Source organism: Barbus barbus, assembly GCF_936440315.1.
Source record: "Barbus barbus genome assembly, chromosome: 35".
In the NCBI taxonomy this organism is placed as follows: domain Eukaryota; kingdom Metazoa; phylum Chordata; class Actinopteri; order Cypriniformes; family Cyprinidae; genus Barbus; species Barbus barbus.
Window position 1 is genome coordinate 23,346,872 of NC_136763.1, and position 72,089 is coordinate 23,418,960.

The 72,089-nt window shown below is 37.7% G+C and overlaps 1 protein-coding gene across 2 annotated transcripts; it reads right to left on the reverse strand.

The window, feature by feature from the left end:
- Positions 1 to 8,900: 8,900 nt before the first annotated feature.
- On the reverse strand, positions 8,901 to 31,385 carry LOC306855306 (adhesion G protein-coupled receptor L4-like). 2 transcript variants are annotated; one of them, XM_079393886.1, is made up of 16 exons: positions 31,334 to 31,385; positions 26,608 to 26,760; positions 25,269 to 25,418; positions 25,007 to 25,153; positions 24,746 to 24,816; positions 22,556 to 22,723; positions 22,096 to 22,279; positions 20,314 to 20,430; positions 20,008 to 20,207; positions 19,735 to 19,911; positions 17,940 to 18,143; positions 17,604 to 17,824; positions 17,344 to 17,410; positions 13,818 to 13,909; positions 9,189 to 9,357; positions 8,901 to 9,071 (listed from the first exon to the last, which is right to left on the reverse strand). In XM_079393886.1, the coding sequence occupies exons 1-16, from the start codon at positions 31,377 to 31,379 to the stop codon at positions 9,009 to 9,011; spliced, it is 2,229 nt and encodes a 742-aa protein (XP_079250012.1). In that variant the 5' UTR covers positions 31,380 to 31,385; the 3' UTR covers positions 8,901 to 9,008. The 2 variants fall into 2 exon arrangements, 1 of the variants encoding a protein (XP_079250012.1); XR_013782921.1 differs by lacking the exon at positions 13,818 to 13,909 and having other exon boundaries at positions 8,955 to 9,071.
- Between the last annotated feature and the right edge of the window lie 40,704 nt (positions 31,386 to 72,089).

Here is a 72,089-nt window from a genome sequence, read left to right on the forward strand (position 1 = left end):
CATAAAATTGTATTACATACTGATTAGTTAACACATCTTCCTTAGTAGTTAACAGTAGTGCGCTAAGTGTTAATGAATCATTACCTGTTAGTTCTTCAGTAATTCCTTATTAGTTATGCAGTAAGTAAGAAACAGTATTCTAAAGTGTTACCGAATAGAAAATAGAAAATATGTCCTATGCCTGATTACAAAGAAATGTGTGTAATTCAAACTATTTCAAAACACAAAATTTTAGACATTGCTCATCACATTAGTGGTACATACTGTACATATAGAATTTATTTTTTCTGTTACCTTGTATACAATGAAAAATGTTACTTCATGTGAAATTATTCTGTAAATGCTAGAATATGAGAATGAGGCTAACTGGTTTGTGTTGTAGAAATAGTTTGAGTAAACAGATCTAGGAGACAAAGGTGTGAGACAGGTCAATGTGATCATAGACTGTGTCATCACAACCTATTAGGAGAGCATGTGACCCGCTAAACAAGTAACAAGATCAAACATTTGCAAACATCTGATATCCAAGCATGAAATTAAATATTAAATAGACACACATAAATATACTTGTCTAAACATGATTAGAAGTAATTTCCCAATCTGAAACCTTAAAATTGCATAAAAAAGATATTTCATAAAACTATTTTTCCGTTTTTTTTAATTGATTGCTTGAGACAGAAAAACTAACCCAATGCAAAAAAGAAGAAAAAAAAGAAATCAATATTCAATCAATCATTTACTCATCCTCATTTCATGCCAAATCCCTAAGACTTTTGAACAGCACTAATAAACATGTTTTAATTTAGGCTTTTATTTACATTAACATTCATTCAAAGCACATGTACAGAAAACAATACCACAACTGAGGTGAGGCCCTTGAGCAAGACACTGAACCCCCAACTGCTCCCCGGGCACCGCAGTAAAAATAGCTGCCCACTGCTCCGAGTTTGTGTTCACAGTGTGAACAACCTCTGGAAGGAAGGAACCAAAAGCAAACTCAAAATACTGGTGGCAGTCCGTCAAGTTCTGGGCTGGGCTCAAACAAGGATGAAGGCAAAGATAAGGAATAAACGGCATGGGTCAGAGCTGGAAGACTGTCTGTAAAGTGTCAGATTCCAACGAGTCGGGCGGAGAACAGTCAGACATGTGAGTAGGTCAATAGCAGGTTAACAGCAGGAAACATAGCAAAGGTGAAATTAGCAGGGAACAGATTGACAGTCCAGATAGGCGACCATGGTGAAAAGTGAATCCAATAGACAGTGCCAGGAATGTAGTCAAGAGTTCTAGCAAGAGTCAAATTTATAGCAAGAAATTGTATTGCAGTAATTAGGCAAGGCAAGTTTATTTATATGGCACATTTCATTCACAATGGTAATTCAAAGTGCTTTACATAAAAGGAAGTAAAAAAAACAATCACAACAATAAAACCAGAAATTTAATATATACTAATATATATTATATATTAGTATATAATATATTATTAATATAAATTTAATATATTACTGTCTCTGGTGGGACATGTAATGTGCTGTCTGTATTTTGGCAGTTCGCGGGAGAGATTTGCTTTATTAAAGTCCCTGAGAATGATTAACACATAGTCCAGGTGTTTTTGTTCTGTGTCTGTGATCTGATCAGCGAGTTTCTGTAAAGCTGAGCTCACGTGCGCTTGCGGTGTAATGTAAACTCTAACGAGAATGAACGAGCAGAACTCCTGCGGCGTATAGAACGGCTCGCAGTTAATGAAGAGCGTTTCTAGATCTGAACAGCACATCATCTTTAACACCGTTACATCTGTACACCACCTCTCATTGATGTAAAAGCATGTCCCGCCGCCTCGCAATTTCCCCGTTGATTCCACGTCGCAATCTACTCTGATCAGCTGGAAGTTAGCCAGATGTAGCACGCTGTCCGGTATGTCGCCATTCAGCCAGGTTTCCGTGAAACACAGAGCAGCAGAGTTAGAAAAATCCGGGAGAGCAGAAAGAGTTTATCCGTTTTTTTGGGTAGCGAGTAGAGATTCGCCAGATGGATGCTAGGCAACACCGTTCTAAATGCGCGTTGACGAAGCTTCACAAGCGCGCCGGCTCGCTTCCCCCATCTGCGAGTCCTGAAGCATATGACCAGAGCTACGGCTCCGCCAACTACAATGCCCAGCAAAACGTCAGAATAATCAAAATCTGGTAAACCTGCACACTGCACGCTGCTCTCTCCCATCTGGAAAATAAGAACACCTATGTGAGAATGCTGTTTGTGGACTACAGCTCAGCATTTAATACCATAGTGCCTGCCACACTGGTTGAGAAGCTTCAGACTCTTGGACTAAACGGATCTCTGTGCAGCTGGATCCTGGACTTCCTGACAGGCAGATGTCAGGTGGTCAGAATGGGCAACAACACTTCATCCCTGCTGACCCTCAACACTGGTGCTCCTCAGGGCTGCGTCCTCAGCCCACTCCTGTACTCCCTGTACACACATGACTGTACAGCAACACACAGCTCCTACGTCATCGTCAAATTTGCTGACGACACAACGGTGAACGGCTGATCACTGACAACGATGAGACGGCCTACAGAGAGGAGGTGAGAACCCTGACTAAATGGTGTCAAGAGAATCACCTCTCACTCAACATCGACAAGACCAAGGAGCTGGTGGTGGATTTCAGGAGACAGAGCAGAGAACACACACCCATCACCATCGACATGACACCTGTGGAGCGGGTAAACAGCTTTAAATTCTTCGGCGTTCACATCACTGAGGATCTCACATGGTCCGCTCACACAGATGCAGTGCTGAAGAAAACACACCAACGCCTCTTCTTCCTGAGACAGCTGAGGAAGTTTCGAATGAGCCCCAGTATCCTCAGAACATTCTACACCTGCACTGTGGAGAGCATCCTGACCGGCTGCATCACCGCCTGGTTTGGAAACAGCACTGCTGGCAACCGCAAAGGGTCGTGCGAACTGCCCATCACATTGTTGGAGGTGAGCTTCCCTCCCTCCAGGACATCTATGCCAGGTGGTGTATAAGGAAAGCCCGGAGGATCATCAGTGACTCCAGCCACCCGTCCCACAGACTGCTCTCTCTGCTTCCCTCAGGAAGACATCTCCGCAGCATCCGATCCCGCACTAGCCGACTGAGGGATAGCTTTTTTTCTCAGGCTATCAGGCTAATGAACAGTCAGAACTAATACACCTACAGCATACTCCCACCTTACAGTATACGCACTGCACTTTAATTCCATACAGTTCAAACTGGACTACCAGTACACTACTGCACTAATACAACAATCTTTTTGCTACCACTGGATACCATCCAATGCACATCCATGACATTTGTGTATCCAGTTTATATATAATCTGCTGCATCTTCGCATATTGTTGTGTGTATATGTGTACATAATGTAGAATGTGTGTATCGATAACTGTATGTATGTCTAATAGTACACTGTGTGTACTGAGTACATGTATGTGTACATTACACATTGTCATCTGTATAAGTCTGTATGTATGTATAGTAATGTTTATATGTAAATTGTTTCTGCACTGTCTGGAGCACGCTCTCAAGAATTTCACTCACCAAGGCACGTGTGCTGTGGTGATGTGACAATAAAAGTGATTTGATTGATTTGATTTAAAAGATTTTGTGGTGCGTTCTGCCGCATGTTCAGCAGGTCATCCCTGGTAAAACTGATCATATTTGAAAAACAAAAAACAGGAAAAACTAACAAAAACAGTACAAACACTGAAGAGCAAAGCACTGTAGCTGCTATCTTCGTTCTGGAAGCAGCGTTCTGGATGAGATGCAGCTGTCTATTGGTCTTCTTTGGAAGGCCGGTGAGGAGATCATTACAATAATCCCCCCTGCTTGTGATAAAGGCATGAACAAGTTTCTCCAAGTCTTGACTGGAAGCAAAACATCTAATTCTTGCAATGTTTTTGAGATGATAGTATGCTGATTTAGTTACTGCTTTGACATGACTACTGAAACTATGGTCTGTCTCCAGAATCACCCCAAGAGGTGATTTTTGACTTTATTTTTTAGTTTGTTTGAGCTCTAGAGTCAAGGTATGCATTCACCTTGACAACTTCATCTGTTTCCAAATGCAATGATTTCAGTTTTCTTCTTGTTTAACTGAAGAAAGTTCTGGCACATTCAACTGTTAATTTCATCAATGCATTGGCAGAGGGAGTCAATGGGGCTATAGTCATTTGGAGATAAGGCTTGGTAAATCTGGGTATCATCAGCATAGCTGTTCTTTCTCATTATTTGACTTAGTGGGGGCATATACAGACTAAACAAGAGCGGTGGAATAATTGAGCCTTGTGGGACTCCGCATGTCATGGACGTCCACTTAGACTTACAGTATGCTCCCCTATACTCACATTATAACCTCTCCCTACTAATTATGACCTGAACCATTTGAGTACCAACCCAGGAAGCCCGACCCAGTTTTCCAGTCACTCTAGAAGTATGTTATGATCGACAGTGTCAAACGCAGCACTATGATCTAGTAGTACCAGCACAAAATATTTTGCCAGAATCATAATTAAAGCATATATAATTTATTATCTTAGGGAGTGCTGTCTCTGTGCTGTGATGCGCTTGGAAAGCAGATTGAAAATTTTCCAGGTATCCAGGTAATTAGATATTTGTTTACTTATCACCAAAGCTTTCTCTATTTTGTTGTAGAGGAGTTCAAGATGGTTTTGGCCCTTTCTCAGCTCTCACCTGCTCGCTTCAATGCTTTTGCTCAGGATCCAGAAGTCGGGTCCATGGCTTCTTCCACCCAAAGTGAGAGTCCGATGTTGATATTATCCAACACTGAGAAGGTGCATCTTGCCTCCATTGAGGCAGGGAAAATGGAGGACTCGCCACCCTTACCTCTGCTTTCGAGGAGGTTGGAGCTTGGAGTTTGTGACTCATGATGTAGCCAAGTTAAACATCGACTGGCCAGCAGAGAAGCAGGAAGCTAGCTGGAAAAGCAAACTAGACGAGAACTACAATTCTTTACAGACCTCTACAGTGAGGTGTTGAGGTTGTGGAGTAAGCCATTCTCCTCACATGTTTCCAGCCCCAATTTTTTGAATACTGCATTGAAATTGGGGCTGAGGAAGAATGCTATGGGGCTATGCTCAGAGTTGAAGAGACACTTGCTTGCTATCCCTTTGATGTTGACTAATTCCCTCAGTGTTGCCCACAAAACTCTGGAAAACTATATCGTCTTGAGGTATCTTTGGCTGAATCTATCTGGCATGAAGGAAAATGATAAAGAACCTCCTTGATGCCCCAGTGTCTCCTCACTGTAAGTTTGGCCATTGAGAGCTTCCAGGAGGCAAAGAGACAAAGGTTCATCTCCTGCAATTCCCAGGTCAGAATAATTTCTCTGTGGGTCTATCCCATCCATGCTTAAGGTCTATGTGGCAGGCATAGCTGCCTTGCACACACCTATAGGCAGTGGGTCTTTGAGTTTGTGCTCCATCAAGTTGATTTTTTATCATCTATTTTCTATCGTAAAATCAATTTTATACACTATAATTTTCATGTCTATAACGTGTGAATATATCCCCTATAGCATTCTACAACAAAACCAATCAGAGCGCCTTGTTATCACTACTTTTATTTTGATTTTCCGAGTCTGCTATTAGCTTATAGCCCATTAGCATCGCCAACGCGGCTGCCGCTAATCTTGCTTACATTGCTAATACTCTATTCACACACATCGTGTCAGGACCACTTCCCACGTATCGACGAGGACACGAAAGGTTCAGTAGACTTTTTGCTTTAAACGAATGGTTATTGTCATGGTGTATGTCACGGAACGCTGCGAGGGTGCCGTGGAAAGACGGAGTCAGAGTCCAGATGCAGGTAAGGCGCTCTTTAATTCAAAAAACAAAAAGCCAACACGGCAAAAAACAAAACAGAAAAGGACTGGGATACGAGACGGCAACACAGTGCATGTATCCCAGACCAGAGCAGACACTAGAAACCAAAACACATCAAATAACAAATAATGCAACCAGGCAGAGTGTTGGGAGAGGGGAGACTATATAGTCCGTGGCAACTCCTGTCGGACAACATCTCCAGGACGCTACGCTCCATCTGACTAGTAAGCCAATTCTCAAATAACTGCTATGATGGCTTTTGTTCTACCCACTTAAATGATAGAAGTACTTGTGTTGTCCAATCTATACAGACTGTGTCTGTTCCCCGAATAGCGAGGTCAAAATATAAATTTAATGCAGGATCTAGAAAAAAATCTGATAGTGATTAAACCAGAAAAACGCAAAATAAATGAACAAAAACCATTTTTAAAGCATGGGCTCCTAAACATTATATCACTCACACCCAAAGCAGTTATTGTAAATGAAATGATCACAGATAATAATTTTGATGTACTCTGAGTCTACTCCACCAAGCTACTGTTATAAACATGAGCCCCGTCAGACTGGTCGTGGCGGCAGTGTTACAACAATATATAGTGATATTCTCAATGTTACTCAGAAAACAGGATACAGGAGGTTTAACTCATTCGAAATACTTCTGCTTAGTGTTACACTGTTAGATATGCAAAATAAATCTTTGCTATCTCTTGCTCTGGCTACTGTGTATAGACCACCAGGGCCATATACAGATTTCCTAAAAGAATTTGCAGATTTCCTCTCAGATCTATTGGTTAATGTTGATAAGCTGTTGATAGAAGCTGTTGATAGCTGTTGATAGAAGCTGTTGCCCCCCTCAAATCACTCTAGACTCCTCATATCCAGCACACTCCCTCTTTGAACTGTTACCGTCTGGTCGATGCTACAGAGCTCTGTGCACCAGAACGACCAGACACAGGAACAGTTTCTTCCCTCAGTCAATACATCTCATGAACACTCAACAATAAACATGGAACACACAACTAATACATTATCCATTCACCACACTCACTTATTTAATTTTTATTTTTTAATTTCTAATTTCTAATTGGCACATACTTGACCTGTACATACATAGTTGTCTATATTATATATTGATTTTTTTTTTGCTGCTTTGTACATTGGTTATTGGCTATTTGTTGTTATTTTGTTTTTATTATCTGTGTCCTGTCCTGTTGTTGTCTTTCTGTTGCACTGTGGAGCTTCTGTCACTACAACAAATTCCTTGTATGTGTAAATATACTTGGCCAATAAAGCTCATTCTCATTCTCATTCTCTCATTCTCATAAAGCGCTAATTGTCAGAGATTTTAACATTCACGTTGATAATAGAAATTATGCTTTGTGTTTACTGACCTAATAAACTCTTTTGGAGTCAAGCAAAATGTCACCGGGCCCACTCATCGTTTTTATCATACGCTAGATTTAATTATATCGCATGGAATTGATCTTACCGATATAGATATCGTACCTCAAAGTGATGATGTTTCTGATAATTTCCTTGTATCGTGCATGCTGTGTATTACTTATATTGATTATATGGCTCCGCGTTATCGTCCGGGCAGAACTATTGTTCCAGCCACCAAAGACAGATTCACAAATAACCTGCCTGATTTATCTCATCTGCTCTGTGTAGCCATAAATACACACGAACTAGATGAAATGACTAGCAACAATAGCAAATATCGAATCTTAAGAATGATTCCCTAAAAGCTAAAATTAGAACAATAGTTCTAAAGTTACCACACTAGTGAACTGGCAAATTACAGACCCATTTCAAATCTTAATTTTATGTCTAAAATTTTGAAAAAGTTGTTTCTGCTCAATTGTGCTCCTTTTTGCAAAATAAAAAAATCTCTATGAAGAATTTGAAGTCATTCTCTTTTCACTGGGATTGTTTAAATTTTTGGATTTATTTTTAAAGTCAAAAACTGTTACTCTAAAAAATAACAGGTTGACAGTAACAGCCTTGATGATTTCAAACAAATTAGCTAATTGTTAGCTAATAGTCAAGTTCACAAAAGTACATGTTGTAGACTTTGAAAGGGTGTTAATGGTAGATTGTAGTAAATGTAATAAATAATTGTTTACATTTACATTTTAAAAATGGTAACAGTGTTGACATTGCATGATGTCCCCACCTCAGTCAAGCATCATAAATCATACAAAACAGAACTTTATTGAAGTGAGAGAGAAACATGCTTGTGTTTTAAGTGTTGGAGTCCTCGTTGAGAGATGATGTAACCTCCTAGAAGTGATGTCACTTAAATTATTTTACAAGCGTTTTTTGATGAGGGTAACAGGGATGACATGAAATCAGGGGACACCAATAAAATAATTTATATTTTATAGAAAAAAAAAAATACTTATGATGACAAAAGCATTGCTTAACAACGAGACTGCATTTAGAACAATATGAAAATTAGATTTTTATATAATTTTGCCTTCATCACTGAAAAAGAGAAATCATAGTAAGGGACAGGTCAAAAACCTTACCCTTATCAGCATAAATATTACTTAAATTATTTACTTTTTGATGTAATATTCATGAAACAAATACATAGTATTGTTATATTTTTAAATCGCAAATGTATTTTATATTTATTATTATATGTGTTTATATTAATTGTATGTTAGATTATTTCTTAGGGATGCAAGAGGCACCGATTTTCGTGGAATGACCCAAAACAGTACTTGAGTCGACATGAACATATCAAAGACAGAAAATGTTTTTATTAGTCCAGAACACAGTACATATGAAATCATCTTAGACAATCAATTGTCAGACAGAAAAAAAAAAAAAAAAAAAAAAAAAAAAAAAAAAAAAAAAAATATATATATATATATATATATATATATATATATATATATATATATATTGCCATTGACTGTAAAACCTTTAGCTACGGACTGCAATTGGTTATGAAACTTTTAGATCATAGCATGCAGTAACATTTTAGTTAATACATTTCTCTCAAAAAATAAATATATTGGAACTTTGTCACGCATATTCTTAAGTACATCTTTATAGTGCTCATATTTAAAAGCATTTGCAGGCCGGTGCTGTAGTCAGTTTCTCTTTTGATAAAGTTCATCCCAGACACTCAAAACAACATGGAATATTCTTGAATAATCTGTAGTACTCCTCTTGAATCTGATGATAAAAGTGAAAACATTTGCCATTACAGGTGCAAAATGGTAAACAGTAAACTGAATAATAAATAATTAATGGAATATAGTGTACAAATGTATAGAAGAATTTGAACCTTACCCTTCTGGATAGAACGCAAAGGAATATGAAAATGAACATCCCCTGGAACACATTGGCGAATGTAAAGAGATACGCTGTGAGGGTAGTCTCATATAAGATGTGCATGACACCAAATATCCAGGTAACTCCCAGAACAAACAGCAGAGCAATGGCTCCTCTTGCACAAGACCTGGGGAATAATTATTGAATTCTATTAAAAATGGTTCGTAATTATGAGTGTTTAAGGCTGCAGTTTGATTAGTAATTTTAGTATTTAGCAACCCTGACATGCCCTGAGAAAAAAATTAAAGGGGTCATATGATGCTATTTTAAAGATCATTATTTTGTGTATTTGGTGTAACAGAATATGCTGACATGCTTTAATGTTCAAAAAACACATTATTTTTCAAATACTGTACACTACTGTTGTTCTACTATGCCCCGCCTCTCTCAAACGTGTCATTTTCTACAAAGCACAGTCTGCTCTGATTGGCCAGTTGACCCAGTGCATTGTGATTGGCCAAACACCACAAACGCACGTCGGAAATGTAACGCCTCTTACCATAATTGCAAGGTTCAGCTTTCAAAATAAACATAAAGACAGTTAATAATGGAGGAGTCATGTGACGTGCTCATGAACCTAGTCGCACTTTAATACAGCTCCGTACGTTTGGCCTCTTTTTGCTGATTTTTTTTTTTTCCGTTTTTTTTAAGTTTTATTTATTGGTGGTGCTTTACCTGATTGGCATGCAGTCGTAAACAGCAGGAGTTGTCTCAGTCGTCTTCTCCGATTCAGAAGAAATCCAAGACACCGAACTCAGGCAATATGATGGACAAGATAGCGAACACTGTTACACACTTTGAGGACATTCTAAGAACCGAGTTGACGGCGATGCGGAAAAAATTCGCTTCTCACATGACATTTGTTCAGTCGCTATGCTCTAAACTGTATCTTCTTACAGGGGAGATGAGAGAACAAAAGAAAGTTGTCGCAGATCACGATAGGCGCATTGTCGTGCTCGAGCAACAGGTTGTGGACTTACAGGATCGCTATAGGCACAGCAATCTCCATCTGGTCTGATTGCCTGAAGGTTCCTAAAAGGACGACCCTATGGGCTTTTTGAAAAGATCACTACCGATGCGGCTCCCGTCTCTGGCGGGCAAAGAGATTGAAGTGGAGCGAGCACATAGTGTCTCTTCTCAGATCGCGCTAAACCACGGGTTTTCATCTTTAAACTGTTGCGGTACACGGACAGGGAGCTCATTCTGCGGGCCGGCAGACTTCATGCCCCAGTGAAAACGTCCGACGGAGCAACGCTGTCTTTCTTTCCAGACATGCCACGGACCATATTAAGGGATGCTGGCAGATCAAGGTTTGTTCTTGGTTTGATCTGCCATAGTTCATGGGAATGTGTTTGGTTTTTTTGAATGGTAAAGGGGAGGGTGAGGGTTTAATGGTAGACCCAGCTGGTTTTATGTTCAAACTTGTATTTTGTCTTATTATGCATTAACTCTCTTTGATACCTTTGACTGACCTTAATATTGAGTTGTAATATTAATGGGCTAAATGGCCCTCACAAACGTACAGGTTTTCTGGATTTTTTGCGAAGAAGAAAGATTGATATAGTGTTAGTTCAAGAATCCCATTTAAAAGAGGAGGATATACAGAGGTGTAATAATAAGTTTTATGAAGTTGTATCTCACTCATCTTTGGATACTAAAACCAAGGGTGTCCTAATATTGGCCCGGAGGACTTAGATTCTTAATAATTTAGATAAAGGTTGTGATACAGATGGTATAATAACACATATAAAAACAATAGTGGAGAATAGGAATATTGTATTTCTCTCAGTTTATGCCCCTTGTACTCCTGACCCTACTTTTTTTCTCTGTTTTGTCAACCTATCTCTTGAAGTTTTCAGATTTTTAAATTTTATTGGGTTCGGATATGAATTCTGTAATGTCGAATATCCTAGATACATTTGGACCAAAGGAATCACACTCTCAAGCTTTGTGTTCTGACAATCTTCAGCAATGTGTAACCTCATCCTCGTTGGTGGATAGTTGGCGTTTATTAAACCCTTCTGCTAAGTCTTTCACTTTCTTTTCTACTACTTATAAATCCTATTCGCGAAATTTTCATTTCTACTTCTTTATCTTCAGCTGTTCGTGATGCCGATATTTGTTCCTTATCTTTGTCGGATCATGATGGAAATTTGTGCAGATTATCTTTGATCCCTCGGCCATCTCGTGCCACTAGATGGCGATTTAACCCTAAATTGTTACAGGATCAAACTTTTTGCTGTCAATTCAGAAATACATTTGCTGAGTTTATTGAAATTAACCAAGGTTCAGTAGATTAAAATGAATGTTCTCCCACTTATTAATTTCTTTTCTTCCATGATTCCTCTCGCTCCACCGGTTGGCTACTGGAATAAACTAGATGCATGTGTTTCACGGTATATATGGGATGGGAAACGTCCTCATATTAAACTGACTACCTTACAACGATGTAGATTACATGGAGGTCTTTCTTTCCCTAATTTTAGACTGTATACTCAAGCCTTTTCCCTCCGAAGTTTGGTTTGATCATGACGATTCTGTGTCTTGGAGAGCAATTGAGGAATCAATTGTTTATCCGTATAAATTGATGCATCTTGTTTTTTCGGGAGTTCTGCTTAGGCAGTGTAAATCTCGGTTTGGTCCCATTGTAACCCATCTCCTCTCCACATGGAGGAATGTTGAAAGACGTTCACAACTAGTTACAAAATGGCATAGGCATTCACCTATTTTCCACAATAATAACCTTTTGTCAGGCAGTACTCCATTTCATTGTCTGCAATGGACTCATAATAAAGTAAACACTCTGGGAGATATCGATGATGATAGTGGTTTAAAATCCATCCAGAATCTTAAAATTCAATATAATCTGCCAGGCACCTCCTTTTTTATGTATTTGCGCATTATATCGGCTCTACGGGTGTATGGGGTGCCTTGGAACTCTCAACTGCCTGTTCACCCTTTGTGCAAACTAATCCTTCCTTCTGAGGAATCTCCCTCCTCTGCTTCAGTCATCTATCTCTTTCTTATTGAGGATTCATACAAACCTTTATCTATTACTACTGTTTGGGCTAAGGATCTTCTAAAAACACTAATCACCAAATGATTCATTGGAAATTGCTGCATAAGGTTTACTTGACTCCAATGAAACGTCTTTATATGAATCTGTCATCTTCTCCTAAGTGTAATCTCTGTTCCCAAGGAATTTTAGGCACATTGTTGCCCCTTTCTCACACCTTTTTGGACTCAGCTCTCACAAGACCTATCATATTTTTGGGGTACTGAGATATGTTTGACTCAGCACCATTTTTTCATGAATGACTTTTGGGACTTCACCTTGTCTGTCCAACAGAGATCTTTAACTGCTCTCACAGCAGCAAAAAAATTGCTTGTCAACCGTTGGAATCCTCCTTACACAATGGACAGACGAACCTGGACTGTGTATTTGTTGGACACTATCTAAATGGAACTCTCACTTCTCGTATACATGGATCTAAAGTGAAAACTGTAAATTCATGGCATTCAGCTATTAATGATGTGTCTTCTAAAATCTTTGTAAAAATTATTTTATTGTTATTTGTTTATCTATTAATATTAATTAATATGTGTTTATTATTATGTTATTTTATTTATTTATTTTTGATTTTTTTTTAGTCTACCAAGGGGTGGGATGGGTTGAGGTGGGTTTTAAATTTGTACAGCTGATTTTTGTTTTGTACTACTGTTCCATAAAATAAAACTCAATAAACAGAAAGAAAAAAAAAAGACAGTTAATAATTTCCTTACCATCAGTACAACCCGAAAGGCGAACAGAGTCACGTGACACACACAGTGATGATGCTCGAATGTATTTGCAGTACATAAGCCGCGGTTAAGACAGCTGATGTGCTATGATTTCTGACGGGCTGTACACTCTGCTGTGATGTGACCCTGATCCCCTCACACACACACACACACACACACACACAACGTTTTTTTTTAGAAATCGCCTTTGTGCACAGCCAGCCTTTTACTGTCCTAGGTTCATGAAACTGTCTTCCATAAAATGCGTTGCACTTGCACAAATTCAACATTTGGGTTGTGCTGTTCTGTTGTAAACAAATCTTAACCAATGATTCCTAATTGTATTTACTTTTGGAAGGCCAAATAAAGTGCTTTTGCTTTCCCATAGATACACACAGCGTCTCCCTGACATGGCTGCATCAACACTACTGCAGTTACTGAAACCACACCTTCTTTCTTTGCGTGAACATTTGGGCAGAATTACGCAAATATTTCCACATCGTGACGTAGACATGTGGGGGCGTGTTTGAATGAGGCGTTTTAGCCCAATCTAGATCAGACTTCTCTTTTAGATAGAATAAATCCTTTTGTGGGAGACTTTGAGCTTTGTAACTCTGCAGATCTTATACATACACAAACAGCTACATAACACATAAGGAAAACAAAAAAATCACATCATATGATCCCTTTAAATTTTACTCAGAACCTGTATATTTAGAAATAAGCTATGCAAACTAAGTCAGAACATTACAGAGGATGATATGCAATTTTTAGCACTATATGAAAATGATGAATAACTTCCTTTACCTGATATTTTCATAGTGACTGATTTCAGGTGTCTTTACTGCAGTGTGACGATAAACCTTAAAGATGATCACAGCAAATGCCAGCAGATTAACCTGGGAGGGAATAATTGGTTTTGATGTAATATTTATCCAATAAAAAAGTACAATATGAACTATATGCAACAATTAATTTGATTAATTAAAGAGCATAATCTTATTCTTCTAATTCTTTTTTTAAATTAACAGGTCTAATAAAATTACATTTTAGATATAAATGTAATAATAATAATGCATTTTATTTGTAATGCAGTTTTCTTAAACCCAAAGTGCGACAGTAAAACTAAAACACAAAAAGAACAATACAAAAATACAATAATTAATTAAAAACAACCTTAAATAAGTGCGTTTTAATCAACTTTTTAAAGTGATCCAGGGTTGGTGCATTTCTGATATTAAAAGGAAGTGCATTCCATAATTTGGAGGCTTTGAATGAAAAAGCTCTTTCTCCCATAGTCTTATGTTTGCATGAAGGCTGATAAAATAAAAGAGAACTGGCAGAGCAGATAGAGCGAGAAGGAGTATATAAACTTAAAGAGAGCAAAGATATGCTGGTGAAGTCCCATGTAGTGCTTTGCATGTTTAAATTAGAATTTTTAAATCAATCCAAGCATTGATAGGAAGCCAGTGTGACTGTGAAAGCACAGGTGTAATGTGTTCCCATGGAGAGGTACATGAGCAGCAGAATTTTGAATGCACTGCAGCCTGTTCAGAGATTTAGCTGGAAGGCCAGAAAACAGGGCATTACAATAATCTAATTTAGATTTAATGAAGGCATGTATAAGCCTTTCTGCATCAGCAAAAGTAAGAAAAGATATAAGCCGTGCAATGTTCTTAAGATGGTAGAAGGAAATTTTAGAAATATTTTTTATATGTGCATCAAAAGTTAGCTGAGGATCAAAAATGACACCAAGATTCTGCACCTGTGAGGATGGATGAACTATGCTAGAATCAACAGCCAAACTGATGCCACTGGCAAGTGCCACCGACAAGTGGCCGCCACTGTACCAATTAACATCAGTTCGGTTTTAGAACCATTCCGTTTCAGGAAGTTACTCTGCATCCAGATTCTGATCTCTTCTAGACACTCATTCAGTGTAGATCATCAGAGCTAGTGGTGATGTAAATCTGGGTGTCATCCGCAAAGCAGTGGTACCCAAGACCATAGTTCCTGATAATCTGCCCAAGTGATAGCATACATATGCTAAACAAAATTGGGCCCAATACTGAACCCAGAGGAACTCCCTGAACAGGCACGGTATCAGATCTATAATTCCCCATGCTAACAAACTGGGCACAATTGGTTAAATAAGAACCAAACAAGAACCGTTCCAGAGAGACCCAGCCAACTAGACAGTCTGTTGAGCAAAACAGAGTGGCATATGGGGTCAAAAGCAGCACTAAGGACTAACAAGACCAATATACTGCACATCCCCAAATCAGCTGCAATAAGAAGATGATTTACAACCCTCACTAAAGCAATTTCAATACTATACCCTTTCCTGAAACCAGAATGAAAAGGTTCAAGAAGACTGTATAGAGCTAGATATTTATTTAACTGAGTAGCCACAACATGCTCCAAGACCTTAGCCAGAAATGGAGGTTAGAAATTGGCCTGTTGTTAGACAAATCAGATATATCACTGCCAGGCTTTTTAGGGACTGGGGTAATGGCAGCTATTTTTGTGTGATAAATTCAGACAAAAACTCAGTGATAAATTCACAATTTAAGTTATATGAGGACAAACAGATTCAAGACAGTTCTTAATGATTGAGCAAGGAAGTGGATCTAATATACTATTAGTAGTATTCATAGACTTAACTCTACTTGCAATAAAGTAAATTCCAAGCATTACAGAATTCAAAAGAGTTGTGCACTCTAAAATTAAAGGTGCTTAAAATGTTCTTCACAGTGATTCCACAGAATAAAATTTTTTGTTCCACAAAGAACCATTCGGTCAAAGGTTCTTTAAAGAACTATCTCTTTCTTACCTCTTTATAATCTGATGAACTTTCTTTTGCCACAAAGAACCTTTTGTGAAAGAGAAAGGTTCTTCAGATGTTAAAGTTTCTTAATGGAACCATTTAGACAAAAAAGGTTCTTCTGTGGCATCGTGAACCACCTTGATTTTTAAGAGTGTGATTGGAGGATTTAGATCCTGAATATTAACAAACTCAACTGAGGTTCTAGGGATTAACAAACTGTAAATGCTCTCAATCTTGCAAGTGAAGTAATTGAGAAACTTGTTATACTGATCTGCAGAAGAGTGAACAATGGAGGATTAGTTGCAATGTATCTTTGTGGGATATCAGTCTGCTGTGTTAAAGGTGCCATAGAATGGAAACTGTCTTTACCTTGGCATAGCTGAATAATAAGAGTTCCGTACATGGAAATGACATACAGTGAGCCTCAGACACCATTGTTTCCTCTTTCTTATGTAAATCTCATGAATAAAAAAGACCACTGAAAAATAGGCGAATCAGAACATAACACCGACTGTTACGGCCAGCTGCGAGCAGAACCATCAGAAGTTCTGCAGGTATTGTGAAGAAACAAGCGAGGACAACAACGAAAATGGCAGATCATGGAAATAAATGTTAGGTTCCAGGCTGTGCGATGAAGTGCAGGGATGGGTTGGTGTCTGTATTCAGAAAGGCATGGAAAACAAAAAAACAATTTCTAATAAAATAACGCGATCCACTAAAGGGACATGGTTAGCTCCTTGCTAGCGATAGCCTGTTACAGTACATAAGATTTCACTTACCACATAAACAGAGTAAGGAGGAGCGATGCCTGAGGAAGATTGCGAATGATTTACAGATCCTAGCACCACTGACAAGCATCTGATCTTGTAAAATGTGTGGTAAGTGCTGCCGCTCCATAGTATAAACAGAGTTTGTGCGATCACAAATCTCGAAACTTAAAGTAAAACGCGATCGTGCATTCCAAAGCAGTTTCAGTGGCCAGCATATTAATAGCGGCTCCCTGATGCCCGGATCTTATTTACAGTATAATTACCCAACAATATAACTGCACAAGAAAGTATTGAAATATATATTTTCCCTGTGTTTCCTTCCTGTGAGATACTGAAATGAGCCGCACTATGAAACAGCCAATCAGAACAGAGCTCAACATTGAGCCGCACTGTGAAACAGCCAATCAGAGCAGACCTCAACATTATTATTCATGACCCTTCCAAATAAGCCAATAACAGACCGTTTCACTCTGGGGAGAAATCTTAGGGTTGTAAATGGACATGTAAAACTGCTTCTGGAGAATTTTTGCCCTTACCTAAGCCACATACCTTCTATGAAGATATCAGATATAAAATATTGTATCAATGCATTCTATGGCACCTTCAAGAATACAGCAAAATGCTAATGATCACTATTACTGATACTGATTTTACGCGGGTTCTGATGAGTGTTCATGGGTTATAGACTGTCAGTTGCCGTTACTGAATGCACAATAACACAAGAGCATATACTCACCAGAATGATCAAACAGGCTGGTCCTATGAAACTCCAGATGAAGTTATTTTCAGTGCTTAGCCAACACCTTAACAAGATATTAATAACACAAGTTAGTTATTGTAAAACTAGATTTACATTGTCTGAAGAAAACGTGAGTGAAGCAAGGCTTAAATACTATCCACCTTATTTTGCAACACAGGCATTTTGTACATTTAAAATAAATGGAAGCTATGATTTCCTTAACAAATACCACAAAATGCAAAATACTTAAAACTTACACAGTACTGGTGCCATAATATTTATGACCAAGAGTTGCAGATATTGCAACAACCACAGCAGGACTTCCATAACCAAATAAGTAGAAGTTACGGTGGAGAAAACCTTTGTTGTAGATGACGCCAACAACAATGAGATATAAATGGATCCCCTCTATACACATCCAAGCAAACGCAGCTAAGAAGAAATAGTGCAGCAGGCCAGCAATAAGAGAACAGAACCACTGAAACACATAGTGAAAAAACAAGTATTAATATTACAATATTACTTAATATAGGCTGCATTTTTTAAGAGTTTATGTTTCCATCTGACACATTAATAGAGTTTGAGGAGTGAACCTTATGTGCGATCTTGTTAATTCCGATGAGGAAGATGAACTGGGCCATGAAGAGGCTGCAGCACAGGTTCTTGTGGATCGTGGTTCTGGTGTTCTGGATGTCTCGGAAGAACCAGAAGGTGAAAATGCACATGGACAGGCAGATGATGGAGATCACCATTCCCAGCTGTGTTATTCTCATCAGAACATTATAGTGTGCAAGCAACTGCATAAAACAGAACAGGAAAAGGCTACATTTACAAATGTTCTCTTTTTTAAATTACATTTAAATTTTTTATTTTTTTTTGCAGGATTCTTTGATAAAAAATTAGAAGGCTGGGGATTCTTTTAAAAGAACACTGTGGTCATGAGCTGAGAAATCAAAATTCCCTTGATCTTTTGACATATAAGGCTATGTTGACACTTGGCATCTTTTTTTTTTAAGATGCCAGTGTCTGTTTTACATTATAATCCTATGGATTAAATCGTGTTTTCAAAAAAGTCCTGAGCGCATTTTAAAATGCCACTGCCGACGTCTTTTTCTGCAGCTCAGTGTCTTTTTGAAAAAATTGAAGATTGTCGGTAGACAGATCGTACTAGTTTCGGAGCACAAGGAGTTGTATGATATGAGTACAAAACTCTATCTAGTCTAAAATATGCCGCAAACCGTACATCATCTAACCGGAGCTCCTGGACGAAATTGTTGGAAGCATCATACAGTTTCCTTCCCCGTATAATGTCACGCTCCCACAAACGTCTTTGTGAACCGACATTACCTTGCATTTAACTTCAAAAACCAAATTTAACTTAACAAAAGCCAACATTTCTGTAGCACAGTGCTAGCCTACTGTTGCAGCTGTTGTTATAGCAAAAATATATGTCCTCGGCTGCTATTTGTAACCAAAACGCTGCCATCTTTTTATTTTACAACAAAAGCACTCGTCAACTTTTTCTGGTCAAAAAAGATGCCAAGTGTGAACACGCCCTAAGACGTCATTGTATTATAAAAACATCCTGTACGTTTCAGATCTCAAAACCTTCTCGTTAGTCTAAAAACAGATTATATTGAAGCCTTATATTGACAGCTTGTGGAATGTTCTACTCTACGATGTAATAGTGTGGCTAAACACAGAAGAAGAAAAATAACGCCTGCTTCTACATCACTGCTGTTTAGCCCCGCCCACCGATTTTCGCATGTAGTGTTTACGAGAGAGGCGAACGTGCAGGTCTACGCAGAAACCAAATGATAATGATGCTTCGAAGACAACAAGGCACTATGCAGTGCAAAGTTGTGGAAAAACACAGTCTTTGATCCCAGCATTAGGAAAGAGTGGATGAACTTTATTTTTTATGAAATTCCAGACCGTTTCAGTAAGAAGCTGGTCCTTGGTTCACTTAATTTTACCGCAGATTCGTTTAAAGTCAAGGCACAATTCGACGAACCATTTTCAGAAAGACTGAAACTATAAGACGATGCTGTGCCGAATATATTGGATCCAACAGTCGCATTACACAAGTGTGAGGAACTGTTTTTATTAAGTGGTCACTATTGCTTTGTCTATAATTACAGATCATTTGATATGACATCTACTGAGTATTGATGTGTTTTTAACCTAAATCACAACAGCATCCATCTGTGAAGGATGTAGGCTGTCAAATATACAAAAATCTTTACTGTCACTTTCTGACATTTCTTAAATACATAAATAAATATCCATAGTTGCCAGTTGATTTTGGTTTCTAATGCATCCAAGTACATTTTGGGGACACTGTGTTTTTGTGGGGACCAGTAGAGGGCAGCAGTAGTTCAGACTTACATTGGCTTGCGCAGAGGACATGAGAATAGCGAAGTGTGTCAGGTGATTACAGGAACATGAAGTGTGTGTGGCATTCACTTGAGTGCGTGTACAGCCGCCCAGACTCCAGTGTCCCATCATGCTCTGGGAATACTCCCAAAATGCACATTTAGTCTCATCAAGGATAGGATCTATCTCCTTTAGAAAAAGCAAAACTCAGTCAGTACATTAAATAAAAATTACATTCACACCCACAACTATTTTTAATTAATTAATAAATCATTCAAACTGCACCTGTGTGTGCTTGAGAGTGAAGGTGACATTGTTCAATGCAAATGTCTTTGGGTTACTGATGGCTGCTGCTATTACTGGTGAATTAACTATAATTTCGCCCGCTGCTGCATAGCGAGAGTAATCGGCCACACCAGGGTCATCAGCAGGCTTTAAAAGATCCCCAATATTGTTATAAATGAGAAATACAACAGAGGTGCTGCCTACAGCAGAGACAGAACAAGACAGAGAAAAAAGACATAAATGTTAATCATTCGGTGCATTTGTATTCAATTTGCTGTGAAGGTTTAAGAAAGATTGTTTACAAACCGTTATTGTTTCCCTCTTTTGAATTCTTAGGGTTCAGCGAAATGGAGTTTCCTTGGATGTTTGTTGAAACTGGTTGCTTATGTGCTTGGTGGGGTTCAAATTTGTATAGTTTCATTTCTAGAAAACACAATTATTAGCACCTTTTATCACTAACAGGTTGAAATAAATAGTGTTAAATCACAATAAGTTAAGCTACTGAAATCCACTGTAAAAATAGTATGACAACAGGCATTACAAAATGACAAGAAAACCAGAAAAATGATATAAAACATAATCAAATGTGATTCATCAAGCAGAATATCTGTGAAAATATATATTTAAAAAAAAGACTCGTGAAGTGTATCCTATATCTGTTCTGTCCATAAGATTAGCAGTATATGAAAATGAGTCAAGCACTGAATCACATTAAAATCCATACACTCTCAGAACAAAAATACAAAAGCTGTCACTGGGGCAGTACCCTTTCAAAAGGAACCAATACACTTTAGGAAATACTATATACCTTTTAGGGATGAATAAGTTACAAAGGTGTACTTTTTGAAAGCATGACACCCTATTTACAGCTTTTGTAGCTATTTTTTATTTTTTGTCCTGAGCGTGTAGAAAAACAGAATATGTACTGGCTATTTTCTTCAAAGACATTATCCTTTAAGTTTACTGACGTTTCCTCTTACAAATATGGGTTCTTGATTGGCATCTATGGTTCCATGAAGAACCTTTAACCTCCATGGACCACTGCACAAAAAGTTATTTATAGTGGAAAAGGGATGTTCAGATTATATATATATATATATATATATATATATATATATATATATAATAATAATTCATTACATTTATATAGCGCTTTTCTGCTTTTTCTAAGCACTCAAAGCACTCTACATTGTGAGGGGTGGTGTCTCCTCGTCCACCACCAGTGTGCAGCATCCACCTGGATGATGCGACGGCAGCCATAGTGCGCCAGAACGCCCACCACACAGCAGCTTACTGGTGGAGAGGAGACAGAGTGATGAAGCCAATCAGTGTAAGGGGATGATTAGGAGGCCATGATGGTCAGAGGCCAATGGGAAATTTGGCCAGGATGCCGAGGTCACACGTCTACTCTTTTCGAAAGACATCCTGGGATTTTTAATGACCACAGAGAGTCAGGACCTCGGTTTAACGTCTCATCCGAAAGACGGTGCTTTTTGGCAGTATAGTGTCCCCGTCACTATACTGGGGCGTTAGGACCCACACAGACCGCAGGGTGAGCACCCCCTGCTGGCCTCACTAACACCTCTTCCAACAGCAACCTAGTTTTCCCAGGAGGTCTCCCATCCAGGTACTGACCAGGCTCAACCCTGCTTAGCTTCAGTGGGCAACCAGTCTTGGGCTACAGGGTGATATGGCTGTATATATAAATGTTCTTCAGACTAGGAAAACGTGTTTGTTTAAGAACTGTCCACTGAAAGGTTCTTTGAAGAACCCAAAATGTTTCTTATGACACTGCTGTGAACATTTTAAGGCAACCAGCTTCAACAGATTTTTGAGTTCTCTCAATTTATTTTTGTAGGAGATTCTCAACTTTTTGTTGTATAAACTTAAAAAATCAAGTTGAGAAAACTCCAAAAAATCTGCTGAAGCTGGTTGCCTTAAAATATTAAATTGGCTAAAATTTTATTTAATTTTTTTTACAGTGTGGAAGTCTTATTTTTAAGATTATTTTATGCATTATATTATGATTAAGATTATGATTACGATTATTAAGATTATACTATGCAGAGCATACTTCAGAGGTCTCACCTACTTCACCAGCATCCACCTGCATCTGCGTCGTGTGTGTGTATCCAGCAGACAGGGCTAGTGTTTCCTTCTCTACTGTGTGAAGGAGTGTGGTGACGTAATATTTCCTCAAATCCTCATTTATCTTGTCCCATTCCACCTTTTCATCCTTCTCGACTAAGTTATTCACACTGAAAACCAGATTCTACCAGAAAAAACACAAAGCAAACAGGCAATGATTTCAGTTACGAACATATAACAACTGTGGTTATCGATAATCTTTTCAGTTTATAATGCTGTGTTTATGTAGCTTCCTAATTGATTTGAATGGTGCTTCTACTGTATAGGGTGTAATGCAATTGCATAATTTGGGGTTATGCTTTTTAATTGATACTTTTTGGTGTAAAACATTCAGGCTTACTAAAATTAGCAGGTGTGTTTTTTCTCTTCTTGCTTGTATGTGGAAGGGCACATAAATTACCGTGATGGTTTCATTGATGTGTTCCTCGGGATGCTGAGACTCATCTCCAGGACTTAGTTTATGGCTGGCCATGGCCTCGATGTATGACATGAGGAGAACAGGAGAAAGTTCAACTGATGTTTGATATCTTATCTCTTTCAGACGCTGTGGCGTTGACAGATTAATCATCTATAGAGACGAAAATAGTTTTAAAATTCACTCATTGTTTGGTATATGATACATCATGAATGATGGCATCTGAAAGATTATACATCACAGGGAAGATGCAGAAAATACACAGCTGTTTTATCATATTTAAATCATAGGCCTGAATCAGGAGACACATTAAGAAACTCTTTATATTCCTAGTTTAGTACCAACCAGCGAATAAACAAAAGAGAATCATTCATCATAATCATTTAGATGATTGTCTAGTATTTGCTATGAGAGGAGCTGCAGATCTACAGCTTCGCCAGCAGAGGGAACTATTATCTCACACTTACTGTACATCAAAACTGAATCCGTAAGGATGAGGACCGAATGCTGTAAAGACCTAAATGACACATGCAATATGTCTAAAATATTGATTATTATTATTATCAGTGTTCGGGGTAACGCATGACAAGTAACACGAGTTACGCAATAAGATTACTTTTTTCAAGTAACTAGTAAAGTAACACATTACTTTTAAGTTTTCAAAGAAAATACAGTTGCTTTTTCAAATAAGTAACACTGTTTTCCAATTCATTTTCTGACAGCTCTCCTGTCCCTATATTGAGAGAAATTGGGAGTGAGTTGCAGAGACAGAAGCACTTCCTTGTCTCACTTTTGGTGTGAAAGGCCCTTTTACAGTAGCCAAAAAATAATGTAATTCTTTTTTTATTTTTTTTATTAAAATAAATAAGCAAGCCCAGCTCAGGTGACAACAAGTAATGCAAAATTAATGTAATGCATTACTTTCCATAAAAAGTAAATAGGATGTAGTTGTTTTTTTAATATATCAATTACTATTAAAGTTGCTATTTTTAATTTTTTGAAGTACAATGTAAGTTAAGTTAAATTAAAGTGATATCTATGGGTGTTTCTGTGTGGCTTCTCACACCATTCCTGAAATATTGTTGACATTTCCTAAAACACTCCATCCTGATTGTTGTATGACAAAACCTCCAGAGCAGCTGTTTCCTGAAATAGAGATGTTCTCAGCAAGGTGAGAGGAAAAACATCTGAGAGAGAGAGGTGACTGCATTTGGACAAGATGTCCAGTTATCACCGAGTGTACAAGCTATTTACCTGTTACCCACAATAGACTCTTAAAATAAAGACAGGAAGTATTTTGCACTGGTGCACAGAAAGCAGCACTGTCACATTCTGCACATTTTTTTTCCCCCTTCAAATTGTGGGTTTAAATCGATTATGGTCATAAAAACAACTAAACTATGAATACAGTTGTTTACAGCTGAGATTAAAACTAATATATAAACTACAATATATATACAGTTCAAAAGTATGTGTTCAGTAAGATTTATTTATTTTAATTTAACAAGGATGTATTACATTGAAAAGCAACAGTAAATATATTTATAATATTACAAAACAATTTATATTTCACATAAATGCCGTTTGTTTTAAATTTCTCAAAAGTGTATCATACTTTCCACAAACATATTAAGCAGCACAACTGTATTTAACATTGATGATAATAATAGATGTTTCTTGAGCTGCAAACCAGCATTTTAGAATGATTTCTGATAGTGAAAATTCAGCTTCACATCACAGGAATAAATAACATTTTAAAATATATTCAATTAGAAAACAGTTATTTTAAATTGTATATCTGCAGCATAAAGTATTTGCAGGTTTCATGGAAAATGTTGCCACATTTTTTAGTTTGATCATCACTTGGCAAATTATTATTATTATTATAATTACTACTATTTATTTTAGTTTACCCCCCCCCCCCCCCACACACACACACCTCTATCATATGTTGTATAATGGCAAAATTAAAAAGTTCAGTATTTGCCATTTCTTGTATCATTAGCAATATAAATGGTTTATTCTATGTGGCTATTGTGTGATATATTGAAGTAAAGTGAATCCTTCACATACAGAATGTAACTCACTATTTCCAATAATATGTAAAAATACATATTATAATATAAAAGGTTCGTAATGCACAATGTGGAATAATAAAGTTAATACTTCACTCACTCTTTCCAGTGTGTTGTTAACAGCATCTTTGATACATCTGTGGTCCTGATGGCAGTGCTTCTTTGGGTTCTCTGACACAAACACAAAAACACATGAATGCATTTATATGGAAAACTACGATTAAGCTTACCTTTCACTTTTTTTTATGCCAAAATGTTCAAACAAGCACATGAGGGAAAATGAAATGTAAAATTCACAGCAAGATTCTAACCACAATTTCAGATGCACAGTATACTGAGAGCAGAACTTTACAGATCTCACCTCTGCAGTCCGTCCCGTTTTTAGGCTTAAACCAGGGCCCTGCTAGGGACGTATAACCTCTCAGACACGAGCAGTTGAATGAGCCGTTTGTGTTGTGGCATTTAGAAAATGGTCCACATCTATCAGCATCCATACACTCATCAATATCTGCAATTCATAAATAGCCAAGCTCGTCTTCACTATTATAGAGTCAGTTATATACTCTTCTTCTTGGCATTCATACATTTCTTTAAGTCTATTGTGGTGTATGACTGATTCATACCTTTACATTTGGTCCCATCATTAGGTTGAAATTCCTGCTTTCCGTTTGCAGTGAATCCAGACACACAGGTACAGTAGTAATTTCCAACGGTGTTGTAGCATGTGGCATTTGGGCCACATATATCGGTTACATTCTGACACTCATTGTCATCTGTGAAGGGTCATATAAGCAGATCCATTAAACTGAGAAGCAGCAGCTCTATGCACTGAAGTGTTTCAGCAAGACAGTCCAGAGGAAAATTTGAGTGAGTAAATCAGAGAATTGCAAAATTCTGAAATTGTATTTAAAAAAAATTTTATGTTTTTTCCTGAAAGTGTCAGATGTAGTTTGAGTACTTGGCAATTTGAAATTTAAATGAATAAAGCTTTGCTAGGTTATTGTGTGGTTGCTAAGCAGTTATTATTGTATCTGCTGTTGTTTTTTTTTTTTTTTTTTTTTGGTCTCGGAAATTCCTAAAAAAATGAATCATTTTGTTGAGTGAATAATTTGATGACTCATTTGTAACATAAAATAAGAAACTTGTTGCCACCTAATATCAAAATATGTAAGAAAGGACACTGAAAAATCAGTAGCTAAATATCAGCACTTACACTCTTAAAAATAAAGGTGCTTAAAAGGTTTTTCACAGCGATGCCAAAGAAGAACCATTTTTGTTTCACAAAGAACTATTCAGTCAAAGGTTCTTTAAAGAACCATCTCTTCCTTACCTTTTTATAATCTGAAGAACCTTCTTTCGCCACAAATAACCTTTTGTGAAACAGAAAGGATTCAGATGTTAACGGTCCTTTATGGAACTATTTAGACAAAAAAGGTTCCTCTATGGCATCGTGAAGCACCTTTATTTTTAAAAGTGCATGTCAAAATCACATTAGAAGAGTTGAACTGTCATATAAAACTTTATATGAAACTATCTACAGCTATAAGTTGTAGGGTGGACCAAAACTGTCTGTTTCTCAAAAACTATTTTCTTTTTTTTTTTACTTGAATTAAAGATTCAAGTAATAAAATCGTATCTGTTCTTAATGATTCAGTATATGGATTTGAACTGTGTTGCCTTTAAATGGGGGTAGATATTATAGTTTATAACATCAGTCAGTTTGAAGTTTATCTGACTTATTATAGAAATATTTATTCTGATAACTCATAGAAATAATTCATGAAATATTATTTCTGATCATCCTGTTTGATACTGACCCTGAACAATCAATTTGACAAAATTTGTAAACTACTCATAAAATACTGGATTGCAGTCTCTTCTGTTTGAATTTGTTACTCTTAATAGCAAAAGCACTAAAGTGCATTTAGCATTTTGTTTAATTTAATAAAATAAGTGGCAAACCCTGGCAATTGTTGATTCCATTTCCAGTGAACCCTCGTTTGCAGTAGCAGAAGCTTTTTTGAGAGTCATCGTTCCGCCTGCAGTCGGCATTCTGGTGACAGGACTGGCAAATGTCAACAAATCTGCATGGATCCAGCACACTTGAAAACCAGGCTTTAAAAGATCATATATAATAGCAGCACAATTATTCTCAAACACACACATGAATTAGAGCACTTAATGGGGATGTTCAAGTTTTCACATGCATGGGCAAGCTGGTAAATCTGTATAATTAAGGCAGATTTTTGTCGAAAGGTTCTATTGTGTTTAAAGTACAATCACATTTTTATTTTTTTAAAAGTCAAATAAGTAAATAAATAAATTTGGTAATACTTTCTATGAAACCCCTTTTTATAATACATTATAAGGGTTTTCTTAAGGCATCATAATTAATGCATAATGCATATATATATATATATATATATAAACCTTACAATGTCTTATATCTTTTTTTATGAATAATCATAACAACAATACATTATAATACTTGCGTAGTTGTGGTTATAACTTTTCAGAGTATGATTATTTATAACACCATAATAAATCTATTTTTACATTTATAATGGACTACATCATATCTTGACATTGTTTATTTAAGATCTGCACAGTATCTTACTACATCTTACAGAAGCTTCAGTCTGGATCCAACCCTTAAATGATCTGAGATGACCAAACACCTGAGAAGAGATGATGCCAACCCCTCAGAGGACCTCAGAGGATACCAACGCTCTGACAACATACAGAATTACCAAATTTTGCCATAAGTTAAATATTGTCACGAATCCTGGCCATGAACTTCCATTCGTTCACCACCAGAGGTCACCTGCTCACCACATGGACTTTCACACTACACAGTACACTGGACTGCATTTCCCATCATCCATTGCACTGACGACACACACACAGCTGATTACACTAATCACGCTCACAGCTGAGAACTATCACCCAATCACACACACTTTATAAGCCATGGACTTCCTGTCTGCCATGTTTCAGCCAACTATTCTGAGTCACACCACGTCTCCGCGGATCTGCCAGAGTCTCACCACGTCGCCGCGGATCTGCCAGAGTCTCACCACGTCGCCGCGGATCTGCCAGAGTCTCACCACGTCTCCGCGGATCTGCCAGAGTCTCACCACGTCTCCGCTGATCTGCCAGAGTCTGGTCTCGTCTTGTCTGTCACACCCAGATATTTAAGGTCAGTCCTTCGAGTTACTTGTCTGGTATCCAGCGTGAGGGATGCACAACTGGCATCTGCACGCGCAGCTGGTACTCCCAAATCCATTCATTCTATCCCTTCTGTTCCTGAATTGATGCCCCGGTCTAAAGTGCTTCCCATGATGGGGAATTCTCTTTGGTGTGTCTGGGCTGCGTACACCACCACAGAACTCCCAGAGGCGGCAGCGTCTCCTGTGATGTTTCCAGAGGTGGCGGCACACGCTGCAGAACCTCCCAAAACGGCAGTGGTCGCTTCCGCTCCTTGCGTGGTGGTGGTGCCTAGCAACGCACCTTCAGCCTGTCATGTCATGGTCAAAAGAACTGTAAATGAGCGCTGTAGATGTCCGGGTAATGAACTCCCTATTTCCTAACGGTACTGCTGTAGAACCTCTAGAGGTGGCGGCTTTTACTGCAGAACCTCCGGAGGTGTCCGTAGTATCCATTCAGCAGTCCTCGTCCTGCCCTGTTACAGCTATGAAGGCCGTTTATGAATCCTCGTCCTGCCCAGTCACGGCTATGGAGGCCATTTGTGAATCCTCGTCCTGTCCTGAACCGGCCATGGAGGCCAGTCATGAACTATTGTCCTGCCCCGAATTAGCCAAGGAGGCTGCTTCTGAACTCTCCACCTGTTCTATCATCCCCGAGGATATGGCCTGTGAACTCCCTGACTATCCTGCTCCGGCTACAGGGGCCATTCAGGGACTTCCATCCAGTTCTGTCATTTCCACGGTCATCCCAAATTAACTCTCTGTATGTCCAGTTAACCCAGTCACTGCTAAAGAACCCATTAGTGAACCATCTGTCTTTCCAGTTTGTCAATACACCCAGTTTTGATCTGTCTGTTGTACCATTACTCTCAAATGTATATAGTTCTGAATCATCTGTATGTCCTGTTCCAGTCCATGAGTCTAATCCTGAACTGTCTGTCACAACCCAAAAACCCATCTGTAAACCCTTAAACCTGCCTGTCATGAGCCCCAAAATCACTAATGCACTCAATGTCTGTCTTGTTACCCCCGTTAGTACCAACGAACCCACCAAGGAACTGTCAACTTGTTTAGTGTTCCAGCGAGTGTTTGATTTCCCTGTCTGTCAAGAACTGTCTATCTATAACGCTGATGTTGAACTGTCAATCTACCCCATATCACTCTATGAATTAGTTCGTGAGCTACCTGCCAATCCAGTTCCCATCAATGATCTTGACTTTACTCAATTTTTAAGCTCTATTCTGAATGAGTATGAACTCTTAGCCCAGGAAACCATTTAACTTTGTGTTTTCTGCCTTGGCTCTTGGGGCCAAAATTTCTCTGTCCGTTTCGTGCGTTTCAGTGTTCCCTAGGTCCCAGTCCCTGCCGTGGTCTTCAGGGCGGTCTGCTGCCCAGGTCTGGTGGTCATCTGCTCCGCCCTGGTGGGCTCCTGTTCTGTCTCCTAGCACTGGTGGACTCCTGCTCTGTCTGCTCCGCCGTGGAGGTTGGCTGTCTCACTCTGGTGGTCATCTGCTCTGCTGTGATGGTCTTCTGCTCAGGTCTGGTGGTCATTCGCGCCGCCTGCTCTGGTCTAGTGGTCTTCAGCTCTGTCGTGGTGGTCTTCAGCTCCGCCGTGGAGGTATTCTGCCCTGTCTCCTCTACACTGATGGACTCCTGTTCCGTCTGCTCCGCCGGGGAGGTCTTCTGCTCTGCCCTGGTGGGCTCCAGTTCCGTCTGCTCCGCCCTGGTGGGCTCCAGTTACATCGTCTCTGCCCTGGCTTCCCGTTCTGCCTCAATCTCCAGTCTCTCCATTTCCATGTGGACCTGGCCCTCCGTCCCTCCCTCTGTTCCGCCTCCGCTCCACCGCCCTCCTGGATTGTGTGTGGGCTATGTCACGAATCCTGGCCATGAACTTCCATTCGTTCACCACCAGAGGTCACCCGCTCACCACATGGACTTTCACACTACACGGCACACTGGACTGCATTTCCCATCATCCATTGCACTGACGACACACACAGCTGATTACACTAATCACGCTCACAGCTGAGAACTATCACCCAATCACACACCCTTTATAAGCCCTGGACTTCCTCTCTGTCACTGCCGAGTATTGTTTAGCATTTATCACAGTCTCTGCTGATAGCTACTTTACCAAGCCTTTCCCAGTTTCTTGTCTTAGTCTAGCCTTGCCTGTTTACTTGTGTTTTGATATCTGCCCGTGTTTCCTGGATTTACCCCTTTGCCTTGCCGTTCGGACTTTGTTTGCTCCTCGATTGGATTATTGCTCTCGTACCTGGATTACCCTTCTGTCTAGCCCCTTTGGATACTGTACGCCGATCGTCGACCCACACTTGCCCTAGGAATACCCTTGTGTCTTGCCTGTGCCAATCCTGTCTGCTGTTGTCTGACCCAGCCTGTGAACTGACCATGTTTACCAATAAAAGCTTGCAAATGGATCCCCATGACTCATGCCTCATAACAAATATATTAAGGTTCTGCAATAAATATATTGTGGAAACTTAATTTCCTGTAGAGCTGCTTTGCAACGATTTGTATTGTAAAAAGCGCTATACAAATAAACTTGATCTTGAAAGGGGTTAGGTGCTGAGTGTTATTTGAGTGTTTCCTGTGAGGCTAATGTTAATTTTGATGTGAGCTAGTAAATACTTTCAACTGAAAAAATAGTGTTTTTATATACCATCAAAATAGTGTTAGCATATATTTAGACATACTACTAATGCTCTAATGACTGCTAGTTAACATGTAGTTGCAGCATTACTTATCAACAGCTGTCTAAAGGGTACCAAAATAATCAAACTGATATTACAATAAAAATATTTTAAAGCAAATGTGTCATATTACACATTCATCTGATCTTATAGTTGTAGAAGTAATTATTTTTACTAATAAGTGGTCATTGTCTGCTTTAAGTAAAGTAACATAAATAACATGGCAAGATATGAGACTTATAATACATTATAACTATGAGAAATATAATCCATTGTAATTTAAGTGGATGCAACGTGTTCATTGTTATAAATCATATTCTTAAAAGCTATAACAAATAAGTAAATATTGTAATACATTTAAACTTATGAATATTCATGAGATGACACATAGAAGGTATTTTATAATGCATTATGCATTCATTATAATAACTATAATTCATTATATAGTTCCTGGTCATGTGGAAACATACAAATCTGAGAGTGAATATTTTAAGGTATGTCCAAAATAAAGATTAAAAAATAAAGACATTGTGAAAAACAATGTTGCCTATGGTAAAATGTGAGAGAACTAGTAATGATCTCCTCCAAATTAGACTACAAAATGTATTTATTTGATATAATTTGATTTATTTATGATTTCTTATGTTGAGCATTTCCAACAATAAAGAAATAAATTAAAGTGCAGTTAAGCAATAGCTGTATACAAAAAGTTAATTTAATTGATTAACCTGAACTGTATCAAGATCATAAAAGGTAATCAAAGCGACTTACCAGCGAAAAGCAGGAGTTTCATTGGAAATCTGTGGAAAAACTCCATTTCGGATTTGAGTCGGAATGTCTTTAAGCAGTACGTGAATATCTGTGTGACGCACGATACTTCCTTATGTCAGCTTCCTGTTTCTCTAATCCTGACCCTTCCTGTCCATTTCAATCAACTCACAAAAACACAGAGGGACACAACTCATCCTCACACACACACACACACACGGACGCCACTTGACAAACGCAATAACATAAACAAATTACTGATGATAGAAGCCTAAATGTTTCAGGCCACTAGTGAAAATGCCTTAGCAACTAAAACCTGAACTTGAAGATTTGTGTGATCAAGTATGATTGGAGAACGTTCCAATTTGTGTGCCTCAATGAAAGCAAGTACTTCACATGGTCAGTGTCACACATTTGTAATGACCCAAGAATAGTGCAGAATCTTAAATCGTAGAATCTTATCCATTTCATTTTGTCTTTGTTTTACTTTATAAAGCGAATAGTTCCGGTCCTTGATTCTGATAGGTTGAGTCAAGTTCGAAGCTGTTGTAAATATAAACATACACCTTTGTGTACATTTGTGTGTTGCTCGGCAATCTCTATGTTGGAACCACAACCATTTCTGAGGAACTACATTGTTTCGTGGATGAATAATGTTTTTATCAATATCATTACACTTTATTTGCTCTGTTTTATTTTGTGAAACCATAGTACATATATGGAATAACCGTTTTATAAAAGCAATAAGCCCCGTAAAGCCGTGGTTTACACTGAATTTATAACAGCTAAGGGAGTTGTAAATTCACTGTAAACCACGGCTTCTTGGGGCTTATTGCTTTATTTTAAACTTTAAATTTGGGTTTATTATCACACGTCAGATTTTAATTATGCCATTTAAATGTTATTTATATTATTGGGTTACAAAGTAGCTCACACTTGCAGCCAAACACATTATTCCTGGACGTGTCTATGAGCTGAGTCTATGTATCAGAGTTGGGTGGAGGTGTATTTTTAACCACAGACCTCTTTGTTCTAGACGTCTGCAAGAAATGTGTGTTTGAAGATAAGAAACAGAACCAGTGAGGACTGGCTGGATCACAACACCCACTAGATGACTTCACACTAGCCAGAACTAAAGAGAAACGTTGACCTTTTTTCAGGATTGCTTTATACTCTCTATATTCCTTGGATACCAGATGTCAGCGGTCCCCAAAAATATTTGGACACTTAAACAGTCTGAATGTCATTGCATGAGATAACAAAATGTCAAACCAAGCACCATCTGCAAACAAACGACTTAAGAGACTTTTTCTTGCTTCTGTATTGTGCTTCACTTCAGAGCCATTACTTTGCAATGACTTTTACTAACTGGTCTGTAGGTGTCTGTGTGTGTGTTTGTGTGTGAAATCTTTACTTAAAGGTCAATTCTAGAATTCTGGTTGGTATGAGTTGATGTGATTTAATATTTCCTGGCCTGTGAAATAACCAATTATGACGTGTGCAGAGAAATCGCACAATCACAGATTTATGTCAGCTGATTTCTTTGGAAATGTAGCCTATATTGCTTGATAGATTGAGTAAAGATAACTGTAACATGAACAGAATCTCTCACAGCTCTTGGTCTGCTTGTAACTTTTATCCCAGTGTGACCCGTGACGGCCAGATGGAGGGTGCGGCTTTTCCTTCTGCCTTCAAACAATAAGACAGGACCTTCTGCCCGCCACACTTCCGCTCTATATTGGGATGGTGTTTACTGTAAGCACTGAATAGGCTGTCACACAGTTGATATTGACTGCCCCCTTGTGGTTACTATTGTATGAAAAAGCCGCCATACTTTGTTAAAAGGGTTAAAAACTGCAGTTCAAAGAATTTGGTCTTTCTTGTTTTAAACTGCAAAACATGACACAACCCACAGGTGTACTCATACATAAATAAATAAATAATAGCATTTATTTATTTATTGCCTGTTATTTGAACTTTTAAATTGTAATAATATTTCACAAAATTACAGGGTTTTTCTGTATTTTTGATCAAATAAATACAGCCTTGATGAGCAATAGAACATTTTTACCATTAAAGAAAAAAACAACAACAAAAAAAACATTTAAAATCTTACTGCGGTAAAACCAAAGAATTTGCCAGACTTGAAGAACAGTGGGCAGTTGAAAAAATAAAATAAAATAAATAATAATAATTGTGTAACGGGGCGAACGAGACGTGAGACGTGCGGATCCATGTGCAAGCTTTTATTAATAAATATAGTCAAAAAACAGGCAGGGTCAAACAACGGCAAACAGGTATGGTACGGGCAAGACACAGAGCAATTCTAGGGCTAGCGAGAGTCGACGATCGGCGAACAATATCCAACAAGGCAAGGCAGAGAGATAATCCAGGTATACGAGCAGTAATCCAAACGAGGGGCAAACAAAATCCGAACGGCAAGGCAAAGGGTTAATCCAGGAGACACGGGCAGGAATCAAAACACGAGAAAACTAGCAAGGAAAGACTAACAACTGAGTGGGCTACGTAGAGTAGCTATCGCTAAGATATACGCTAAACAATACTTGGCAGAGAGGAAGAGGAAGTCCATGGTTTATGTAGGGTGTGTGATCAGTGCGATCAACTGTGTGTGTCGTCAGTGCAATGGATGATGGGAATTGTAGTCGGAGGTGGCGTGCAACAGTTAGTGCAGTGCAAGAGTCCCTGTGGTGAGTGAGTGACCTCTGGTGGTGTGCGAATGGAAGTTCATGTCCAGGATTCGTGACAAATTGTGGATCAAGTGTACATAAACTGTAACCTGTAAACATGTAACAATCTTGTATGTAAAATATCCTATTCAGGGCAAAATAAAACAACTAAATAAATACTAAATAAAATAAAAACATAACATGCATTTTGTATGATCCCTCTAATTGTGATAAAACACTTAACATTTTGCAGATTCTGCAAGTTTTCTCTAAACCTTTTTTTTTCTGTATATACAATATCTGTCAAAAGCCTGGAAACATTATGATTTTTAAATGTGTTTTAATGCTCAACAAGCCTGTATTTATATGCTCAAAAAACACAGAAAAACACTAATATTGCAATTTAAAATAACTGCTTTGTATTGTAATATATTTTAAAATGTGATTTATTTCTGTTATGGCAAAGCTGAATTTTCAGCATCATTAGTCCAGTCTTCAGTGTCACATGATCATTCAGATAGATATGTTAGAAAAAGTAAAATAAACCATTTCAATGTTTTGTCCTTTGTGCAGTGTGGTTTGGTAAGTCAGTATTCATGGTTGTCTTCGATATCCTCTATCTCTCCTTCACAAATAAAGCTGCACCTAGATCCTTTTAACTTTGGCGTATGAGCCTACATTATACAGTCACAATGAAACAGTCTGCTGACACTGTAGTGAAGTCTGGACTGTGTTTGAGGATCAAATTGATGGTTGTGAAACTCTAAACAAATTAAACTGTATATTGCGATTTTCTCTGGGACTGAAGTTTCAAGATGAGTAAGCACTCAAAGACCAGTCCTTATAAAGCACTGCCCATCCTGCCTCAAATACTCATAAATATATTTGTCTTGCCTGTCTTTGCCTGAGATTCAACACAGTTGACTGAACTAATCCATATTCCCTGCAGTTTAAGGGCAGTATTTCCATTTTGAGAACCACTTTTCTTACGAATTTGCACATGCCTCATGGGCAGCGAGTGCGGACAAATGCATCATTTGCTCTCCTGTGACGTGTAGCTCATTTTAAGCCTGAAAGCAAGAAGTGAGGAAGACACTTTCTGAGCTTGCAAGAGGATGCATTCCACTTGCCAATATGCTCCTGTGTGTGCATGCATACATATGAGACCAATGGCAAATTCAGGTGATATGATAGCTGAATTGTTGGAGTGCAAAGGAATTGTTTTTGGTGAATTTTTAAAGCACTGCTCTTTAAATTATTTGGGCTTGAGTTTCTTCTAGTAAAAGAGAGACTGATTATTTGACTTTGCTTTGAGTAATCAGTTTAGACTAGTAGACCGTGTTTGGTAACACTTTAGAATAGGTAACACTTGTTAACTATTAACTACGACTTTTCCCTCAATAAATTCCTAATTTGCTGCTTATTAATAGCTAGTAAGGTAGTTGTTAAATTTAGGTATTGGGTAGGATTAGGGATGTAGTATAAGGTCATGTAGAATAAGGCATTAATATGTGCTTAGTTACTACTAATAAATGGCTAATATTCTAGTAATATGCATGCTAATAAGCAACTAATTAAGAGACTCTAAAATAAAGTGTTATCCTGTTCTTTTAGATATTTAAAATAAGGCATGACATATACCCTACTACATTAATGCTAATGTTTCTAGTTTAAGAAGCTCAAATTTGCACGTTGTTGCATTCCGTTTGTTAATGATACCGTCACACTAGACTTTTAGCATGAATACGTATACGGATTTTACGAGGTGGTACATTCGTAGGAATTCTTATGAAGGACCAAACCTAACCTCACCCTTAAACTAGCCATCACAGAAATTATACAAAATCGAGGTTGTACGATTTTGAACAAATTAGCCATCTTGTAAAATACACTGAACAAAATTATAAATGCAACACTTTTGTTTTTGCCCCCATGTTTCATGAGCTGAACTCAAAGATCTAAGACTTTTTCTATGTACACAAAAGGCCTATTTCTCTCAATTATTGTTCACAAATCTGTCTAAATCTGTGTTAGTGAGCACTTCTCCTTTGCTGATATAATCCATCCACCTCACAGGTGTGGCATATCAAGATGCTGATTAGACAGCATGATTATTGCACAGGTGTGCCTTAGGCTGGCCACAATAAAAGGCCACTCTAAAATGTGCAGTTCTATCACACAGCACATTGCCACAGATGTCACAAGTTTTGAGGGAGCATGCAATTGGCATGCTGACTGCAGGAATGTCCAGCAGAGCTGTTGCCCGTGAATTGAATGTTCATTTCTCTACCATAAGCTGTCTTCAAAGGCGTTTCAGAGAATTTGGCAGTACATCCAACCGGCTTCACAACCGCAGACCACGTGTAACCACACCAGCCCAGGACCAGCCAACCGGACAGCTGCTGCAACAATTGGTTTGCATAACCAAATAATTTCTCCACAAATTGTCAGAAACCATCTCAGGGAAGCTCATCTGCATGCTCGTCGTCCTCATCAGGGTCTCGACCTGACTGCAGTTCGTCGTCGTAACTGACTTGAGTGGGCAAATGCTCACATTCGATGGCATCTGGCACTTTGGAGAGGTGTTCTCTTCACGGATGAATCCTGGTTTTCACTGTACAGGGCAGATGGCAGACAGCATGTATGGCGTCGTGTGGGTGAGCGGTTTGCTGATGTCAACATTGTGGATCGAGTGGCCCATGGTGGCGGTGGGGTTATGGTATGGGCAGGCGTATGTTATGGACAACGAACACAGGTGCATTTTACTGATGGCATTTTGAATACACAGAGATACCGTGACGAGATCCTGAGGCCCATTGTTGTACCATTCATCCACGACCATCACCTCATGTTGCAGCATGATAATGCACGGACCCATGTTGCAAGGATCTGTACACAATTGCTGGAAGCTGAAAACATCCCAGTTCTTGCATGGCCAACATACTCACCGGACATGTCACCCATTGAGCATGTTTGGGATGCTCTGGATCGGCGTATACGACAGCGTGTTCCAGGTCCTGCCAATATCCAGCAACTTCGCACAGCCATTGAAGAGGAGTGGACAACCCGATCAACTCTATGCGAAGAAGATGTGTTGCACTGCGTGAGGAAAATGGTGGTCACACCAGATACTGACTGGTTTTCGGACCCCCCCAATACAGTAAAACTGCACCTTTTAGAGTGGCCTTTTATTGTGGCCAGCCTAAGGCACACCTGTGCAATAATCATGCTGTCTAATCAGCATGTTGATATGCCACACCTGTGAGGTGGTTGGATTATCTTTGCAAAGGAGAAGTGCTCACTAACACAGATTTAGACAGATTTGTGAACAATATTTGAGAGAAATAGGCCTTTTGTGTACATAGAAAAAGTCTTAGATCTTTGAGTTCAGCTCATGAAAAAGGAGGCCAAAAACAAAAGTGTTGCATTTATAATTTTGTTCAGTGTACGTACAAATTGGCCGTGAGATAGCACTGGTCAATCTTCTGTTGGCACTAACATGGTTCGAATTCATAGGTCAGAGTCAACCAAACTTGTACTTGAAATTTGCAGCAGGTTGCATTTCTCTTGTAATCACATGCATATGAATGGAAATCAGTGGGAGGAAATGTGTAGCATGACCACTATAATAATTTTTCGGTAACACCTTATTTCGATAGTAACTTTGCAACTTATTATATAAATTCTCATTAATTTGCAAGTACATGTCTACTAACTCTTAGTAGGTTAGGTTTAGGATTAGTAGAATAAGATGACATACTTGCAAAGTTTCTCATAGTCAGTATGTTGTGGACCCATCAAAATAAAGTGTTAAACGTTATTAAGCAGACAGTCTACTTTTACTCTAATGGCTGCTAGCTGACATGTAGTTGCAAATTTACTTATTGATAGTAGAATGTCTAAAGTGGACTATCGAAATAAAGTGTTACCAATTTTCTACAATCATTCCTATCTTTCAGGTGAACTATTGTCATTAATTTGACAATTAATGAACAATTTACTTTTTAATTAAGCTTTCAACATGTCTATTGCCAGCTACCTGAATTCTGACACCTCTGGTTTAATAGTATAGGTAACTCTTGGGTTGTGTTTGAAAGACGAAAAATGCTCCTCAGGCATCATATGGAGACAGGAAGGCAACAAGGCAAGTCCATATCCAATGATTGTGTCACATCCTGTCTGCTGAGATTAATCTGGTTTTAAACTTAATCTGGTCGATTTTTGAAAGGAGGCATAGATGTGTCCTTATGATATCCCACAATCCTGTGCATTTGCTTCCATGTCAGTTGAGAAGAATACAAGTGGTATCTGAAAGCTGTGGTTGGTCAGTTTTTGAATAAATGTACGTTTTTGATAAATTTTGTTCCACTTCTAATGTTATTTTCAGAGATAAATTAGTATTGTAGTGATCAAATATTTGCTTAATCACCAAAGCTCTTTCTGTTTCATTGGAGATCACTAAATTGCCCCAGACGTCTGTCTGAAATCAGTTGTGGGTTGTATCTTTATGCGAAAATACTGCCTGAGCAATACACAGACACTTTTGAATGGACATGAATGGAGATAGATAATAGCTATAGTTTCTTAGTTTCTGCTAATAGCTATTGGGGACCAGAGAAGTTAATGAGCACAGTTTCCTTATTATATTGATTCCTATAGTGTATTTCCCATTGACAAAGAATGAAACATACGCCTATATATATATATATATATATATATATATATATATATATATATATATACACTCACCTAAAGGATTATTAGGAACACCATACTAATACTGTGTTTGACCCCCTTTCGCCTTCAGAACTGCCTTAATTCTACGTGGCATTGATTCAACAAGGTGCTGAAAGCATTCTTTAGAAATGTTGGCCCACATTGATAGGATAGCATCTTGCAGTTGATGGAGATTTGTGGGATGCACATCCAGGGCACGAAGCTCCCGTTCCACCACATCCCAAAGATGCTCTATTGGGTTGAGATCTGGTGACTGTGGGGGCCATTTTAGTACAGTGAACTCATTGTCATGTTCAAGAAACCAATTTGAAATGATTCGAGCTTTGTGACATGGTGCATTATCCTGCTGGAAGTAGCCATCAGAGGATGGGTACATGGTGGTCATAAAGGGATGGACATGGTCAGAAACAATGCTCAGGTAGGCCGTGGCATTTAAACGATGCCCAATTGGCACTAAGGGGCCTAAAGTGTGCCAAGAAAACATCCCCCACACCATTACACCTCCACCACCAGCCTGCACAGTGGTAACAAGGCATGATGGATCCATGTTCTCATTCTGTTTACGCCAAATTCTGACTCTACCATCTGAATGTCTCAACAGAAATCGAGACTCATCAGACCACGCAACATTTTTCCAGTCTTCAACCGTCCAATTTTGGTGAGCTCGTGCAAATTGTAGCCTCTTTTTCCTATTTGTAGTGGAGATGAGTGGTACCCGGTGGGGTCTTCAGCTGTTGTAGCCCATCCGCCTCAAGGTTGTGCGTGTTGTGGCTTCACAAATGCTTTGCTGCATACCTCGGTTGTAACGAGTGGTTATTTCAGTCAAAGTTGCTCTTCTATCAGCTTAAATCAGTCGGCCCATTCTCCTCTGACCTCTAGCATCAACAAGGCATTTTTGCCCACAGGACTGCCGCATACTGGATGTTTTTCCCTTTTCACACCATTCTTTATAAACCCTAGAAATGGTTGTGCGTGAAAATCCCAGTAACTGAGCAGATTGTGAAATATTCAGACCGGCCCGTCTGGCACCAACAACCATGCCACGCTCAAAATTGCTTAAATCACCTTTCTTTCCCATTCTGACATTCAGTTTGGAGTTCAGGAGATTGTCTTGACCAGGACCACAACCATAAATGCATTGAAGCAACTGCCATGTGATTGGTTGATTAGATAATTGCATTAATGAGAAATTGAACAGGTGTTCCTAATAATCCTTTAGGTGAGTGTATATGGTTAGCATTTACTTAAAGAGTTCCTCTGAAACTCTGAAATAGTTCCTCCCCCTTCCCCAGCTCCACCTGTATAGATCTGCTAAAGGTTATTTAATCTGCTATTTATGCAGCAGCAGTAAGTCTTAAATACTCACAGCACCGTATCGCCATATGCATTGGCAGTAGCAAGTTCCTGTACCTGCAGCAGCAGCAGCAGCAGCAATAATCTACAACTTTAGCAATAACAAACAGCAACAGCAATTCAGCAGCATAGCAGATCTATTCCGCCAAAATCAAATACATTAACATATCTATTACCATGCTAAAACCTTCTGAGAATTGTCATGTTAGAAATATATTTTGTGTTTGGCATCAATAAACCCCTGCAACAGCATTCCTTGGGCCATAGAACTTCCTTAGAGAATATTACCTCAAGTAAGGATGCAACAGGTGAAGCAGAGCTCCTCAAAGTGGTCTCTGATCAGGGACGCTTTCTCAGAGCCAGTTGGCACAGCTAGGAAGATGCTACATCAGACTGCTTCCCCCTCCCTCAACCTCTGTGGATACTCCAGAATCATCATCTGTTCCCAGTCCTTCTACCTGCTCAACAACATAAACTTCCAGAGAGGTATGATGGATCTTCTGCTCTTTGCAGGTGCTTCCTTCTCCAATGCTCTCTGCATATTGGAAGTGCACTGGAGTACGCAACTACAAGTTTGTAGACAGAAATTGAGCAGAACCACTCTTGTGGTGTTTGTGGCATGAGCCCAAGACCATCAAGGAGCTATGATTGTAGTAGATTGGAGTGCGACTTTTGCCCTGTCTTCATAGAGTTTGAAAGAACTCCACTTGGCTGAAGGGAGCTCATTAATATTTCCTCATCTTCACTGACCAACGAAACCTTGAATACATCAGGACAGCCAAGGAGTTGAATGCACAGCAAGTCAGGTGGGCCCTGTTATTTTCCAGAATTAATTTTACTCTATCACAGAATCAAAATCATAAAAGCAGATGCTTTGTCACCAATCCCTTTCGGAAAAGACATCCCCAACTACAGCAATACTGAGATATAACCCTGCTGTATTGTATGAGCTGGTTGGATCTACTCATTTGATATAATGAATATGTACATTGTAGCATAATTAACAATGACAAGGCAAACGCACATATGAATATCTGATTATGTTTTGCGATTGAAAAATATGAGTGACACAAAACCCAAATTTTCAGGGATTTGCAAATAGACCAATGAGCCAAGCAGACCATACACTCTTAAATATAAAGGTGCCTCACGATACCATCGAAGAAACTTTTTTTTTTGTCTAAATGGTTTGCATAAAGAACCTTTAACATCTGAAGACCCTTTCTGTTTGACAAAATGTTCTTTGTGGCGAAAGAAGGTTCTTCAGATTATAAAAAGGTAAGAAAGAGATGGTTCTTTAAAGAATCTTTAACTGAATGGTTCTTTGTGGAAACAAAAATGGTTCTTCTATGGCATCGCTGTGAAGAACATTTTAAGCACCTTTATTTTTAAGAGTGTATGTGTTTCTCATGAGTGTGTGTGAGTGGTTTATGGTCCAGTCTAGGAGGCTCTAACCCTTTCAAAAAGAGAAAACTGCTCTTAATGGATCCAAGAAATAATTGAGAACTGTAAGGCAAGGCAAGTTTATTTATACAGCACATTTCATACACGATGATTCAAATTCAAAGTGCTTCACATTAAAGGAATTTAAAATAATCATAGCAATAAAAGCAATAAGATTTTTAAAGGATTTAAAAATGGATTTAAATGAATTAAAACAGTTAAGAATAAAAGATGATGATACATAAAATACAATTTGGACGTAGCACAGTGCTCATTCGGTAAATGCACTGCTGAGTCTAGATTTAACTGTGGCTACTGTTTTAGCACATCTGATCTCTCTCCAGCTGTGGGTGGCATAATAGATAAAAGCAGACTCCCCTTGTTTTGAGTGAACCCTTGGTATTTCTAACTGACTTGATCCTGATGATCTAAATGGTCTGTTAAATTTATATTCAGTGAGCATATCTGCAATGCATTGAGGTCCTTGGCCATTGCGTGATTTATAAATGAGTGATAATACTGCAAAATCAATCCTAAATGGAAGCTAGGATAAAGACCTGACGTGTGATATGTCTAGTTAGAATCCTGACAGCAGCGTTCTGTATATTTCTGCAGATAGAAAAGAGAATTCCTTGGTGCTTAAGCTTCTGCTTTACTGTAAAGTTACATCTAAATATGTGATCCCAAGATGATATTCCTTTTTTCCCCTCATACACAAACTGTAACATCATTCCCAGCTCTGTTATGCTGTTTTTATTCCATAACATGCACATTTTGTTTCATATAAACACATACGCCAGGTTTTCTTTTTCTCTTTTCCTTTCTCCTTCTCTTTTTTTCCCCTTTACTTTTAAATAATTCATATGCGTTTGCTCCCTGTATGGGTCGACTTGAAGTTAGCTCAGATGTTCAGCGTGTATTTAAACATTAAAAAGACAGGCTTCATCTTTTGAAAGCCCCAAAAAGTGTCTCTGACTGGGCTTCCTGCCTGACACATACAGCATTCATTACGAAAGATGACACCTGATTGGACAAATCATTGTGTCCACTGAGTCCACACCATCCACATGTCCCCACGCTTCAGAGATCAAAGCAGAGTTTTCCAACACTCCAACACTCGTTCATTAATAAAATGCCTGTAATGTAAAATACAGCTCTCTTGGACCTCTATATACTGTATGCTCGCAGTATTTACGAAATTAATGTCACTTGTTTTCAATGCTTGTCTTTTCTCAATGTTATATTGGAATATTGTAAATATTTTTTGTGCATTATTCTTTTTTTTTTTTAGCCATGTTTCACAATGTTTGGACATTAAATGATAAAACATCAATATAGATAGATAGATATATAGATAGATAGATTTCATGATTCTAGCTAGATTTTTTATTATTATCATTATTATTATTTTGAAAATTTTAAAATAAAGAAAAGTAATGTTTAATAAAAAAAAAAAAAAAAAAATTATATATATATATATATATATATATATATATAACAAAATGGGAAACAAGGTTGCAGATTTATTCTATTTTTATTCTAAATTTATTCTAAATTAAGCCGTAGGTGAAAGTTTGGAAATATTGTTGGTTTGTAATTATTTTTGGGCAAACCCCAATTTGTGTAAAAAATGGAGAAAAATAAAATGTGATCGAAAAAAAAAAAAAAAAAAAAATTATATTATTGTGTGTCAAAATAATAAAGTAATAAAGTAAATATATGTTTTATTACACATCATTTATTTTAAATTCAATATTTTATCTGCCCCAATTTGTGTAAAATAAAAAAATAAAAAAATAAAAAATAAAATGTGATCTAAAAAAGAAAGATTAACAATTTCTATAACATATTGGGTGTCAAAATAATAACGTAACAAAGTGAATACATGTTTTATAACACATTATTTATTTTAATATTTCATCTAACATTTCTAGCAGTTTTCACAGGAGAAAATAAAATATCATGCCACTAATGCTTAAAGTCACAGGGCACCAGTTCGTACCAATTTTGTGGAAAATGCCATAGGCATTTTTGGCTCATATACACAAACTCTTCTCAGTAGCTTTCACTTGAGATATAACACACAGCTCCGGATGTTTCATGGCCTTCAAAAATCATCAGGCATGATTTCCCACAATTCTGATTTCAGGTCCTCTGTATTCTCCCCTCAACCTCATGTGTGTTGTGTCCTGACTCACAGAATACGTGCACGGCATGTTTAATACTGTAAGTATTGTGTTATGTGCAGAGATTGGTAAATAAATTGTCTTTGTATGTAGTAAAGGTGACACATTATAAACTGTGCTGTATGGATAAAACACTGAATTAGAGGTTATTTTCTGCTGTAAAAATGTATTGCAAGTCAAATAAATTATTGGATGTTGCTTAACTGTATTGCTGCATTACAGTTTTCATAATATAGGATATTTAAAAATTTTAGAGATTGCACTCAGGAATAGCCATTTATAGACAATTGTAGTTAAGAGTCAGAACCAGATTTTGTCGATACTGTGCTACGACTTATTAAATTAATTAAATTCCCTAACATTTTCCTTTATTTTTATTATTATTATTATTAATGTAAATCAAATAGAGAAACATATACATACATATTCACATACCCGTTTATTTAAAACAAAGGTTAAAAGTCATTGGTCATTATATACTCTGTTTCATTGACAGGTCTTGTCTTACTGGATCTTCATCAAGGACGTTTAGTACAGATGTATCCCTCAGGCCACAGAGGATATTGATGACATTCAAACTGGGAGAATCCATTAAAGTCACATCCATTTACTATTTAGACACAACTCACATTAACACCTGCTTTTGGGAGCGTGGGAACACCTTCCTGTTAATTACAGCTTTGTTTGTGAAAATGTAATTTGTCGACTTTCCTCAACTGTCACCAGAGTTTGTTGGATCCTCTCATCCTGCGTCAGGAATAGAAAACCATTAAGTCAGAAACAGGATTTCTGTTAAATTCACACTCAATAATCACTCAAAACATTTTACACAACATAAAGAAATGAATAGCACTTTTAGAAAAATGTGTTTAACATGATTTACAAATATGTTTAAGTTTGTTGTCTCACTCTTTAAAGGAGATGCAGCATATTAAATCACATCTGCATTTTGTGCAACTCATTAAATGAATCCACACTGGGAAGTTAATGAGGGGAGCACGGCATATTTATTAAACATTGCATAGCACTACATATGTTGCCCTCGATATGCTCTTTATTTATTTATTTGAGTAAAAATAACTTTTGTGCAAGTTCTAAACAAATAATCAGATCACTTTTTCTGAACTAACCTGGTAACACTTTAGTATAGGGACAGATTCTTACTCTTAACTAGTAGATAGATAGATGATAATGAATAAACCCAAAATTGCTTTTGATCGTCAGTTATTTGATGAAAGTGATAGCGATCAGTTATCTGCACACATCTACAGAACTAAAAGGAAGGAACGAGTAACAAAGCCTCTTTTTCCGGACGCCACTTTTGGCTTTCTGTGCACGAATACTCAGAGGACTCACTCAAATGACTGAAGGGCTATGTAGCAGCCACTTGCGGTCAGCTTTATTTATTTAATTATTAATTTGAAGCCTCACCACCAACACTTTGGATGGACCCTAATTGATGTGAATTGACGCTGCTTGCCATAGATAATGGCTTCTTGGGTGACTCTCTCTACCCACAGTTCATTCAGTGTCGCCACACAGCAACTTAACTGCCCTTAAAATGTCGGCCCGCAACATGGGAGCTGTTGGGCAGATGGGATTATCAGTCTTTGTTATCGTGGAGTGTCTATTATGCACAGGCCTTCTATTCACAATGGACCTTAAAGAGTGTGTCAGTGCAAGCCACATAGCAAACTAGCCCACTGACAAACACACTAACATAACCAGCTCTTGGCCACAATGCACAGCACCCCAGTGCAGGTAAGAAAGCGGATATTCCTTAGAAATATATATTTTGTGGATTATTTTGGTACACGGTTCCAAAAAGTTGTAGATCCTGTTGGGTTGTTAGAGGTTACAGCCTTGATTTGTTGCTTCAGTGTTGGGGAATAATTAACTAAATAAACAGCACTACTAACTTGATTGTGCAGTTGCATGACCATATCTGGGATATTTTCCAAAACCCTGTAGATTTTCCAGTAACAAGTGGCTTTTTCCAACATATAGCAGTGTAGCGTGTGGAAAGGGTGCATCAGTGTCTTGTGTGTCACATTGCATTGCACGCACAGCAGTTTAAAGCTTTCCATCTGACGCAGACAGGCTGTTCTAAATATCTGTCTTAGGTAGCACTGGGAAGTTCATTTGAATGAATGTGAACTAGTTCACAAATGATTGAGTAGTGTTTTTTGTTTTTTCGCAATCTTTTGTATAGCAAAACAAGGAAATGCTTTATTTTAAGGACTAATTCTAACTATTGACTAGCATGCGTATTACTAAAATATTGGATTTTTATTAGTACTTATAAAGCACATATCAATGCCTTATTCTGCGTGACCAGATCCTTTAACCCCACTCCATACCTAAACTTAACTATTACCTTACTAAGTTTTAATAAGCAGCAAATTAGGAGTTTATTGAGGCAGACATTAAAGTTAGTTAGTTATAATAGTAAGGTTTTTTTGGACACACTTTATCTTAAGGTATTAACTATGAGTTTTGCCTTGATAAACTCCTAATTTGCTGCTTATTAATAGTTAGTAAGGTAAATTATGGGGTGGATTAAGGGATCTAAAATATGGTCATGCATAATAAGGCATTCATATAAGTATAAATAAACAGTTAATATAATAGTAACATGCATGTTAGTTAATAGTGAAAATTGGCCCTTAAAGTGTTACCATTTTTCATTAGTTGTAATGTATGTTCAAGTTTAATGTTTAATGTCTAATTAAGATACTCATTGTTTTTGTGCCAAACTGCTATGCTTGTAAAACTCAATTATATATTTACACTTAAAAAATACATTGCACCATTAAAAAGTCACACGTTTCAATCTAGCATCGCCAGAAGTGCTGAATTAGCACTTTTGCTACCGTTATGAAGGCACTTCCTGTCACGGCTTGGTTTTTTTAAAAAGAACTAGCAGCGAACTGTGGGTTAATGAAGCCGAGATATTATGAACGCCGTGACACTTTTGACATGGAACGATATGGCGGCCTCTGCCATCTCCGGCAACCTTTGCTCATAAGGTGTAGCAGTGTTAGCATGTCAAGCATGTAGTTTCTGATCAGCCTCAGTGCTTGTGCGAGAAAAATGATTTGGTGTCCCTGCGGTTCCTTGAGGAGAACTGAATTTTCTTGCGAAAGGCGAGCCTGCTGCGTGTCTAATTTATTCATTATTCTTTCCCCTCTCTCTCTCCTTCCTCTGCGTTTTCCTTCTTTTCTCTTCCTTGTAGCCGCCACTGAGTTAATGCTTATTACAACAAATTATGTGTGAAACTTCTAAACTCTGTGTTAGGAGTGCAAGGGATAATCCACTTTGCGACTGATTGAAGAGATCCAGCCTCATGGGGTGCAGACATGCTCACTTCAGACGTACTCTTCTGAAATCCCACATATTGCCTGAATATTGCATATTATTTCAAATATTCCTAAATCAAATATTCACTGACCCGGTCCTGCTGCTCCAATTTAAACAATACAAAAATCTTTAATCAAGACTGACTGCATGATTATTCCACTGGATGTTTGTCAATGCATGATTCAATAGTTGTTGAGTGCACAATTCAATTCTACAACAGGAGAATATAATCCAGTTTAAAGAGATTATAGACATTGTGTGGGGATTTGTCCAGAAGTTTAATTGTTAAAAGTTTGTTATTACTTCTACAGATATTTTAGTAGTATGTATTTTTTGAAAGCATTCCCCTAAAGATGCCGTGTACTTCATGTTGTACCATCCGAATGAACTGATCTTATTCGAATCAAAAATATGATTTAATATGATAATGAGTCAACCAGACTGCATTGGGTTGCACTAATGAAATAATATTTTTTAAAGATCAAGGTAGAAAGCATTCCATAATTCCTATTCTGTTTACTTTTATTGCGTGTCCTGACATACATGTCTTAAATATTCAAGTCTTTTAAACGTGAAAGTCATAGGAGTTTTTTAGGGTCTCTTAACTAGTTGTTTATTAACATGCATATTACTAGAATACTAACCATTTATTAGTAGAAATTAAGCACATATTAATGCCTTATTCTACATGAACTTATTCTACATCCCTAATTCTACCCAATACCTAACAACTACCTCACTAACTATTAATTTAATAAACTATTAAATATTAACTATTAACTATTAATTTATTGAGGGAAAACTCATAGTTAATAGTGAATAAGTGTTCCCTATTCTAAAGTGTTACTGGAGTTTTTATCACAAGACCACAATTCAGCGGATTTTAATCATTTCAGTATTTTGCTTTGAGTTAGATGTTGATATTTTCACCATGTCCTTGTTTTAGGGATTAAGAAATATTGCATCTATTTCTATCAAAATAATTTTAACAAATATTTATTGTTTGAATATCCAATATTTGATAATCTAAACTTGCTGTAATACGTTTATTTTTATTTATTTGATCAATATCCTTCCTGCAACCTCTTTTTTTTTTTTTTTTTTTTATATCCCTTTAAATTGACAAAAGCAGTATCTATAATGGCATCATCCTTCAGGAAGTGACATCATTTTGGTGGTAAAAGAACACAAACATCAGTATGTTTTAGCAATATATATGATTTGATTTATTTTTTTTGCTCTTTTTTGGTATTTAACTGGTGTGTATCACTTTAAAATTTCCCCTTTTGTTCATGATGTATTTATAGAAAACAATGTACTCAATAAATCAATATATGAAATATATAAAGATACTGAAAAATTGCAAAACGTAATATACAAATGATACTCTTTGTCAATACTGCAATGCCTGACTTAGCTCTTTACTTCCATTATGTTGGACACTATGTTGTTTATTTGATATATTTTGCATTATAGTACTGCACTGACATGTATTAGTCACTTTTCATGAGAAGGATGATATTTTTGTTTTATCATATTTTATTTTTATGCATTCCAACTTCAGTTTGAATTTTGGCTCATTCAGGACTAAACTGTGTGTATGTACAGTATCTATATGCCTGTCATCCTGTAAGTGTATCTTAATGTCTTGGCTCTTTGTTTCATGCTTTTCCTGCTTTATCGTCTTGAAGGCATTTGAGCTATTACTCTACCTATTTCTCCAGATTGTGAACACACGGCCCTGTTAGAGGACTGAATGTGATTTATCTCTGTTTGCTCGGATTCCTTTTAAATTGCTTAATGGTTTGAAACTCCTCTCTGACAGCAGGCCATTAGAGACTGCTTGTATGGAGATAATTTGCGGTGAGGCAGGACAGTGGCCATAATGGATGTCTTGTGTCTTATGTAATTGTAACCTGAGAGGTATTGAATGCACTCTCTCATGAATACTTTGCGGTTATCAATGTGAAAACAAAGACGAGCCTGGCTGCCAGCGGTGCGCCGACCATTTTACCGTTGCTCTGGTGTCTATATTTATTAAACGAGGAAGAGAAGAGTGAGAGAAAAAAATGCACTTCATTCAAATGATCACAGCATGGTCAGTTACTATCTAGAGTTAAATTTTCTCTTCTGAATATTTTTTATTTTACACTTATATTTCAGTTTTTATTTTGCTAGTCTCACAAATATTGGGGCTGATGAAGTAAAATCCAGTTTGGACTGTTTATAGCTCTCAGAAAGCTGCAAATGCTTTATATTTTCTATTAAAAACAGCAGAAAATACAATGAAATACAATGTTCTGCCAGTGGGTTTTGTATGTTGTAGAAGATTTTATAAGGGCGGATGATTTGAGTGGGATCAGACGAACCCTCGGACCAGCTGCTGCTGTTGGTTCAGGGCTGGCGTTCTGGGACGGAGAGATTTACGGTGAGGATCTTTCCAACACATGAAACTCTGCTGACTCACGCGCTGTACTGCCTTGGGATGAACTTTAGAGGGGTCACATGTTCTTTCATACATTGGTAACTTCTGTTTCATTCATTAAAACTTTGCAAGCGACAATAGGAAAGAAAATCACATTCGTTATTTCAAAAAGACAAATACACACAAATAAATGCAAACAGGCCACTGTTTCATTATAACAAATGCACAGGCACAAATGGGTTAGTCTCTAGCTCATTACGAAAATCTATTTTGTTCAACAGCCCCAAGAGTGCTTAACAACTTGTAAAAATAAATACAATTGGTAACACTTTATTTTAAGATGTCCTTTTTACACATTACATGTACTTACTGTTGAAATAACAATAAACTATACATAATTACATGCAAGTAACCCTAAGACAAACTATTTCTAACCCTAACCATATAGTAAGTCCATGTAGTTAATTAATAGTACATAAATGTTTAATTGCACTATAACAAGGACACCTTAAAATAAAGTGTAACCATACATTCTAAGTATTTTTTTTTAGTTTTTCTTGCACAACCCAAATTGTCTTCCCGGACAACTCCTGAAAGCATATTTACACAAAATAGATACTGTATGTGTGGTTAATTAAAGGTTAAAAACGGTTGAAACATTTAAACAGTTAAACAGTTCCGGTTGGACTTTTTAGGAGACTCGCACCGCGTATAGTCGCAATATCGGTCACACTTTATATTAGGTGGCCTTTACTACTATGTACTTACATCAAAAAATAAGTACAATGTACTTATTGTGGTCTTATTGGTTTGTAAAACACTTTTGCTGCTATTGAGGTGGGATACGGGTGAGGTTAGGGACAGGTTTGGTGGGATGGGTTAAGGTGTAAGGGATAGGTCAACAGTGTAATTATAAATATAATTACAGAAATTAATTACAGATGTAATTACATATAGGTATTTTAATGTAAAACATGTTTGTACACAATAAGTGCATTGTATCAAATGATTAATTTAAATGTAAGTACATAGTAGTTAAGGCCACCTAATATAAAGTGGGACCGCAATATCTAAATCACTTGATATCAGTAAGATATCAGCATTCCATATTCTGCCATTATATGACTCGCTGAGGTGTTTCAAAAATGTCCAACATGGCCTTGCAATCGTATGTGCTGACTGCAGAGTCACACACAGTTGGAAGGCCATATTATTGAAACATAAAAACACTGAGGCTATTTGCCATTTGCTCATCATTTCCTGCACAGTTTCTCACTATGCTGTCAAATACATAATAAAATAATTATCCAAATGTAAAAGTTTAAGAATCTGATAAAAACCCATGGGTTAAAAAAAAATCCACATTGACTGACTAGTATTAATGTTGCTAAGGATGAAATTGGTCACTTTCCTTACAAAAAAGTGGCAAAAAGACAAAATAATAACAATAATAATAATGTATGATTTCATCTAAACTTGTAAGTAAGTTTTACTCTCTAAAAAAATGCTGGGTTACATACAACCCAACTGCTGGACCTAAACAACCCAATCACTGGGGAAAATATGGATGAACCCAGTGATTGGGTTGTTTAGACCTTAGACTGTAAAAAAAAAGATGGACGACGCATCTCCACTTCCTTTCACTATAGAAAAGTGAAGCCAAAGCATCTCAGTATGGCCACTGCCATCGTGAGTAAATTACATAATTTGGAGATTGGTTTGTAGCCCCCAGTCTGCGCAGTAGAGATTCATTTGGAGGCAGAGTCTGCGCAGTAGAGATTCATTTGGAGCCCAAGTCTGCGCAGTAGAGATTCGTTTGGAGGCAGAGTCTGCGCAGTAGAGATTCGTTTGGAGGCAGAGTCTGCGCAGTAGAGATTCGTTTGGAGGCAGAGTCTGCGCAGTAGAGATTCATTTGGAGCCTGAGTCTGCGCAGTAGAGATTCATTTGGAGCCCAAGTCTGCGCAGTAGAGATTCGTTTGGAGGCAGAGTCTGCGCAGTAGAGATTCGTTTGGAGGCAGAGTCTGCGCAGTAGAGATCCATTTGGAGCCCAAGTCTGCGCAGTAGAGATTCGTTTGGAGGCAGAGTCTGCGCAGTAGAGATTCATTTGGAGCCCAAGTCTGCGCAGTAGAGATTCGTTTGGAGGCAGAGTCTGCGCAGTAGAGATTCATTTGGAGCCCAAGTCTGCACAGTAGAGATTCGTTTGGAGGCAGAGTCTGCGCAGTAGAGATCCATTTGGAGGCAGAGTCTGCGCAGTAGAGATTCATTTGGAGCCCAAGTCTGCGCAGTAGAGATTCGTTTGGAGGCAGAGTCTGCGCAGTAGAGATTCATTTGGAGCCCAAGTCTGCGCAGTAGAGATTTGTTTGGAGGCAGAGTCTGCGCAGTAGAGATTCATTTGGAGCCCAAGTCTGCACAGTAGAGATTCGTTTGGAGGCAGAGTCTGCGCAGTAGAGATTCGTTTGGAGGCAGAGTCTGCGCAGTAGAGATTCGTTTGGAGGCAGAGTCTGCGCAGTAGAAATTCGTTTGGAGGCAGAGTCTGCGCAGTAGAGATTGGTTTGTAGCCCGAATCTGCGCAGTAGAGATTCGTTTGGAGTCAGAGTCTGTGCAGTAGAGATTCGTTTGGAGGCAGAGTCTGCGCAGTAGAGATTGGTTTGTAGCCCGAATCTGCGCAGTGGAGATTCATTTGGAGCCCAAGTCTGCGCAGTAGAGATTCGTTTGGAGTCAGAGTCTGCGCAGTAGAGATTCGTTTGGAGGCAGAGTCTGCACAGTAGAGATTGGTTTGTAGCCCGAATCTGCACAGTAGAGATTCGTTTGGAGGCAGAGTCTGCGCAGTAGAGATTGGTTTGGAGCCAGAGTCTGCACAGTATATTCATGAGGTGGAGCCGCGGAATAAAACTCCCGCCCAAACTCCCGCAGACCCAATCAACCATAACGACACGCCCTGTTTTTATAGCATCAAATTACTAGCTAATAACAAACTTATCACAAAACAAACAATTGAACATATATCAGCATGATAACATTACCTTAAATGACCAAAACCATATTTTGAAAAATTGTATTGGAAGTGTAATTAATTTTTTTATTTTGACTCAAGTCCCATTCGTTTACATGGAGAGGGCGGGGTTTATGACCTGTACTGCAAGCCACCCACCAGGGGACGATCAGAGAGTCCGCAGCTTCACTTTTCAGGACGTGTGAGGCACACCCGGTTTAGATGCAGCGGTTGGGTTACTGCCCAGAAGGTTGCGTTAAACATTTAACCCAACTGTTGGTTGAAAACAACCCAGCATGTTTTCTGTCCAATATTTACCCAGCACTGGGTTGTATTTCATTCTTTTAGAGCGTCGGATTTAAAAAAATAAGTCTAAATATAGGCCTATATAAATTAATTATATACATATATAAAATACATGGTTATACACTCTTAAAAATAAAGGTGCTTCAAAAGGTTCTTCAAGCGATGCCACAGAAGAACCATTTCTGGTTCCACAAAGAACCATTCAGTCAAAGGTTCTTTAAAGACCTTTTTAAAATCTGAAGAGCGTTGAAGGTTCTTTATGGAACCTTTTAGACAAAAAGGTTCTTCTATGGCATCGTGAAGCACCTTTATTTTTAAGAGTGTATATAATGCTATATATCTACTGATATACTTGTAAACTAAAAATTAAATTTCACGCTCACTAATCAAATGAGCAAAAGTGTGACAGCGAGCATGTTAACGTCTTTGTATGACAGGTCAGATTCCGCTGAACCGCAATCAATTAATTTAGTCAAAGGTTCTGAGCAATGCGTCTGATTAGAATCCAAGTCGTTGATGATGATGATGAAATATGTAAATAAAGTGAAAGTGTTTTTTGATCATTGCCATCCATCTTTAATGATTCAGAGAAACTGTGAAGATTAATCACAACCTCGCTGCAGCCAAATCATTTCCAGGGGTTAATGTAGCATGCTCGAAGCAGTTCTACCTCTCTGAAAAGAGTCGTACGCTGAAGCAGGTACACTCCTTTCTTCGTATGCTAATGAGTTAGTAGGCTTTATTTAAACCAATCGCTGCAGCGTGATTAATTAAAGCACAGCTGTCATTTTGAATGGCAACTTGAGGAAACCAGAGCGCCACATGTAGGACATGCCTGATATGTGATCCACCAGGCCGATATGTAATATTCAGAGCTTTTTCTTGGCATGTGGTTGAGTGAGTTATGGCGCACTATTCTCTCTGTGATACTCTGGTGATGTGAGACGCCTGTTGAAAGCTTGTCATGGCTTTATAGTGTGTATTTTCTTCTAAGGGTCTCCTTTAGATTTATTCCTCGGGGTTAAAGTATCTTAATTCATTCTTATGATGACAGATGCGATTTCAGTTTGAGCCTCTGTGCTCAGGTGAAAGAGTTGTTTAGCGCAGTGTTCACGTTTATAGAGACTCACAGGTGGGATGCATATTCATCTGGCATTCTAAGGCGATCAAAACTAGGCTAATGAGGTGACCCAGATACAGCACATTATCCATGCATATGAATCAGACCATCATTAGCCAATTCAGTTATGTCAGGAGAATTTCATCAGCTGGATGTGCGCAGTTGCTCTCACTTCTCACACTGGTCCCTTTAATTAAGGCATAATAGTAAAATGCTTGTAAAAAGTATGTGCGTGAGTCCATGCAGACCAAAGAGGAACAATCGGTGGTGGTTTTTACTGGGTTTTTTTGTCCGTTCTTTTGCCTCTGCCTTGCAGATTTTCATGAAACATAAACACAAAGAAATTCTGAACTTCAAAACTTGCAGTGTATGAGTTTACGATGTCTGTGCAGGTGTTGTTGCAGTTAATAAGTTGACTAGAAAAGTTTCAGAGGGAAAACAAGCCAGGTGTCCAAACTACTGCAAAACTAAAGAAGAATCTATTTATACAGCAATATACGTTTAATACATAATCTCATTTGTGAAGGCAGACGCAGTGGATTTTCTTCCAATTTCAAAAGAAGAATAAAATGCAGGAAGTATGATATTTGTTTAGGTGCTTAATTGAAATTAATCAATACTTCAAACTAACTAGTTTTGAATGATTCCAGTTATGCTGTACTCTGTAATGTTTAAAAACCAACATGCTTTCAGGAGGTATTTCTGTAACACTTTATGTTAGGGTCTCTTAACTAGTTGCTTATTAGCATGCATATTACTACAATATTAGCCATTTATTAGTAGTAATTAAGCACATATTAATGCCTTATTCTACATGACCTTATTCTACATCCCTAATCTTACCCAATACCTAAACTTAACAACTACCTTACTAACTATTCATAAGCAGCAAATTATGAATTTATTGAGAGAAAAGTCGTAGTGAATAAGTGTTCCCTATTCTAAAGTGCTACTGGCATTTCTCTTCTATATTTCCAGTTTACTGTATAAACCTTTTATTTTCACAATGGTAAAAAATTAAGAAGGAATACAATTTGTCTTTGTTCAGTAAGCGTTCACGACGGTTTCCAATTTTGATATTGTATCCTTAAAAAACTAAAAGAAATTGAATAAAAACAGAAATTGATATGTTTGTTTTAGAATGAGTTGTCAATGAATATGACAAAACATCACATAATTATATTATTTACACTTTTTGTGCACTTATTTACCCACCAAAAATAATGTTAAATAATTGGTTTCCCAGATGTTATTATTTTTTTTTTATTTCAAGCTGGTGCTGAAAAGACAGAATATTTTCAAAAATAAAATAAAAATAAAATAAAAATATAAAACAAATAAGAATAAGAAGAAGAAAAAATAAAATATGCACTACAACTCAGTAATTTTGGGTCCAATCATGTGAAGTTATGTCACTTACAGAAAGTATAGCTTAAGAAAACAATATATATATATATATATATTTACTGTATAAGCAGAAGTCGTATCTGAAATAGCCTTTTCCTATCTAAACTTGACTTTTAAAGTTTTAAGGACACACATAGTGGCCCATAATTGGTTTTAAACATACTGCAGGAGTTGGCCATAATCAGCTCATATCATTCATGTCATAAAGCCTCAATGTGTTTCAAGCATACAGTGTAAATGAGCCTCAGGCAAGCTGTTCTATTCAAAGACGGGTTCAACACTGCAGGACCTTTTGGGGGAAAGTGAGGTGAACTCCTGAATATGTTTCAAAGAATCTGTAGAAAACTCTAAATCAGTCAATCAATTACACAAGTTCAAGAAAACACAGTTAACTTAGTAATAAAGTGCTAATTACCTTTAGCTACATATATATATTTTGTAACAATTTCAATTTGCCACTGTTTTAGTTTTTCTCTTAATAAATAAATACACTTCCGTTCATAAGTTTGTGGTCAGTAGTCTTTTTATTTCTTTTATTCAGCAAAGACATAATAAATTTTATCGACGTGTCAGTAAATGATCTATAATTTAACAAAAAGATTTGATCACACATTATTTTAAGGTTTATTAAACATTAACTACAGCTTTTGCCTCAATGCACTCCTAATTTGCTGCTTATTTATACTAAGTAGGTAGTTGTTAAGTTTAGGTCCAGGGTAGGATTAGGGATATAGAATATGGTAATGCAGAATATGTGCTTTATAAACACTATGTTGCACTATGCCAATATGTTAATAATAGGCATGCTGATCAACAACTATTTAATAGTGAGAATTGGTCTCTTTACTAAAGTGTTACCAAAGATTGTTTTATGTTTCTTCTTCAAATAAATGCTGCTCTTTTGAACTTTCTATCAAATAATTCTTAAAAATGTATCACGATTTCTACAAAAATATTAAGCAGCTTTTAATTGTGATTAAATCAGCAAATCAGCATATTAGAAAGATTTCTGAAGGATTATGTGACAGTGACTGATGACTGGAAATTCAGCTTTGCATCACAGGAATAAATTAGATTTTAAATGATAATGAATAGAAAACAGTTATTTTAAATTGTAATAAAATCTGACAATATTACTGTTTTTACTGTATTAAAAAAAAAAAAATTCAAAAACATTAAAAATCTTACCAACTCACTCCACACTTTTAAATTACATACATATTTTTATTATTATTTATAATTGTTAACTATGCATTTGTACTTAACTGTCTTTAATGATATGTTTGACCAGGCTAGTCTTTTATAGCCTATAGAACAGGATTATATGTCAATGTCAAATAGCTTATTCAGGGTGCTACAAAATTAAACTTAAAGTTGTGTAGTGTAAATAAACAGAAATGCTGAACAATAAATGCAATCACTGGAACTAGTGATTTTTGAGAATGGTGATGGTGCAGTTTGTAGCCGAGGCTTCCACCCTGATTCCCAGGCTCAGAACAGATATGTAAGCATGGAGAATTTCTTCTCAGGAGAAAATCAGAAATGTATGTTAATGTATGATAATCTGTGAAAATGACATGCAGATGAGCATTTGAATCGACAATACATGCTACATATGCATATGAAGGCAGATGCCATGGTAGAATGCTCACTTACAAAGAAGTGATCAGTCTGTCTATTTGACCTTTTTCTTGACATTCTTTACTACCTTTAACCTCTGTCGTGTCCACGGCGTGATCTAAGTATATTTAGCTGACAAAACAAGATGTAACAAAGACAGTTTCTTATCTAAATGGTTATTGCTAGAGAAATTAAAGGCCATAACTCTAGTGAAATGTCTGCTTTGCTCTAAAGTGCGCGTGCTGTGGTCTCCAGAGTAAAATTCAACACCAGAAGTCAGCAAGATGGTCAGAACACGACCATGTTACCAAAAAAGATTCAGTAAGCCTGCAATAAAACTTCTCAAGTCACGTCAAGAAAGTTTAACACAGCAGAAATTTGTCAAGTAAACCCCTCGTAAACCATGCCCATCACATTGCCTCTTTTTAAAGGCTTTATTCTTGTTACACAGTAAACAAATTTGAACATTTACTTGTGAGCGCTAACAGTAGAGGGCACTACACCATCATTTACCAGCTGATCAGAAATGGGGTAGCAGCAGAAAGCCAGAGTCTCTGTTCGGAGTGTGATACTTGTCAAAATGTGCAATGAATTCAATTTCGACCTCTTTTACAAAAATCTTAAATATCATAATAATTGGTTATTTAAATTATGAAAAATGCATCCTTATTCCTGGACACACTGGTTAAAACATGAACACACCCCAGAGAACCAACACAAGCCACCGCCACACGGCAGAAATAATGAGATGTAGAAAATAGATGAGGCTACGCATGATCCGCTTAAACCGCCATTTAACTTTGTTCACAAGGCATTAATCATATGTGAATGCAATGGCACTGATTGGCTTTTTTCAGTCCAATTTAAAATGTGAAAATAACTGTATAATCCAATGCCATTAGTTGCTATTCTGCTCGAGTAACACCTTTTAAATGTCAAACAAATACCTGTAGTCATTGATAAGACACCAGACCCCACCAGACGCACAAGATAATGGCACTTATTTAAAGTCCTACAAACACAAGTTGTAGCGAAAGGTCATTGATTATTTATAAACATGTGGACAGAGTTTAATTTCGCCCCGTTCCATCCGTGCCTTGTCTAGAGCAGCAGGCTTGAGCTGCAGGAGGTTAATGTTACAGTCCAGGCCACATATGTTAAAGGAAACTACCTGCCTCTATTCATGTAATCAGATGTGCCTGCACAGCGAGACGCCGACAAAACTCCCTTTTAGTCACAGGATCGCAAGCAAAGCAAATCACTTTAATGTTCCTCAGCAGTTCTTTTCTTAATGATGGATCCTCAACCTCTTGTAATGCTTCATGTGATCGGCCGCTTCATGCCCTCCCTTCACGGCAGATGCATACTTTCAGTCAGTAAAATTTCAATTTCATCCAGTTTGTACATTACTGAAATGTAGAAGATCGAAGTACTGACAGCTTCTAAAACTAATCTTTTGAGATGCATAAGTGTTTGTACGCCTGATGACTGGTCAGAAATTAAATCCCATAGTCCATAACAATCGCATAATACTGCGAGCCAGGCAAGCGCTAATGATTTTTCTTCATGGTTAAGCTATACTTTTTTTTAGCAGCCCCAGAGTAAATTATTTTTGAGGTTGTTGTTGTTGTTGTCAAGGAACATATGGCTCAAGGGACAATGCAAACCCAGTGAATGTAGTTAATCAGAGAATGTACAGCTTTTATACTACACAACTGTATATTGGCTACATGTAATAAGTCATCGAGAGCTGAGAAGTGTGTTCTTTATCAAACTCATATTATGAAAATATTTGAGATGCAGCATTGTTTGACTCTCAATGTTTCGAAACTGAACTGAATACAATGTCAAATATGCTGCTAACCATGTTAAATAGATTTAAGTACAGTAAAGATCCTTTATTAATCTCAGTTAATATAAATAAAATAAAAAAACAGCCCATTAATCTCTTGAATGAAATATGTACCTCAAAGCTTCTCCAAGAATTTAAGGTTTAGATGCATTGATATTGTAAGCAAATCTATGTGTACTAGAACTTTATTGTATGAAGGAATTCCTATAGAATACTAATTAGATCTCATTGACATCCGTGAGAATCGAACCTGTGACCTTGGCATTGCTAACGCCATGCTTTACCAGTTGAGTTACAGAATCAATAACCTAGCTCAAGGGCCATCTTGATCCTCTAGCATCTTTTTGCTGTTGCTTGCTTTTTGTCGTAGAGGTGTTAGCTTTTATAAAAACAGATTCACCTTCATTTAGTTTCAGAATTTAAATGTTTCACACTTCTGAATGTCACCCTTTAACAGAAGTGTTCTCTGAAGCCATCAGCGAAATGTCATTGCAGTGGCAGCGTCTCATTGAAATTCAGTGTTTCTTTGTCTTGTTCAATCATTTATTATTAATTCAATTATATTTCTTATTCAGATCGTGAGTGGCTCTAATCTGGATATTATTGAGATTCTGAATTATTGAGAATGCCATTAGAAATCGCTCACCTTGGGGAAAAAATTTGCCGTCTTTGTGAGTTTTACGTTCATCCATTAAAAAGTTCCTCACATCGTTGAAGATTATGAAACCCACTGCAATGAAATCTTAACATGGCTTCGGTTTTTTAAACATTTTTAGTTTTTTGGCCACCACAGAATTCGTAACCAACTCTTAAAATCTCGCTGTTGAAGGACAGGGAATGTCACCACACAAAGAGCCAAATTTACTTCAGAATACTGAATGTGACAGGAAAATAAAACTCTCCTGTAGAAGTTACATCCCAGGTTTGACTGGCAGAGTCCTCAGATGGCCTTTTGCACCCTTGTCTAAGCGTATTTGGAGAATGATATCGGTTCTTTGAGTGCATTCTCGCTGACAGGCTTTCACCCACATCCAAAACCACTTTTGTTCTCATTTTGGTGCCCATGGCTGCTCTAAAGCCCTGGAGAAACATATTCATTTTATACTGTTCAACAAAAACCCCATTCACAGCAACGCACCAAATGCTGCTACTGTGTAGACACCTACAGTGTCTACCTTTATAACTTTAATAATGAAAAATCAATAATCTGGAAGCTATTTAGTTTAAAATGTACATTCTTGTTCTTACTGCATATCATTTACAAATGACCTTTTCATTCTTTTATCAAAATGTCAAGAATTTTTTTGAACCTGCAAAACGTCCCGTTTCACTTAGAAATCGCAAACACACTTTTTGTGCATTTCACTTTGAATTTTGCACCACTACTGTCACCAAACAGAATTGCAAAAAGAGTGTTTTCAAACATTCCCGAACACACCCGCCCCAAACGCACGCCATTGGCTGAGCCTGTTGCTATGTCAGGCAGGTCAGGATTCTTAAACAAACAGAGCAATATTTCCAGAGTTCCACAGAGCCAAAGTATTGACACTTTTTTGAATTAACCTACAAAAGACTTGCTTAGAGCTCTCTCTGCATGTTAAGCTGGGATAGAAAAAGTAGTTACATCCAAAAAAATTACACACTTTAAAATCTCAATTCAGTCTTTCACCTGCGCCAGAGGTGAATTAACCTTCTCAGGATGAATCTTTATCTTTTCTCCTGTGTATTAATACATGCTGTTTATGCTTCAGTAATGATTCTTCGGTGGGAAAATGTTTAACGATCTGAAGACCTTAAGAAGGTTTCAGAATCATGATGTTTTAGAGACATTACCAAGACCTTTTAAAATTCTTGGCACTCCTAGATGTTTTTTTCAAGGAAAAAGAGGTGAGATTTGGGACTCTCATACTAATTTTCCCTCTCTGCAGATGGAAAGTCTGATTAGCTGGGTGAAAATGAAAATATTTCGCATCAACATTAAACGAAGAGGAATAATTCTGAGGTTTTGATATGAGGTTATAAAGAATTAGAGCCATGTCTGTCAGGATGATTGATTTCAGTATGTGCAAGAGGTCATCTTTCATTTCCAATGCACTGAGATAAAGTTGGGAATATGACAGTCTCAATGGCGTTTAAATCAGGGCTATATCTGTAACTTGTCTAATGCTGAAACTAATCCCTAGAAGCAACACATTTGTCTCGGATGAAGCCGTAAAGTCGGTATGAGAACAGTCCACTGCCTTATTAATGAGTTGTCTATATTGCAAACTCATAGTCATGTTCCTTCGACCTATCTATTTTTGTTGCAGAAAGACATTTGAATTATTTTTATTATGATTATTATGATGTGACTTCCACAAATATCTAACTGAGATCATTTAGATTAACATGTTTCATGGTGTTTATTTGGATCTTCCATTCCGACTCCAACCATGAAGGTTGAGGCACGCACTAAAAGTACCAAGACCATCCCTACACCCTGTGGTTTACAGTATTTGTTAATATTGGTTCAGCTGGAGACTGCAGGAGCGTGTGGTGCAGAAAGCGCAGCCTAAACCCTTCCGCCCTGCAGATAGAGCAATCCAGGGCTGCCTGTCACCACGGTGAGTTCCTCTGGGCATGAAGACATGAGCTAATGGAGAAGGAGCGAGCGAACACAGTCTCAGGGGTCCTGTACACACACAGGGTGAAATAGAGGTTATGGAGGTTCTTAAATTTTTAACCGTGCAACCTCTCCAACACTGTAATTAGGCAGATAACCTGTTAGGCGTGTGGGGTTCTAACACTGATGCTTTAAACTTGATCGAAGCTCCAGGCAAACAAGTCGAAATTAATTTTACACTGCTTGGGCAATAGAGACGCCCCAATTAATGGATAAAAAAAAAGTAAAGGAAAAAGAAAAACAAGAAGAAGAAAACAAAACAAAAAAAAAACGTTCCCCTGTGAAGAAGACATGATTAATATTTTACTTTGGTTGAGTACAAAAGGGTTTGGTAAAGAAAAAAGTAGATGATGCATGGCCGTCTTTGGCATTCAAATGTCAAAGCTGAGCAGAGTGATTGGTTTTATTGTTTATTAACATATAAATCACTTTAAATTGCATACAGTAATATTCATTTTGAAGGATTTACACTCAGTTTGTCATATTAGATTTCAAAATGCTTTTCATATGGCATGTTGAAATCCATGTATGCCAGTTTGACATTTGCATAAATGTAAAGCTCAAAAAAAAAAAAAAAAAAGGCAATAAAGGTCTTTTATTGCTTGCATTTTTAGAGCTTTTCCTCGTAGATCTCATATAGGAAACAAACAGGGATTAGACAGGCTTCAGCCTGAAATGTATGAAAAGCATTTTCAGATGCTCAGATTGTGCAGCTGGTTTTTTGAGGTGGCACCAGAGCTCAGGTACAACTTCATAGCACAGAATTTGTGACATACAGCCCCCTATAAATGCCATCTCCTGTCCCATTTCCATAGACAGCCAACAGGAACAGCAGGAGACGAGGATGTGAGCTCTTCCTGTGCCGTGAACAGCCAGAGTTAATGTGATTTGAGCCATGAGAGTGATGTGTTGTGTTTTCTGCAGTTTGGCGGTGCCAGCTAATGACATGCTTTAGTTTCAGCTCAGATACAAGTAACCAAAAAATATCCCGCATGATAATTGTAAACTTTCAAAATGAACTAATCTGGTCCATAAACAGAAGAAAAAAAAAATCTGTCTGTGTAATTACTAAAATTACAGCACCTTATTGATATGTGCTCAGTAGTATTCTTACTCATTTATTTGTCTTATTCCAACCTGATCTCATGGAAGTGCGTATAAATAGTACTCCAAATAAAAACAAAAACTTGTGGTATTGATACGCAAAAATGGACTTTGGTGTATGCTACATGATGGGCAGGATTAGGGTTGTGGGGTAGATGCGTATCATATATACGCGTGCGTATCATATATACGCCAAAGTCCATTTTTGCGTATCAATACAACGAGTTTTTGTTTTAATTTGGCATACTATTTATATGCATTTTCATGAGGCTCAAAGAATAATATAAAATGAAATAATAAAATTAAATTAAATAAAATGAAATAAATATCCAAAACACAATGTCAAGGAAAGTATAGATTCTAATACACTTAACTTTAGAGACATACAAATGAGGTTTATAGCATATTGAATTCATGCAATTCCCAGGTAAATCTTATTCATATAATTCCATCACAAATGTAACTAATTTGACATTATTGATATAATGTTGTTCTGTTCTGTGATGTTTAAAGACTGGTCAGAACCATTAGGGCAAACACACACAACCGTAACTGAATGAAATGATGAACATCAAATTGTTTCACGTTACAGTTTCAATATTTAATGCAATTGAGCAATACTAAGAGTGCATGATTTAACTTTTATTAGTCCCATCTGGATTTTTTTTACAAATATCTTTGATTAAAAATGATAGTAAATGAAATACCACTCTGGGACCATGTCTAAGAACAGAACTCGGTCAATTTCAGTTACAAAAACAGTCTGAAGAGATCCATTAATTGTGCATATGTGAAAAGCTGTCAATGGTGTACATTTCAATTAGTGTGTTCACATGTACAACAAAACCTGACCTATCAAAAATCTGCTCATTATAAAACCAACAACAGAAAACAATCCTCTGTGTGCATGACATTTTGAAATTATAGGTTCTTTCGCCAGTTCTGATGTCAAAACATACACAGATGCTGTCTGTCCGAAAGTACAAGAACATCCACACTTTATGTACCTACGAATAAGATCACCCAGGGTTCTTCTGTGACTACTTGAGCCAACAGTCAACTACCACGAACGAACCAGCTATAACTTGAAGCTATTTAAAGCAGCACATGACAGCAAGTCAGAAAGTTTGCCGTCCTTGGTAGTCGCTTGGTTTCAAGGACTTGCTGTACATTAAACAGCAATGCCTGTGGGACTCTTTCTATGGTGTACAACGTGTGAACTTGTCTCCACTCCACTCCTTCAGTGTTTCTAATTAACGCTGATCACTCTTAAACTTGCATACAAATACAGACTTAGATCACAACTAAGACGCGCGCAAGCTGCTGCCATATGGTGCTGTCTGACGTCCAGAAATGAGGCCAGTGGTCCTGTCTGAGTTTTCAAACTGGCCACAGATTGTTCACAGTGCAGCACGGTACATTTGCGCTGCCCCGATCTACTCTGCCAACCTGTATGTGTGTGTGACTCACCTTTCTCGGCTCATTTTTTTTCTTGAGGAACTTGCATGAGACAAGCGAACTCTGGTTCTATCTTTCCTTTGGTTGTGATGTTGATTTAATTGTAGATTGTTTTTAGGGGTCATTCGCTCAGAACACATTCCGTCTGTGCTATTTTGTTATTGTTGCGTGCCGTCTTGCTGTTTTTAAATGCAAAAATGCATTGTGAATTCCCTTTAAGGCACGCTATGAAGTAACAAAAAATTCTGTTCACTTTTGTAGAAAAACAAGATTCCGTGATTGCAAATCTAGCCTTTGTATCCCAAAGTCAAAGTGAAAGGGCTTTTAACAAGAACCATCTCCAAGTGCTCAAAAGCATATGGAAACGCTGCCATCCACTGAGAGCGATTCATCCACGTACCCTCCGAGCCATCTGTTCTGTGACATGTACGGCTAATTCTCAATTCAACAGGAAAGTGGACCATTGAGGTGGACTAATTTAATCAATGACAAATTAATAAATTTGTGTAGAGCAAGAGAAGGACAAGGCTGTATAAACTTGCGCCGTACTGATGACCAGTCTTTTGTGGTCCGAAAAAAATGAGGTTGCTTTGGTCCACGGTTGTGAATTATTAATTTCTCTCCCAAGCAGGAATGTTTGCTAAACAGTGAGGTCTTCTCTAGTTCAGTTCTTCTGCTCCACTGCTGCAGAACCCTCGGGACGGGACGACTGAACATTTCTGAGAGCCTGTTTATGAAGCGCGGGCCGGCTGTTTCAGAACAGCACATACAGAGACTGTGAAGATGCTTCTAGCAGAGCTTGGATTTACATGGGCATTCAGTATGTACAGTATGTGTTAAGATATCAAATTGGGGATCACGATACAATCTCCATTGTTATACATACCCATAAGGAAAAATACATATTTTGAATTTGTGCTAAAGATATGTTGTAAACTTTGTAGCTCAATGAAATATGTTTTTGAAACTGAAAATATATTTAGTTTCAACTTTCACATAGCAAAATATATTTTGTTTTGTTTTTAGGGGCAAGAAAATACATTTCCAATCTTACAGTAATGTAGAGCAATCTTACATGCTTCTACATCAATGAAAGGTGGTGTACAGATTTAACAGTGTTAAAGAAGATGTGCTGTTCAGATCTAGAAATGCTTTTCATCAACTGTAAACCTTTCTATTCGCCGTGGGAGTTCTGCTCATTCATTCTCGTGAGTGTCTACATTCCACCGCAAGCGCACTTGAGCTCAGTTTTACAGAAACTCACTGAACAGATCACAGACACAGAAGAACAACACCCGGACTCTGTTTTAATCATTCTAGGGGACTTTAATAAAGCAAATCTCTCCTGTGAACTGCCAAAATACAGACAGCATGTTACATGTCCCACCGGAGACAGTAATATACTGGATCACTGTTACACAGCAATAAAGGACGCATATCACTCTATCTCACGGGCAGCTTTAGGACTCTCTGATCACTGTTTGGTTCATCTTATTCCGACCTACAAGCAGAAACTTAAATCAGTTAAACCTGTATTAAGGACTGTACAGAGATGGACTAATGAGACAGAGCGGATTTTACAAACCTGTCTCGACCTTACTGATTGGAGTGTTTTTGAAGCTGCTGCAAACGATCTGGACGAGCTCACAGAGACTGTAACACCTTGTATCAGTTTCTGTGAGGATATGTGCATTCCTACCAGGACTCATCGAACTTATAACAACGACATACCATGGTTCACAGCTAAACTCAGACAGCTCCATCAGGCAAAAGAAGATGCTTACAGGAATGGGGACAGAGTCTTGTATAAACAGGCCAAATACACACTGGAAAAGGAGATCAGAGTGGCAAAGAGGAATTATTCCGATAAGCTAAGGATCTAATTCTCTTCCAGTCACATGACTTCAGTGTGGAAAGGTCTGAAAGACATCACCAATTACAAGACACCATCCCCCAGCACTGTGGAGAATCAACAACTGACAGACGATCTGAATGAGTTCTACTGCAGGTTTGAAAAAAACACAATTCTCACCTCCTTCAACCCCCCTCTCCCCCACACCTGAACTGCAGATAAGAGATGACGACGTGCACCAGGTCTTCAAAAAGAACAAGAGAAGGAAGGCACCAGGCCCAGACGGTGTGACACCAGCCTGTCTGAAATCCTGTGCTGACCAGCTGGCCCCCATCTTCACACAGATCTTCAACAGATCACTTGAGCTGTGTGAAGTTCCCTCATGCTTCAAACGCTCCACCATCATCCCCGTCCCAAAGAAACCCAAGATAAAACAGGACTTAACGATGACAGACCTGTGGCTCTAACATCTGTGGTCATGAAGTCATTTGAAAAACTGGTTTTGGCTTATCTGAAGGACATCACTGGACCCTAACTGGACCCCCTGCAGTTTGCCTGCAGAGCAAACATGTCTGTGGATGATGCAGTCAACATTGGACTGCATTACATACTGCAACACCTGGCCAGACACCTGGATCCTGTTTGTGGACTTCAGCTCGGCCTTTAACACTATCATTCCAAACCTCCTCCTGCCCAAACTAACTCAGCTCGCTGTTGCCACCTCTGTCTGTCAGTGGATCAACAGCTTCCGGACAGACAGGCAGCAGCTGGTGAGGCTGGGAAAATACACATCCAGCACCCGTACGATCAGCACTGGAGCTCCTCAGGGCTGCGTTCTCTCCCCACTGCTCTTCTCCCTCTACATCAACAACTGCACATCTAAAGACCCCTCTGTCATGCTCCTGAAGTTTACAGACGACACCACACTGATGGGCCTCATCCAGGATGATGATGAGTCTGCTTACAGACAGGAGGTTAAGGAGCTGGCTGTCTGGTGCAGTCTTAACAACCTGAAGCTCAACACGCTCAAAACAGTGGAGATGATCATGGACTTCAGGAGAAAAACCCCTGCACTCCCCCCACTCACCATCATAAACAGCACTGTGACTGTAGTGGAGTCATTCAGATTCCTGGGCAGCACCATCTCTCAGGACGTGAAGTGGGACATTCACATTGACTCTACTGTCAAAAAGGCCCAACAGAGGTTGTACTTCCTTCGCAAGCTGAGGAAGTTCAACCTGCCACAGGAGCTGCTGAAATCCGTCCTCTGCACTTCTATAACTGTCTGGTTTAGCTCAGCTACCAAATCTGACCTCAGAAGACTAAGGACTACAGAGGGTAGTCCAGACTGCTGAGCGAATCATTGGTACAACCCTCCCCACTCTCCAAGAACTGTACTTATCCAGAGTGAGCAAAAGGGCTGGCAAAATCACTCTAGACCCCTCACATCAAGTACACTCCCTCTTTGAACTGTTACCATCTAGTCGACGCTACAGAGCTCTGAGCACCAGAATGACCAGACACAGGAACAGATTCTTCCCTCAGGCAATCCATCTCATGAACATTTGCACTCTTAACAATAAACATGAAACACACAACACTATCATACTTTTTATTTTTTATTTAACACACATACTTATTACATTTCAAATTTGCACCTAACATACCTGTACATACTGAATTGTCTATTTTGTATATTGTGTTTGTGCTATTTTGCATATTGTCCATTTTGTATATTTGTACATAATTTTTTTATTATCTGTGTCCTGTCGCTGTAATTCTGTCACTAAAACAAATTCCTCGTATGTGCAAACATACCTGGCAAATAAAGCTAATTCTGATTCTGATAAGAATGTGGTTGGAATAATCTAGATCAAAACTAGATTTATAATGATATATATATATATATATATATATTTATTTATTTATTTTTTTTTTTCTACAGTGTACAGTATGTTCCCTGCTGATTTTTATTCAAATGTGTTATATGTGCACACAAATATATAATTAAATGCTTTAAAAAATGGTATTTTAAAAATGTAGACAATATATTTACATAAATATGTACACCAGTATATTTTGGGTCATTTCGAAATCTTGTCTATTTTGAAATATTTAATAATACTTTTCACAAAAACTAAAAAAATATTCTGGGACATTAAAAACTGATATCATCTGAATCAGTAGATGTTCTTTAACCTTTATTCCAAATCTTCACCTAAATATTTACACCATTTTATATTATTATTATTAGCCTAGTATAGTTGTTATTTTATTTTTTATTTTTTACCTTGTTTTATATATTAGAATAAATGTTTTCTATTTTATTCACTTTTTAAAATTAACATAGGCTACTTAAAATGAAATGGGGTGAAGATGGAGAGAGGGGGGAAATGCGGAAATAAATTTGGATAATAACATACATGGTTTAAACTGATGTCCATGTTTCTGTAATTACAACCCACTTACAACACAATCTGACTGAAGTCATAGCTTCCCCTTAAAATTTAAATTCTGTCACTTGCCAAATAAGCTTGGACGTTTTCCAACATTGAATTTTGTGAAGATGGTTTACCTGCTTATTAGTAGCCAGAACTAATTTCCATGTAACCGTAGAATTTGTATTTATTTATTTTTTGGATGATGACTCATCAATTCGTGTGTGCATGCACATTGCGAGCGAAACGCTAGGTTTGCCTTCATTTACATCCTACAAAGCCACGGTCCTCGTCATTCAACTGAATCCAGGTCATGTATAAAAATGTAAGAATTTCTGTCTCGAATTCTGCCTCCCCCCAACATGCTTTAATCATGAATTGTGGGATAACGTTCAGCGGGAGAGACGTCACTGTGCTGCTCTCCTCTAGAGTCATGTGACACTAACTTTGATCTGCCAGAGAAACGGGTGAAAGCATCAGGAAAAAAATTACCAATGAGAGTGAGAGAGGGAAAAGAAAACATTGCCCCAGCCAATTATCAAAAGTTATGTTTTATTCAGAACCTGAGCTGGGCACCGTGAATCTCCTGTACATTTGTGGCTGAAAAAATGAAATGCCTCTTTCATACCATAGAGTTATTTTTCATTTATATTGCACACTTGTCTTTTACCGATTTCTGGGAGGAGGTAACGAATGGAAACAGTAATGTAGCTTCTGTTTTAGGTGCAGACCACACAGAAATCAGCAGGTTTAACAAAAGAAATTGCAGATATGACAATGCTGATGTTATGGAATTTTGTCAAAGTTTCGGTACTTCATAATGATGAGATTTCATGTTTTATGACACGCAGTCACGTGTCATCTCTCATTCATATGGGGAATGACTAAAAAGGTGAGCTCCCCCACCCTTGCTCTAGCTTTTGACTACATGCGCCGACTGCAGAAATTAGAGTAGGATTTCCTACCACATCATTCACACTGTTCTCAAATAGACAGTTAATGCTTTAAAGCAAACAGTCCAAGGTACTATAAAACTACAGATGTGCTTTTGGGTGAAACTACAGACATACTGTAAATGTCTGTGTTCTAGAGAGACGGAATGCATTCAGTACATTATCTGCACACTGAGATGTGCACTTTACTACTCCTGTTCAGAAGTTTTGTTGACATGTTGAGTAGTAGCCGCTTTTTATTGCCCGTGTGTTTATTATGTGTTAGTATCTAGAGAGCAGGATGTATGATATATACATAATATGTTGTGAGACATAAATAATTGATATTGTACTTATTTTACACAAGGTTTTTTTTTTTTACACAAAAAATACACACAGTATTGTTCAATTGTACAAGTTTTGGTCAAATTAAAATCACACAACTGCAGTTGTTTATTATGAGGCAGTGTCAATTTATTAAAAATGTCTATATGTAATCAAATTAGTACTATTTTAGTTGCATTGCAATGCATTGCATATTGGATGTTTTTATTAAATTAGCGCAGACCTGAGATCGCATCTCTGGCATAAAGGTGGTGCTACGACACTGCTCTAACATGTGTGTATTCATGAGTGTGACCCCACACACTCCCTCACACACACTCCAACACCAAATCCTCACCCAAACGCTCTATCAGTGTGCAAACAATGTTTTAATGTGAGAAATATTTAGTCAATTATTGCCAGTATAAATGTGTCTGATTCATTAAATGGATAATTAGGCTCCATTTCTGTACCATACACACACACACACACACACACACACACAGACAGACAGAGACGACTGTACCAATGTAACTGACTGACTCTGTCTGTTTCATACCGAACATTTAAAAATGTGCCTTTTGTTGTGATATATGCTTTCATGATTCCCACACAATCACGTTGTAGTTTTTTTTTTTTCTTTCTAAATACCATTGCTAAAAATTTGCTAATTTACTCTAAAATTAAGAATTTGTTCATGTGGCTATTCTTTTTTTTTGCCTATTTATAATTTTTCGACTTTCTAATTGCCTTTAATGTATACATTTTATTTTCTACCCTTTATTCATAATAATGAAAGAATGAAATAATGATCTAAATATGGTTTAGAAATTCTAGATATGAAAATACCTGTAGAAAGAGTATCATTTCCATTACATTTTGGGATGTTGTGGAAAGGATGTTTGTTCAAGCCCACAGGGCAAAAATGGCCACAGTTAAAAAAAAAAAAAATACTCAACAGTGATTATCCAGCTGGGAAGTAACAAAAAAAACACATTTAGATATTTGCGCTTATAACTTTTATTTGTTGAATGCAGAGCAAAACTTCAGCATTGATTCTTTGGGTTTGAATGGGTTGCAGATATAAAGCAGTCTGCGGGTAAACAAAATTTCACCTGAAAGACTGGAGCAGAAATTCCTATGTGATGAAAGCGGCAGAATGATGAATGTGCACTTCATGTACTGAGATGATTGAGTGATTCTGTCAGCACACCATATGCTTACAATTTATTCCTGCAAACAGAGCGGCCAGTTGACACGAGCTCTCACAGCAGCACTGGCCTCGGACTCACAGCGACACTGAACCACAGTGTTCACGAGAGAACCACCATTAAACTACATAATGCGTTCATGAGCCAAAATCATTCATGTTATCACATAAACAAGTCAAGTCAATATTATTTGTATAGTGCTTTTAACAATGCAAATTGTGTTACATTGGCTTGATATAAAGCTGGGTGGCTTTATATAAACTTTACAGTATTTAGACGGGGAAATAGTGTGCCATTCTCCTCTGGCCAGACAAAATCAGCAGTTTAAATCTAGGCTAAAGCAGAATCAGATCACACCAAACAGCTTCCCTGATTATTAAACAGTAAAAAAAAAAAAAAGCTGTGAACCCAACAAGCTTGAAAAGAAATCTGATTAATTTCACTGTATTAAAGTGAAAGATTAATTATTCATTAATTATAAATTAAGATATAATTATACATTTCACACAGTAATTAATGAAATCATTATAAAAAAAATAGCTGCTTTGGCGTAGATTTGTATACGAACAAAAATAAGCATAGTTGATGCAAAAGCATACAGCTATAGCTATTCATTTCAATTTTAAATAACATTTCAAACAAAAACTCACTATTTAAATAAATTAAAAACTTGTGACACGGTCTGATAAAAACACAAATATTTTTTCATGATAATGATATTAACAGATCACACTCCCCAAACATGTCTAATGTTGGAAAATATTACCTAGGTATGCCAAACATTTCGGTGCACCTTACAATATCTAAAAGTCTTTACCTTCTAATGTTTGACATGCTGCATACATGAATTATGAAAGTTTATAATCATTTGTTATTGAATACACAGTCGCCTACACTAATAATTGGTAGCTACTTTCTAAAATAAACCTGTTTATGTTTTTTCTTCTGCAGATTTCGAAATATGCTCCATTTAAAACTTCCCTCAGTATTGCAAAAGGAGGAAAATTATTTTTCCTAAAAGACAAAACACACCATAATGGCAGTTAATCAGTTCAGTGTGGGCTGATATTGCTGTATATTTGGTTCTGTTTCTGCAGAATGCTGTAAAGTGTTTGAGAAACAGCTGCATGGTCCCCCTGATGTATCTGTTAGCATGTCCAATCGAGCTGAAAGCTTTAATTCCCCATGTCTTGAGGTCCATCCGTTTACGCTTTTCCTGCTGTCTGTGCCAGTAAATACAGTTTTAAAGACAGACAGAGCAGCTTTTGCTCACAGGAGGTGTGTAAATCA

Bases quoted from the DNA above. Each gene is read 5' to 3' on its own strand.
- LOC306855306 (XM_079393886.1), bottom strand. From the start codon at position 31,379: ATGGAGTTTTTCCACAGATTTCCAATGAAACTCCTGCTTTTCGCTG. The intron at 25,419-26,607 runs GTTTGCCACTTA...GACCCTTCACAG, and splicing joins TGGAATCAACAATTGCCAGG to ATGACAATGAGTGTCAGAAT. The intron at 20,208-20,313 runs GTTTGTAAACAA...TCTCTGCTGTAG, and splicing joins AAAAGAGGGAAACAATAACG to GCAGCACCTCTGTTGTATTT.